Raw genomic sequence first — 72,089 nt, forward strand, 5'->3', positions numbered from 1 at the left:
CGGCCTAGTGCGGCCTAGTGCAGCCTGTGGATCCCCGGCCTTTCCTACGGCGGACACCCGCGAAGGAGCATCGAGCCCAGACTACTATCCGGCGAAAATCGGGAGAGAGTTCCTCCGACTGCAGGGTCCCCTCCTGGACAGCAACTACCTCCCAAACCCCCACACTGCATCTTCCATCAGGCCTGGCCCTGGTCCCGGCCTGTGCTGGCTGAGGTCAGCCATCTTGCTACACCCAACGGCCTACTGCTCCTCATTTCACACTCTGCTGGTGTGGAGGGGGAGAGGAGTCTCCTACAATCATCTAACCCTGTCTTCAGCGGGCGCATGCGCGGCAGCTCCGAAGATGGCCGCATAGACCTGGAGCTCCGTCCCACCCTGGCAGATCGTGACTGATAACGGCGCCCAGAGAACCAACGTTCATTCCACAACATGTCCGCAGAGTAGCGGATACATCAGGGATCTCCCCAATGTACTCCGGGGCTATCAGGAGAAACCTCGAGCCGACTTTCGAGACAACCCGTTCTTCTCAGACAGAGGCGAAAATGGCGGCCGGGCCTCACCGCTCGGACGCGGCCTACTCGACCGGGGCACAGCTGGCAGTCTCTCCCTCTCCTGCCCTGCAACGACAGTGAGGTACCGATCGTTCTGAAATGGCTTCCCCAGCCTCCACAGTGTCCCTTCTGGAGCAATCATTCCCAGACATGGATTTCCCGCCCTTGGGAGCTAACCTCCCTCAGCCCCAACTTCTAACACAGCCTGGGGATCTGGGCTTACTGCAGCCAATCAATGTGACTGAACTCTTTGCTAAATTTGCAGACCTCCTGGATAGGGGCTTACAAAATACGGCTACCAAAATCACAAATGACATCAAAGCAGACCTCCAGAACATTGGATCTCGCATTGAAACTATTGAATCCAACCTGGATGCGACGATTTCCAGAACAAATCAAAACTCTGCTTGCTTACAAGTTTTACAAGAGCAACTGGATACTGCCAATGCCAAAATAGATGACCTTGAAAATAGAAATAGGAGGTGCAACTTTAGAGTCAGGGGACTCCCTGAATCCTACAAGGACGTTCCTGAGACAATACAGGCCTTCATTAAAGATCTGCTCCCTGACACCCCACAACACCATCTAGAGCTTGATAGGGCTCACAGGGCCCTCAGGCCCCCCAGGGATGATGGCCTGCCTCGAGATATTGTAGTAAAGCCTCACCACTATACAGTGAAAGAAGCAGTCATGAAGAAATCCAGATCCCTGTCCAAGATCGTCTTTCAGGGACACCAATTACAAGTCTTTGCTGATATATCTCCCTCCACCATTCAAAAGAGACGCACCTTGAAACCGCTACTTTTTAATTTTAATTTAAATTTTAATGAATAAGGACATTAAATATTGGTGGCTCTTTCCATTTCAACTGAAGATGTTATTCAATGGCAAACCCTACACCTTTAGTTCACTTCCAGAAGGGGAACAGCTTTTCCTACGACTCGGCCTCATCTCTCATGACCCAATCGCTATGCAACAGGAGCCCTCTCCTCACTCGGCTAAAAGGCAACTTCCCTCCAGTCCATCCAGTCCACTGCACTCGATGTGGAAACCTGCAAGATACAAGAAATGGAAGGACAACGTCCCTCCCTGACTCACTATGAACTGTCTGCAGTACAAGTTTTGGGACTTTGGGGGGGTACTAGTCCCCTCTCGGGGGCCTTGAGCGGGGAAATCGCCTAGAATATATCTCACCATATACAATTTTATGTTGCCACACTCAAGTATTTTTCCTCTCCTGATTTGTTTTTCTTTATTCTCTCCTGGACTTTGGGGAGATTCAAACAATTTCTCACGTTAACGTTGGTCCTGGGGCCTTTTTGACAGTTACATTTTGTTTAAATTCTTAGATGGTCCTTTCTGCTAGGGCGGTGCTCATGCACCCCATCCTGCCTAGTGAACTCGGTATTGAACCTTCACTGGTCAGGATTACTCTCTGTCTTTATCCCATTTGGGATTAAGATTAGGGAGGATTTTGTATTTCTTTTGCAGGTGATATTTTATTCTGCCCGCATCGGGGGTCATGTTTGTCCCCCTTCTTCTCTTCTCTGTACCTCTCTATCCCCTTTTCTTTTTTTTTTTTAATTGTAATTTTTTATTAATTTTTAAAGCAAAAACAAAAACAATACACGAGAACATTAGAAAAATCAGTGAATATAGAGAGATATAGATCAAGATGTAAGGCATGAGTTACAACAGACAGAGAAAAATGTCCACAAACGCAGGCACAAGGGTGAACTGCGTATCCATATCTCGTACTATAAATAACAAACAGTCAATGTAAATCAAACAAACTATTCTGAGCATCAAGAGGCCGGAGGCCAAAAAAGAGGCAAAAAAAAAAAAAATGAATATTCACATGGTCAGCATAGTATGTCCCTGGGAGGGGAGGGGGACAGGACAGGGTAGGGAAGGGGGGGGACGGAAGCCATCAACAAAGGGCCCCGGTCGGTAGCTGCAGTCAGATGGACGTACCGGCAGGGGGGGCCCCATATGCTGATCGATCCCAGGGTTCCCACACTTTATCGAACTGGGGAACCAAATCATGCACCGAGGCTGTCAAATACTCCATTCTCCGAATTTCAGACACCAGTTGGAGTAACCTAGGCCAGGGGGGAGTTGCATTGGACAACCAACACAATGGGACAAGCCTCTTAGCAGCAAGTAAAATGTAGGAAACCAGTCGATTGGTGTTTTTAGGTATACCTGGTATAGGGAGACCCAGCAAGCAATAAAGGGGATCAATCGGGAGGGATACCCCCGTCACCTCCACCACCAAAGACCCCACCGCTATCCAGAAAGGCCGTATCAAAGGGCATGTCCAGAAGATATGGAACAATGACCCAATGTCAAGGCCACATCGCCAACAAGATGGCGAGACTGAGGAATCGTATTTGTGGATGACATCGGGGGTCTTATACCAAAACATAAGGATTTTTATTGCTGTTTCCCTTTGCGTAACACACTTAGAGGATTTGAAAGTAGAGGACCAAATCCTATCCCACGTCTGCAGGGAGATAGGCTTGTCCAACAACTGAGACCATCTACTCATATACAGATGCGTAAATTCAGTTAGAGGGGTCGACTCATGGAGGATGCGGTGAATAGAGGAAATTAAATTAGGTTGATGTGGGCCTTGAGCGCAGAGATGCTCAAAAGCTGTGGGAGTGTCAAGGATTAAGGTCGGAGATTTAGAGTTAAAGAAGTGTCTCACCTGTAGGTAGAAGTAAAACGAATGTTTGGGAATGTCATATTTTTCTCGCAAGGTCTCAAAGGCGTGAAGTTTACGGGAGACAGGGTGTACCAGGTTTCTAAGTTGGAAAAGAGGGGGATCTAGCCACGGGGAAATCCTACCCATGGACAGTCCATCAGGGATATTAGGATTAAATAAGACATTCGTGAGGGGGGGCAGGCCGAAGAGAGGGAGTACTTTTTGTTACACTTTTGCCACAAGTCCAAGGTAAATGACATTGGGGCCGTACATTGACGTCTGAGGGTGGAGGGTAGTGGGGATGGTGCGCCCCAGGTCAAGGAGCATGGGTGAACCGGATACAGGACCCCCTTTTCAATAGTAGCCCACCGACTCGTGGCATTAAGAGAGGACCAGGTAGCAATAATTCGTAAATGGGTAGCTTGATAATATTTCACAATATCCGGAGCACCCAACCCCCCCCCCCCCGACCCGCGGGCGCAAACACCACAGAGCTGGCAAAGCGATGAGACCTATCAGCCCAAATAAATTTAAGGAAACGTCGTCGGAGAAGTTTAAGCTGAGGGGACGGAACGGCCACTGGCAGCGTCTCAAAGTGATAGAGCAGTCTGGGCAAGACTGACATTTTAAGGACGTTGACCCTGCCTAGCAGGGATATAGGGTATTTAGACCAGGTCAGTAGTGAATTATTTATATCCTGAAACAGGGCAGGAAAGTTCGCACGGAACAGGTGGGAATAAGAAGGGGTCAGAAAAACCCCCAGGTACTTGAGTGAATCACTGCACCATCTGTAGGGGTAAGATTCTTTTAGTCTAGAAAGTTGTGTGGCAGGGATGTGTATGGGGAGGGCCTCAGTCTTAGAGGTGTTAACCTTGTACCCAGAAATACCCCCAAAGGATGTTAGTAGCTTGTGCAATGAGGGGAGGGATATCTGGGGGTTGGTAATAGTTAGCAGGACGTCGTCAGCAAAAAGTGATAATTTGTACTCTCCCTGTCGCATCACCACCCCACGAATATCTGGATGAGAGCGTACAGCCTCGGCCAAGGGTTCCAGACATAAAATAAATATTAGCGGAGATAGAGGACACCCCTGCCGAGTACCATTCAACAGGGGGAAGCGAGGCGACAGAAAGGACGACATCTGTACCTGGGCAGTGACCGTTGAGTATAAAGCTTCCAATGCCCTCAAAAAAGGGCCCCGAAACCCATAAACCCTGAGCGTGGCGAACATATAAGGCCAGCTGAGCCTATCAAAGGCCTTTTGGGCGTCTAAGCTAAGTAGGAGTGCTGGTGTGTTGGTCCTATCCAAAAGATCGACCAGGTTGATCGTGCGGCGGGTGTTGTCACCTGCGTGTCTGCCAGGCACAAACCCCACCTGATCTCTGTGAATAAGTTTGGGGGCAAGGACCGATAGCCGGGAAGCAAGAATTTTAGTAAATATTTCGTAGTCAGAATTCAGAAGGGCTATGGGCCTATAATTATCTGGGATGGAGGGATCCTTACCCGGTTTGGGGATCACTGAGATGAAGGAATGCGAGAAACGTGGATGGGGATGGGTCCCCTGTAGTAAAGTATCAAATAGAGTGAGCATGTGAGGTCCTAAAATGTCTAGATAGGTTTTATAGTAGAAATAGGGGAGTCCATCAGGACCAGGTGACTTATGCGATGGAAGATCCCGCACTACGTTAGAAAGTTCCTCTGCCGATACCGCCTTATTAAGGGTCCCTAGATCGCTCGACGAGAGTTTGGGGAGTTTAAGATTAGAGAAGAAGGCTCTAAATTTCTCTTGAGTAAAGTGAAAATGGTTTTCCGGGGAAAGACAGTTGTAGAGTTTATGGTAAAATTTACCGAAAATGTTTGAAATTTCACGAGGGCAATAGGTCCTAGATCCGTCAGGTCGGGAAAGAAACTCAGGGAAAGAATTGAATGCACGTGGGCGTAATTTGTTGACTAGCATTGAATGAGGTTTATTGGAAAATTCGTAGAATTTCTGCCTCATCCAAAGCAGCGATTTGGCTGCCCGGTTGAGTTGTGCTGTTTTAATCTGTTCCCTAAGGAGAGTGACCCTCCGGAGTCTTTCCACCGTGGGGGCGGCCAGGAGCTTCCGTTCAGCCGTGAGAAGAGCAGAGGTTAGTGATCGGATAAGTGCGGACCTATCCCTCTTCAATCTAGAGCTCTCTGCAATACAAGCACCTCTGAAGACGGCCTTATGGGCCTCCCACAGGGTGGAAAAATCCGGGACCGACCCAGTGTTCAGTTGAAAAAATTCCGTGAGACTCTTCGCAAGGACCGAGCGGGAGCTTTCAGAATGTAGGAGGTGGCTGTTAAGCCTCCAGTGACAGGATCTAGGATAAGCCTGAGTGAGCAAGAGGTTTAGGGTAATGGAGGCATGGTCGGACCAGGTAATCGGTAACACCTCAGAGTCGACCACGTGAGGGATGAGAGGGGCGGAAATAAGAAAGTGATCGAGCCGCGAGTACATTTTATGGGCTGGAGAATAAAAGGTGAATTGCTGAGCTGTGGGATGCTTGATCCTCCATGAGTCGAAGAGCCGATGGGACCTGATGAGCTGACGGAAAGAGGTGGCTTGGGAAGCCAACTTCCTGGAGGGTGTGGATGAGAACAGAGTTTTCCTATCCCTGGAGGGAGACATGACCAAGTTAAAATCCCCCCCAACTATCATGAAAGGCTGGGATGGGCAATGAGGGGAGTCAAGCAAGGTACTAAGGAAGTCAAGCTGCCCAACATTAGGGGCATACAGGTTGACAAGGGTTAGGGAGGTGCTCAAGTGCTGACATTCTAAAACTAGATACCTGCCATGGGGATCTGCATGGGATTTTGTAACCTTAATAGAGCACGTCTTCTTAATCAAAATTGCAACCCCTGCCTTGCCTGTGGGGTCAGAGGCCAGGAAGGAGGTAGGGAAATGTTTGGAGGCAAACTTAAGGGAGCCATCCGCTCTAAAATGAGTTTCTTGCAGCATAATCACGTCCGCACCGGAAGACCTGAATTCCTTCAGGGCCAGCCAGCGCTTACGTATGGAACCTAGGCCTTTAACATTATAGGATAGAATTTTTAAAGCCATAAGGATGCGTTATTAAGATAAGCAATGGTAAGTACCTGAGAGTAGTGGCACAGCCTATAGTAAACAACATTATAGTAAACAACATTATACTGGGGCATCATTGAAGAAAATGCGACTGTGGCGTCAGATGTACCCCGGCAAAGAGAAAAAAATAGGAGCGCCCAAAGCCAGGATAGCCTGAGGCCTAACCAACCTTTGTAGTGCATAGGAGAGTAATGAAACTGAGCTCTACAAGTGGACACAGTAGAACATAAAACATTAGTAAAATACAGTAACAAAAACAACAAAAAATAAACAACAAAAAGAAAAAGAAAAAGAGCAGAAAAAAAGAAAAAAACATTAGCATGACCTGAGGGCGTCATGTGCCTCAGGGGACCTAGGGAGTCAACCCAGGTCAAGAGGGTCATGGCCGGACGAGCACCAGGGGTGGTTGGACTGAAAAAATGGAAGGGCCATCAACTCTCCGTATGAATTCATAGATGAACAAATAGCATTAACAACCTATAGTTCTCGTAGAAAAAAAACAAAAACAAAAAACAAACGGAGCCCCATGGGGTGGGGAAAAAAGTCCCAGCTTGACGAGTCAAGGCAAAGGACAAACAGATTAATGCCACAGCAACAGGAACTTCTCCCATCCCATACACAGGAGGAAGGGAGAAATGGGAGGGTCAAAGTAGCAAATAAACTGAACCGCAAGAGAATTGTCGAGAGGGTTCATGGAGGTTGCTTGGAGAACCGTGGGCGCTGAGGTGTAGAGAGGTGCCTCCTGGTCTTGCTTCGCACGGGCGTCCAGATGCGGCTTGGAGTGTTGGGTAACGGACGAATCTGGACTTCAGCGGGATGCATGTCCTCCTCAGGGAGGGGAGGAAGACCAAGGTTCTTCAAGAAGGTTTCGCCTTCCAGAAGGTCCCGTAAGACGTGCTGAGTTCCATTTTTTGACACCATCAAGCGAAAGGGAAACCCCCAAAAGTATGGGACCTTGTGGTGTTGCAGGTGGGAGGTGATCGGCCGGAGGTTCCTGCGTTTAACCAGAGTGATGGGAGAAAGATCACTGAAGATTTGCAGTTTCACCCCTTGGTAGGTTATTTGAGGTTTATTGCGTGTGGAGTGGATCAGTGCCTCCTTGCTTTCAAAGAAGTGAAACCGGACAACAACGTCCCTAGGTCTGGCTCCAGCAGGAGGTTTGGGGGCCAGGGAGCGATGTGCTCTGTCAAGGCGCCAGTCTATGTCCACGACCGTGGGGGCCAGGGCGTTAAAAAGGCCCAGGAGGTAAGAACGTAGATCAGAGTCACCCACAGTCTCCGGGATACCCCTAAAGCGTAAGTTCTGGCGTCTCTCTCTATTCTCCAGGTCCTCCTGTTGCAGCTGTAGTTGGGAGACAGAGCGGCGGAGGTTGTGATTGTCTTCTTCAACGGCTTGGACATAGCTAACCATCTCGTCAAACTTATTTTTAAGTGTGTCTGTACGCTCACCCAGCTGGTTGATCTCCTTTCTCAATTCCACCGCAAGCTTATTTACCTCGGCCGAGACATTAGTCGTGATCTGTTGAAGTAATAGGTGGAGCTTGGCGTCCAATTTGGCATCCAAGATAGCAGGGGTAAGAACCCCCTGCGCTGAGGGGGGACCCGGTTCAGGGGCCTGGAGAGCATTAGCCGAAGAGGAGCCAGAGCCCTCAGTCCCAAGAGTTGAATCCAGAATGGCAAAGGGATCCGGCGGAGAATGAGAGGGCGCAAGTTGAGATCTGGTGACAAAACGATCCATAATAGGCCCTGTCTGTTGTTGTTCAGGGATATGCTTGTAATGTTCCTGCTGCTGACCGATTTTTCTCATGGGGTGCTTTGGTACTGTAGAGATAAGAAGAGCTTACCCCTGGATCTATTAGTAGTTAGCGTTGTTTAGCGGGGGTCGTGGAGAGTAGATGGGCCCCCTAACTCATTTAGGAGCCACGGAGGTTAAAGTTGATCGTGATCATATTAATTACTGGCGACAGGTACAGTCAATGTCAGGAGGCTTATTTTGTTTTAACCCCTTCACCTTGTAGATCTGTGGCAATGGGAGCTGTGAAAACCTGGGTGTAGCAGGGTGTAGCAAGATGGCCACCAGGAACCAGTATAGGCCGAAGCCAGGGTCTCGCCTGGAGGGTGTTGCCAGGGATGATTGTTGCCTGGTGCAATGATAAAAGGATAGCAATAAACGAACCAGTCCTCATAAGCCCCCAGGGGTGGCCTAGCAAGGGATCCTCCTGACGGTGTGGGGAGGGAGGGGAGAGAGAATTGGAGGAGAGCAGGCAGGTGGAAGTTCAAGTATCCCCACAGGGGACTCACCAGGCCGGAGGGGTGCAGGGCAGGTGATCCCAGGAGCCTCCTGTGTGCAGCGGTGCAGCGGTGCGGCGGCCGAGTATATCTCCTCCGGGATGCCCGGTTCCGCCGCCGGGCAGCCCCGCAGGAAAGTCCGGGGATTATGGAGGCCTAGTAGGCCGCAAGATGGCGCCCGGCGCGGCGGCCTCCAGCGGCCAGAACGGATTAAATCCTGCGGTCCCCGAGCTAGAAATGGCTAACAAAAGTACCCTGGCCTGTGGAGAAGCTTCCGAGGAGCAAAACAAGGCGGTTTTTTGGCACTTAGGGCGTTCTGGAGCGGAGGATGGCACCAGATTAACAGAGGCCTGGCGGAGCTCTGCTGAAAAGCGTCCGTCCTCGGTCCCGGCCGGCCACGCCCCCCCTCTATCCCCTTTTCTTGCTCATCCTCTATTCTTTCTTTCCCCTAGAAGTCGTCTGGAGAATGAGTGCACAGTCTTCATCCATGCAAGCTGAAGTTACATACCGGTCTGATATTGTCCTGGTCTATGAGTCTACTAAGGAAGTGCCTTTGTTTATCGGGGTATTCTCACTCCTCTGCTCGATGGCGGTAACTGACCCAGACAAAACTCCCCTTAAGCTAATCACTCATAATGCCCAAGGCCTAAACTCCCCAGCCAAACGTCGGTAAATATTTCAACATTTTCACTCCCAAAAAGTTGATGTAGCACTTCTACAAGAAACCCATTTCCCTAAACGCTTCCATCCTTCCTTTATCCACTCCAAATTCTCTTATTTCTCACTGGCTAATGCAGATGATAAAACAAAGGGGGTGGGTATTTTTATTTCCAACAGATGTACATTCTCTCTCAAGTCAGAACTTAAAGATCCAGAAGGTAGATTTCTCCTATTGATTGGAGAGCTAGATGGTCATCTCTACTCATTCATTTCATATTACGCCCCCAACAGAGGTCAATATGCCTTCTTTAAGAATCTACTGGACACCGTGTCACCTTTATTGGAGGGGACTGTAGTTTTTGGGGGTGACTCGAATACGGCCTTTGACGCGGGTATGGACAAGGCACGCCCTCCGGGTAAACGCCTTGTTCGACCCACTAAACAAAGTCTGCGCATAGCCAAACTAATCTCTCAACATGGGCTGATTGATATCTGGAGGGAAATGAATCCATCCCTAAGGGATTTTACCCATTTCTCCAGTCCCCACCAATCTTTCTCGAGAATAGATCACATATGGGTTACTTCCCATACCATTCCGTTAACAAACAAAGCTTTCATTAAATACGTAGTCTGGTCGGACCACTCTATGGTGGTGGTAGCCTTCCGGCGCCCTGGAGTGGTTCGACCCGGTAGGAGATGGCGCCTCAATGAATCTATTTTGAGCGACCCAGGCAGAAAGGCGGATATTGATATCAAAATTAAAACTTATTTTCAAGTCAACGACACCCCGGAGGTTGGACCCTCGTGCCTTTGGGCTGCTCATAAGGCGGTTCTCAGAGGACACCTTATCCAAATTGCTTCTCAAATTAACAAAGCACAAAAATCTGATATTGTCAGACTGGAGCAGGAATTCGCGGCCCTATCTAAAAGGCACAAGGCTCGCCCCTCTGAGGTTCCCATCTCGGACCTGGATGCAGCTCGTGCTTCATTAAACTTGGCACTCACTACTAGAGCTGAAAAATGGATCCGCTGGAATCAATCCCGTTTTTACTGCCAGGGAGATTGGATAGGCACATTTTTAGCTCGTAGACTTTCTCCAAAAATCAAACACACTGCTCTCCCTAAAATCAAAATAAATGGTAGTACCCTCTCCCAAAACCCGCAACACATAATGGAACAATTTCATTCCTTCTTCCAATCCCTCTATAGTAATAAAGACTGCCCGACACAAGCGCAGGTTGATCAGTTCCTCGACACGGTACAAAACCCAATTTTGAAATCTTCCCATCGCCAGATCTTAGATGCCCCTATCTCACAGGAAGAAGTCTGTGCAGTGATCAAAAAATTAAAGCCCCACTCTGCTCCTGGCCCGGACGGTTTCTCTATACCTTACTACAAATCCTTCTCCACCACTCTAGCCCCATACCTTGCTCGTTTTTTCAATGAGCTTCGGAGAGGGGGTCCCTTAGAAGCTTCTTCTAATATGGCATATGTAACGGTTATCCCTAAACCAGACAAGGACTCTAGTGCTGTTTCCAACTATAGACCAATTTCCCTCATCAACAATGATCTAAAGATTCTGACTAAAATCCTTGCAGACCGCCTGGCCTCTTTCATTAGTCTGTATATCCATAAGGACCAGGTAGGCTTTATACCAGGCCGAGAAGGCTCTGACCAGACGCGTAGAGCCATTGACCTGATTTCTATCCTAAACTCCAACTGGGACAAAGGAGCTCCTAGACAAGGCTGTTTGCTTTCCTTGGACCTGCAAAAGGCATTTGACTCTATTAACTGGTCGTTCATCTTTTCAACTTTACAGCGTTGGGGTTTTGGTGAGCATTTTCTCAATCTTCTGAGGGCTCTCTACTCAACTCCTTCGGCCCAGGTACGTCTGCAGGGATTTTACTCTGAATCTTTCCCTATCTTACGGGGGACGAGTGTCACGGTCAGGGGCGAGGCCGAGATGCTGAGAGGGCTCCCCTTGCGGCCGAGTGCAGCACAACCCTGAAGTTGACACAGGGATGCAGTGCCCACAGTAGCACAGGTTGCCAGGTAGCAGCAGCAGAGGTCAGGTGCCAGGTAAACAAGTCTCTAAGGGCAACCGTGCTAGGAAGTCCAAGAGTGGGCAGCAGAAGTCCAGAAAGTGGTCAAGACAAGCCGGGATCGGATGCAGGGAGCAGATCAGGAACGTCGGGTACAAGCCAGGAGTCAGAGCCAGGAGAATAACAGGAGTAGGTCGAGCAAGCCGGGTCGGTACACAGGAGATTGGATAGCAGGAAACACGGGTACAGGTTCACAGGAGAGCTGACGATAATCCAGCGATGCAGCACTGTCAGGCGAACGTTTAAATAGGCGAGGTACCCAGGTCACCTCGTGAGCGCGTCGGGGCGATCGTACGGCTACGTCGAGTACGTTGTGTGTTCGTAACATCACCGCGTATGCCCGCCTGGTTAGACGTAGCGTCGGCCGTTCGTCTTGAAACTACCTTGCGCTTCCGTAGGCGCCGACGCGCGCTAACACGAACGTACCTCGTGAGATTGCGCCTATTTCCCTGACAATGAGACAAGGATGTCCTCTATCCCCTCTTATCTTCGCTATAGCGATTGAATCCTTAGCAATTTCTATTAGGAACAACCCTAATATCAAAGGCATATCTTGTGGCTCCCAAACTCACAAATGCGCAATGTTTGCGGATGACATCCCACTTTTTGTATCCTCTCCCCTCACAATGCTCCCTAACTTATGCCACCTCCTAGATGACTTTGGCTTGGTATCTGGCCTCAAGGTCAACTACAACAAATCTCAAGCACTTAACATTAATCTTGCAGACTCACTCATCTCTAGGCTTCGAGATAGCTTTAGACTCTCCTGGACCAACTCATTTATTACATACCTGGGAATAAAACTGACACCAAGGATAGATCTCCTCTACCAAGCTAATTACCCGCCGCTGTACAAAAAATTAGAGAGAGCTCTCCTAAAGTGGTCGGGGCTTCCCATGACATGGCTAGGTAGGATCAATGCCATCAAAATGACATTACTCCTGCGTATACTTTACTATTTTAGAACCCTTCCGATACCAATAAACAAAAGCCACCTTGGGCTCTTCCAAGCCAAGGTCATCAAATTTATTTGGGGGAAGGGTGGACGCAGACTGGCAAAGTCGGTCCTATATAGATCGAGGACAGAGGGGGGACTGGGCCTGCCAAACTTGCTTTGGTATTTCCAAGCAGCACAACTTTCACAGCTCTCCAGAATCTACTCCCGATGGGAACATCCTGACTGGATACACATTGAAAGACTGGCAGTCCCACTTCATACCCTTGATTTCCTTCTATGGAGCCCCAAAAGATCCAGACCCCCGATCATGTCGCCGACGCTGTCCCACTCATTCACTTTATGGGACTCCCTCAGGGGTAACACACACCTAATTTCTTCTTTAGAACCCCTGAAACACTTATTTCACAACCCAGACTTCTACCCGGGCCTAGACATCAAAGCATTCCAGTGGTGGCTAGACAAGGGGCTCTACAGAATTGGTCACTTTCTCAGACCTTTAGGCCCCCTAACGAAGGCCTATTGTGTGAGTAAACTGGACATGCCCAGATCTGAATTCTTCAGATTTACACAGATATCCGCATTTCTTCACAAAAAATGCAGACCTTTCCCAGATGGACCACAAATTACCCCTTATGAACAATGGTGTGGGCAAGGCATCGAGCAGAGGGGTGGGATCTCACTGGTTTACAAGGCACTCTCGGGTAAACAGTCCAAAACCTCTTACATGTTGGCTTGGGAAGATGATTTAGCCCAATCTTGGAACCTGGAGACTTGGCAAAGGAATTTTTCCTACTCATACAAGGGCATCATGAATACCGGTCTCATAGAAGCGAGCATTAAAGTACTTACCAGGTGGTACTTAGTACCGACAAGACTTGCCCACATCTTCCCGTCAGCATCTCCTCTATGTTTCAGGGGCTGTAACCTTAGAGGTGACATGCTTCATGTTTGGTGGTCCTGTCCCAGGATTCGACATTTCTGGCGTAAAATTTTCTCCTGGATAAGCATAATTACCTCACAGCCTATCTTACCATCCCCCCTCATTGCACTTCTCAACTTCCCAGTCACGGGAGCGCCCAAGATTACACAACGCCTCATCCACTTTATTTTACTAGGTGCCAAACTTACCCTGGCAAAAGCCTGGAAGACGCCTACTGTATCACCCAGAGTAGCAAAGAAAAAAATTTCTTGGATCATGAATCAAGAAAAAATGGCCGGTGTAATCTTGGATCGTTCTGAGAAATTCTATCATACTTGGGAACCTTGGGCATCTTTTGTTGGGATCATCCTCCTACACTGAAATTGCTGTACTACTGGCTGTCGCTCACTTCTCCAGACGACCTTCTCCACCTCCCTTTATCTCCTTTTACACTCTTCTGCGCTAATTGCCTTTTTCCTCTACTTTCCCTGCTCTTATTTTCTTTGTCTATCCCCTTTTCCTCCTTTACCCCTCTTCCCCTCCCTGTAGGGGATGCTCCCTTTGGCTGCAAATATTCTTTGTGATTAGTTAACATTTCACTTATTGGATTTCTTAATCTATACGCTGAAAGGAAATCTTCATTTGTTCTACTGTGTTCTTTTGCTCTTCCTCCCAGATATTGAGTATATATCACTTGTGCCTCATTCAGTTGCATAACTCATAGTTCTCACTTGCTATATTTTGAATGCATAACCAGTGTAGTTGGTTGACCTGTCCCTTTTGCTGGGGGGTGGGGGGCCCTGGGGAGTTGCCCAGTCGCAGTGTGTTCCCATTTGGGGCGGCTGGGCGATCTTCCCTGGGCCCGTCTCGACCCCGAGTGGAGGGTGTTAAGGGGGGGTCTCCGGGTCCCCACGAATCGGGAGGGGGCCTCGTTGGCCCCTTGTTCTTGAATGTACTAATGCTATCACGCGCTCTCATTCTCGGACTGGTCAAGGTTTATTCTCTTACCTTCTATATTGCAACCATGGTCTGGGGAGGGATATGTTTTTTATTTGTTTTCTCATTATATGCTTTACCAGTATGATGCATTTGTCTTTTAGGGGGCATCTCGCCCTACTGCCACTTATTATTGACATGTTTTGTAAACTGTTGTTCTATTTAACAATAAAAATCTATTGCAAAAAATAAAAATAAAAAAAAATATCGCGCTTGGGGCATAACCTAAATGCTGCAACTAAAAACCATCAAATATCAATTATGGATCAAATCAGAAAAAATTATGTGTAAAGTTGCGCTGAATATACGTGAAATCTATAGTATAAAAAGTAATGAAATCCAATATACCATGTAAGAAATTCAATCAAAAGTCCTTATACGAAAAAAGAAATCCTGGTTATGACTTAAGTCTCCAAATTATAGAGAACAGGGAAATCAGTCCTTCTCAAAAGTTTGATGAGACCTTCCTGGTTTTGCCAGTATCACTTCCAGATCGGAACAAAGTTGGACTCGTACCGAATGGATGGACTCCAGACCAACGGAGTCGTTAGCGCTGGCAGACAAACCCTCTGCAGGGATCACAGATGCATACTCCGCTCTCACACCCTGCTAAGGGCGTGAGCACGTACAGATCTTCGAAGATTACTGACGCGTGCCGAAAGATTCCGGGAACCAGCCGATCGTCCTCCTTCCTCTCAGTCGACACGAAGCAGAAGGGCAGGGTGGCCGTCCAATCACTGTTAATTTCCGGAGTTTTACAGAGCTCCCCGATAGGCTATCGTATACAAAGGTTCTTCAGTGAACAAACCTGTAGTAAAACATTAGACGCTCGGCCGCCCGGCCACGAGCGGAGGGAAGGGGAAACAAAAGTGGACTCCGATCGTGAATGTACCGTTAAACAATCAAAAAATGTATTAGATTAAAAAATATATACAGCAGACCAGAGGTATGACCCAAAATGGCCAGATTATGACAAATAAAAAAATAAATAAAAAAAACGGTTAAATTAAGAACAAATATACACCCGTGCTGGGGGATATTCTAAATGTGGTGATATCAGCATAAACAGCCCAACATGTTTTGTAATACCTTACATCCTCCTGGGGCACAGGTGATATGCTGATCCATCACTTAAATAACATTAGGGCCGAACGAAGCCTCAGTTCCGTTCAGATAACATTAAGGCTGACATTAAGGCCGAACCAAGCCTCAGTTCCGTTCGGCTGCTATTTTCTCGGAGACCAAGAATTGAATCTAATCTCCTATGGGCTGGACATGGCCTTAACCATGTCCGTCACCATTTTCATGGAGACTAAACGTGATCTGGGTCTACAGCCAGGTCCCACTTCAACTCGAATGCCATGGCAACAGGTTTGTTCACTGAAGAACCTTTGTATACGATAGCCTATCGGAGAGCTCTGTAAAATCCGGAAATTAACAGTGATTGGACGGCCACCCTGCCCTTCTGCTTCGCGTCGACTGAGAGGAAAGCATGACGATCAGCTGGTTGCGGAATCTTTCGGCCCACGTCGGGAAACCTTCGGAAGATCTGTACATGCTCACACCCTTAGCGGCATGTGAGAGCAGAGTATGCATCTGTGATCCCTGCAGAGGGTTTGTCTGCCAGCGCTAACGACTCCGTTGGTCTGGAGTCCATCCATTTCGGTAAGAGTCCAACTTTTTTCCGATCTGTAAGTGATACTGGCAAAACCAGGAAGGTCTCATAAAACTTTTGAGAAGGACTGATTTCCCTGTTCTCTATAATTTGGGGACTTAAGTCATAACCAGGATTTCTTTTTTCGTATAAGGACTTTTGATTGAATTTCTTACATGGTGTATTTTATTTATTCATGGTTTATATATAATCTATATTGGATTTAATTACTTTTTATACTATAGATTTCACGTATATTCAGCACAACTTTACACATAATTTAATCCATGTTTATGCCTTTCACATGCACTGACCTCGGCCTGTGAATCGGCCATGTTTTTTGCCTGCCACTTGGACTGATTTTTGCCCTGCTACTGTAGTACACAGGGGTCTCACGTATGTGAAGAGGGATCAGAAGAGTGTTCTGAGTAGGGAAAAACAGCTTTTGGTTTTCTCTTGGTTTTGTAATTCTTAGAATAGGGTCTGACCGAGGCCCTAAGCTTGATGTTCCTGCCTGCTGCCTGGACCAATAATTTAGCTGTGCTGATCACATCTCTGCCTGCTGCCTGTAATGACCCAGGACTTTATGGACTATGTCCCCCCCTGCTGCCTGGAAGATTCCTTTTGCTGCTGCTGACAACGTCCCTGACTGCTACCTGGACCAATGCTTTGGCTGTGCTGACAGTATCTCTGCCTGCTGCCTGTACTGGCTATGGACAGTATTCCTGCCTGGAGGATTCCTGACCACGTCCCTGCCTGCTGTCTGGACCAATGCTCTCCTCTGTGGACCACTTCACTACTAAAACCACAGGTAATCGTTTGTTTACCCTTTTCTCAGCAGAATGTATTTTGAGATGTAATTGGTATGTACATGCTTTGTGTCAGAAATATGAAGGGTCTTCATAAATGCAACAGGTTGTCAGGAAACTATATGTGTAATTTATGTCTCTAGAACACTTGATGGTGCTCCTTGGATGTTGAGCCTTTTTATGTGGCTAGGCTGTGAAAAAGTCCCACATATGCGGGACGTGTAGCAAAATGTATTTTGGGGTGTAATTTTTGCTATGACCATGCTGTGTTTTAGCACTGCCTTATGAATTGACTACTTTGTGTAAAAAAGAATGCATTCTCATTTTCTTTCCACGTTTTCCAAAAACTTGTGGAAAAAAATGACATGTTCAAAAGAGTCATAATGCCTCATAGAATATAATTTGGGATGTTTGCTTTCCAAAATGGGGTCATTTTGTGATTGTTTCCATTGACCTGGTGCTACAGGGCCTTCAAAAAATGTGATAGGTAGTCAGCAAATTAGATGTAGTGTAATTTATGCACCTAGAATGCCTGAAGGTGCTAATTGGATGTTGGGCCAATTTTCAATGATACGCAGCATAGCTTGTAGACTCTATAACGTTCACACAGACTAAAAAATATACACTAATTTGGGTTATTTTTTTACCAAAGATATGTAGCGGTATAAATGTTGTATAAATGTTGGCCCAAATGTGTGAAGAAAAGTTACTTATTTGTAAAATTTTATGATAGAAACTAAAAAAAGTGCTTTTTTTTAATTCTTGCTCTTTTTTCACTTATATCACATAAAATAAAAAACCCAGGGCTGATTTAATACCACCAAAAGAAAGCTCTACTTGTATGAAAAAAATGATAAAAATTAAATTTAGGTAATTGGTATTGAAAGTGTGAAAGCACTGAAAGCTGAAAACTGGTCTTGGCAGGAAGGGGTAAAAGTGCCCTGTATTAGAGTGGTCAAAATACATCTAAACCCACAAGCAAACATTTTTTTTTTTTTTACATCAATAGCTTTTATTGAAAAAGAATATTACAATAATCGAAATTACAACAGCACAATTGAGTTCGGCAGTACAATCAGCACTTATGATATTCAATGAGATTTCACCTTCGTATCAGATCCATTAGTCAGATAGCATCGGAACTGCATCAGGCAGGTTACACTGTTAATTAAAGTAAAAGATGCTCATAAACATATCTCCAACATCTAAACATAGCCTTGGAAAGATCTGAACCAATTGTACCATGTAATCAAACAAACTGTATAGCCAGATGAGATCCGACATTTTCTGTAAGAAAGAAATAAAACAAGATTGAAAAGAAAATAGCATAGAAAGAAGATAGAAAGTCAGTATGTAAAGGGGGGTAGTCCACATGAGAAAAGAACATCTCAGTTAACCTGATGAATATCAGCATATCTCCTGGAATATCTGAACACTATCCAAGGTATCCAGGTGTCATGGAATAGATCCACTGTCTCATGAGCCTGTGCCACTGTTTCTTCCATTATATAGGTATCTGCCACTTTATTCAGCCATTCTATCACTGTGGGGACTCTGGGAGAACGCCAATGCAACGGCACCAGTGCTTTAGCTGCATTCAAGAGATGTTTGAGTAAAGAGTTTTTATAGCTCTTCCGTGGCGTGTCAGTAATGTGCAGGAGGCAACAAGCTGCATCTAGTGTGGTCGAGGTGTGCGTGATTTGTGTGATTAAAGATCTTTCTTCGTCCCAAAAGGGTGTCAGTTTTGGGCAGTTCCACCAGATATGTGTAAGTGTCCCTACCTCGCTTTGGCACCTCCAGCAGAGCTCCGACACCTGAGGAAACCACCTATGAAGTTTGTCCGGAGTGTGATACCACTTAGTCAACAATTTGTAACATAACTCCTGTGTGTTGGTGCTAATCGAGCACCGGTGTGCCAATGCGCAAGCGCTCTCCCATTGCGAGTCCGTAATATGTCTGCAAAGTTCAAGAGACCACTTACTCCTAAAGTTGTCCTCAGAGTGCTTAATTAAGTCCTGCAGCCAGGAATATGCCATCGAGGTGGTCTTGATCTGTCGCTCACCAGACGCACAAACCGCCTCAAAGCCTGTCAAAGGTCTTGTAAATGCTTCCCTATGTTGTGGGGAGTTGGCATAATTCCTGATTTGAAAGTATGTCCAAAGGGGAAGACTGGGTGTCTCCCAATCCCTCCTAAGAGCGGTCAGATCCTTCAGCCTACCCCGGGAGAAGCAATCTTTCATTATTCTTGAGGAGTCTGAAGTCTTATCATAGAAGATAACATTGCCCATCCCTGGGACAAAGTCGGGTTATCTCTTAGCGGAGTCAGGGGGCCATATGGGGTTGTCACTGCTAGATGTTTAGTAGTTGCATGAAGTAACGTCAGTGTAGTCTCAGTTAGGGGGTTTAGGCTGATCCCATCTTTGAGTTTGGTTAAAGGGATCCATGGAGAGAAGCGTAACTTATTCCCAATCAGCCTATCTTCTAATCTCACCCAATCCTTGTCATCCCCGTGGCAGTGCCAATCAACTATCCTGGTCAGGTGTGCTGCTATCTGATATTTCTTGAAATCCGGTAACCCCATCCCTCCCTTATCTTTGGGTTTCGTTAGTAATGCAAATCTAATCCTCGCCCTCTTTTTGTTCCACAAGAAATTCAGCGCCAACGAATTCAATTTATTAAAGAAGCTTCTCGGGATCCGGACTGGCAACACCCTAAATAAGTAAATCAGTCTAGGTAATATTGACATCTTCAGGATTGCCGCTCGCCCGAACCAGGAAAACCACCCCGCTCCCCACTTGCGTAGATCCTCCTCAATTATTTTCAACAACAGGGGGAAGTTGAGATCAAAAACTGTACAAATGTTCGGGGCCACCCATACTGTCAGATATTTGAGCGCCACCTTCTCCCAACGGAACGGGCAAATTCCCTTGATCCTGTTGAACTCCTCAGGGGGTAGACCTATGTTTAATGCCTCAGATTTAGAATAATTAATTTTTAAATTTGATATGTACCCGAATATCTTAAAAGCTTTAAGCAGGTTGGGAATCGTCGTGTGTGGGTCAACTAGATAGAACATCAGGTCATCGGCGTAAGCTGCTACCTTGAACTCCCTGTCTCGAACCCTGAATCCTTTAATCGAGTCCTCCCCTTTGATCACTCTTATAAACGGCTCAAGGGTTAGAATAAATAAGAGTGGGGACAGGGGGCAACCTTGCCTGGTTCCATTCGTAATGATCACTGGATCAGATAAGGAACCGTTGATCCTAACTCTAGCTGATGGGTTTTGGTATATTGCCGAGATCCAGGACATCATCCGCGCTCTCATCCCCACCCATCTGCACATAGCCATCATATAGTCCCATGCCACTCGATCGAAGGCCTTCTCCGCGTCCGTGGACAGGAGAAGGCCCCCGATCTTCTCCGCCCTAGCAGTCTGTGCCAGCAAGAGCGTTTTAATGATGTTATCTTTGGCTTCTCTCCCCTGCATGAAGCCCACCTGCTCCGGCCCGATCAACCCTAACAACAAGGGGCCCAGTCTGTTAGCTAGTATTTTTGTCAATATTTTTAAATCTAAATTTAGCAGCGATATCGGCCTATAATTTGAGCAGATAGATGGGTCCTTGTTGGGTTTTGGTAACACTGCTATATGAGCCGAGAGGAAGTCAGGAGTAACCCGTCTGGGTGTAGACAGAGAGTTCAAGGCTTTTGTAAGCGGGACTGAAAGGATGTCCCGAAAAGTTTTGTAATATATGGCCGTATAGCCATCCGGCCCAGGGCTCTTCCCAGGTTTCAGGCTGTAATAGCCCTCTTCACTTCCTCATCAGAGATCTGTTCATCAAGGACAACCCAGTCATGTTCCTCGAGATTTGGAAGTCCGCTCCTTTTTAGAAATTCCGTAATGATTTGGTGTCTATTTCCGTCCATGTCAGGAGGTTTATGTTGTGGGGGCAAGTTATATAGTTCCGTATAGTATTTATGAAAGTGGGCAGCAATAGAGTCATTATTGACCTCTAAGGAACCATCCGCATTCCGGATCCCATTAATGACCTGACCGGAATGGTGTTCCCGAAGAGCCCTCGCAAGCAATCAACCAGCTTTGTTGCCCCTTTCATAATATACCTTTTTCTTGAAAAATAATAAACGTTTGGATTTATTGTGCAACAAGTCATGTAGGTGTTTCCTGGTCTCCAGTAATTCAGTGGCCGTCTGTTCGCATAGTGTGCGTTTGTGTAGGGTTTCAAGTCTGTTTATCTTTCCCAGTAGGTCTCTCACTACCCTGTCCTGTTCTCGTTTACGTCTCGATCCTAGCTTAATTAATACTCCCCTGATAGTGCACTTCTGTGCTTCCCAGAGCACCAAGGGATCTGTGTCGGGTAGGTCGTTAGTTATGAAATATTCTTTCAGCGCTTCTTCAATTTGAGGTAGGGTATTTGGGTCTGTCAGGAGGGAAGAGTTTAATCTCCAGGTGTCGGACTTCTGCCTTAATAAGCTAAAGTCCATGGTCACCGCTATCGGGGCATGGTCTGAAATTACTTGTGAGCCAATCTTGGCCGCGCTAATCGCCGGTAAGTCTCGTTGTGACACAAACAAATAGTCAATGCGGGAATATTTTTTATGTGGCGTAGAGAAGTGCGTAAAATCTCTACCCTCAGGGTTCAGCAAGCGCCATGAATCTATCAGTTGCAGAGATTGTAGAAGCTTCTTAATCCGCTTCAGTGTCCGGAACGCGACGCAAGATTTCCCCGTGGAAGTATCCGTCAGCGGATCTAAGGGAATGTTAAAATCCCTGCCCAATATAATACATTCCGCTGCAAAGCCCTGCAGCTCCCTTACAAGGTGTTTACAAAATTGCAAGTGATTCCTATTGGGAAAGTATGCATCAGCCAAGTTGAGGGGCCTACCTCTATACGAGCCTTTTAGGAATACATAACGGCCTCCTGGGTCTGAGAATGTCTCGGAGATTTCGAACGGAGTGTCCTTGCCTAGGAGTATAGAAACCCCCTTCGTCTTAGATAAGTCATTCGTAGCATTGAAAACTTTCGTAAAGTATCTATTGGTCAGTCTGTGTGTCTGGCGAGAGAGGAAGTGCGTCTCCTGAAGGAAGACACATTGTGGCCTACCTTTCTGCAGTTCTCTGAGGACTGTGGTTCTCTTTTCCGGAATGTTCAATCCCTGCACATTATGTGAGATCACCATGGGCATGGGGCCCAGCTCTGAATAGACCATTGTAAGAGATCTTTGAAGAGAGAAAAAAGACAATGAACATCAGGTTATTAAAAAAAAGAAAAGAAGGAAAAAAAAAGAAAAAAAAGAGAGAGAGAGAGGAAAATTTAGAAAAGAGTGAAAGGAAATCAGGAAGCAGCGGACAGAAGGGAGCTGCACCCGAGAGGTAAGTGATCAGATATTAAACCTCAGCGGACTGAACTCAGCCCACCGGGTTGCAAAGTAGCCTCTCCCTAGATCAGGTGAATTACCCGGTCTGGGAAAGCTTGGTAGGGTTGTGGGTCGGTCCAGAAAGCGTTTCGCTTTATCTGTGGACCTGACCTAGGCGAGCAATAAACAAGAACACTGTATAACACCTCCAAAAGGAGAAAAATTATGAACACAGTGTCTAAAAGTAAACAATTAAGTAACATACTGAAATGGGATAGAGAGTCAGCAATTATAAACCATTTAAGTATAGAAGTCTGTCGTCTTCTTTCCTTATTTCTAATTGAAAGGACAGGGCTCAAACCCGTCCGGGCAAGTGTCCTTGGGATGTCCTCCAATTGGATCAGTAGGAACTGGGGCATAAAACAACCATGTAAAGTGGGTAGATCTGTGGCCAAGTCACGGTGTTCTTCTTTTGCCTTGGAACTCCACAGTGGCAGAGTTTACTAAGCAGGATGATGACCAGGCTTGCGAATATGCCGTGTTTAAGCCACATTAGGGAAGTGCATTAAGGAACCGATGACTCATGAGCAACCTTTAATCAAGACTTGTATTAGCCCCGGGGTAACTGGAAATCACGTGGCAGTCTTGTATGGCAGCGTCTTGGAACGCAAAGTATAACAGTCCATCCTCAGCCCCCTATTCCTCACAGCATCATCCTTGTAGTCCTCTCTACAAAATTACACTCCAGGTGCATGATAGCAGAATAAACTCTTGTAAAATGGTATGACCCCACAGCTATTCAACAAGTCAGCACTGCCCGACTAAATGTGACCTGGCCACAAAACCATGAAATGGTCAGTGTACATCCTGAGTAACGGGGTAGCCCCTATCAAAGGTGGTTGAATATACATCCCCCGCCGCTGCTCACTCCAGTCGGACCAAAGCCCACCCCCAAACATGCCATAAGTCATGCAGGGATGATCCAATAATGCCCACTAACAGTACACGGTAAGGTAGAACAAAACGGTCTAATCCTGGTCCCCCCCTCTGACTCTGGAGGGAGTAGGTCTGGGATTAGGAGTGCCCGTGGTGGTGTGATTCCCTTTGTTGCTTCTCATACGTTTCGGCAGACATTTTTCAGGTGTTGAGCCTGCGGAGCCAGGGAGTTCCTGAGGGCCCTCCGGTAATGTGAACTCCTGGTACCATTCCGGTAGAGACATTGGTTCTAAATGCAGGGCCTCGCAGAATTCTGGAAGATACTTTGGGGTGCGCAAAGAAAACTGTTTACCTCCATGCGTTACCACGAGAGCAAAGGGGAAGCGCCAGGTATACCTGATCTCACGTTCTCTGAGGACATCTAGCAAAGGGCGCAGGGCTCTCCTGTTGCGTAATGTGATTTGAGACAGATCTTGAAAAAGCATGATGGCTGCTCCGTTAAAGATAATGCGATCATTCCTCCTGGCCCTTCTCATTATGTCTTCTTTAAGAGGAAAGCTTTGAAGGCAGCAGATAATATCCCTGGGAGGGGCAGAGTCCGGGCCCTTCGCTCTGAGTGCTCTGTGCGCCTCGTACAAAGTCTATGGCAGTATCTTCCTGTCTATCCAAGAGACTGTTAAAAAGTCTTTGCAAGGCAGGAACGATCTGATCAGGTTCCACAGACTCAGGGATCCCCCGCACCCTGATGTTATTCCTCCTCCCCCTATTGTCCAAGTCCTCCAGATGGCGGTTAATTTCTATGAAATGTGAGGAGTGCACCATAGCCACTGACTCCAGTGTACGGATGTCTTTATCCCTCCTCTTCCCTGCCGCCTCCGCTGCTGTAATTTTTTCTGTCAGGACCAGCATATTGGTCTTTAAATCTGTTATGGCTGCTGAGAATGTGGACTTTATGTCCGCAGCAAAGCCCAACATGTGATCGTAAGTGAGGGGCTTAGAGGAGTGTGAAAGACTCCTACCTGTATCCTCCGGAGCAGATTGGGAGTCTTCACTGAAATCCTCATCTTCGCCATGCGGCCACGCCATCTTGTCAGGGCCGCTCGACCTCTGTAAGGATTGAGATTTAAAAATCTCGGTAATGTTCCTGGCTGCTCCTCCGCTCGGATTCCTCCGGGCACTCACGTGAGGCGGTAGCTGAGTTTTTTATCGAACCGCCTATGTAGGACAAACTGTGCTGTTTGCTGACTCTCTCCCCGGAGCTCAGTTAGTGCGCCGCCATCTTCGCCACTGGCCAAGCCACGCCCCCCCGCAAACATTTTTATATTTAGATATTTACATTGGAAGCACTTAGATTTGATGGCAATTTTTTTTGGGCATTTTTATTTTCAGAAATTAATCTTGGCAATAACGGCATCTCCAAATCTTTAATTAAAAGAGTAACTCCCCTTTTATGGAAAAAAAATTGTAGATAAAAAATAATGTAGTATATACAATTTCTAGCCAAATTGCAATTTTGTAAGGTACCTGTTGTAAGGTTTAGTCCAAAACTTTGACCGAGGGTTGGACATAAGAGTAGTCAGGCAGGCTGGGTCAGTAACAAGTCTTGACAGCAAGATACAAAATCAGAATCTAAAAGTGTGGTCAAAGACATGCAGGGTCATACACAGAATGAAAAATTTTCAGGCAAAAGAGTGGTCCGGGATTTAGACCAAGTTCAAAAATTCTGAAGTTCAGCACTTCAATAAGTGAGCATTCACCCAGGGAACAAATCCAACAAGTGGGCACAGAGCAGAGGAAGTCACGCAATTTAAAAACTGAGCTGTCTGTGGATTGATTGCAGCTGTAAAGGCGGCATAGGCAAAGGTGGCATAGGAGATAGAAAGTCCCAGGAGCAGAGACACTAAGAAGGACATGTGCTGAAGAGACTCAGATTCTCCAATGGCAAAGTGAGCAAAGTGAGCAGAGCTGAAGCACAGAAGCAGACAAGTTCAAACCCACACAGGCATGTAACAAATTTTATGTTACTGAGAATTAATTTGCCTTTTCAATCTGCAGCATCTGTAGTTTTCAAACTGTTAGTGTACAGAACTTCCTCAGAAATAGTTTTTTTATTCCATAATATTTTATTGGCAAATGAAATAAGGTTTACAATATATTTAAACAAGGTATCTGAGGCACTACAAGAGATTTAACAGTAGCGGTGATCAGAACTAGCAAGCAATAATGGTTGTAGAACACTTTCTGGTTTAAGTCGATAGAATAAACACTTGTAAAAAAACATGAGGTATGATTGTAGATAGTCTGCTAAATAATCATGTCTATCACATTCATAGTACTTCTGTCTGATACTAAACTGTGTTTGTTTTGTGGATAGGGTTGGACATTTGATAGATCATGAAGTAATAACCAACTTTAAGTAATCAGTTTCTTCTAAGACCTAAGTAGCCAAAGTTGGTTAAATAGCAGTGTTTGGAAGAATGGAGCTTTGTTAGAAGGAAGGGGTGATTTACGGTGTAAACCCAAGGAGAGAGGAGAGAAAAGGGGTGAAGAGGAGGGGGGGAAGAAGAAAAAGAAGGAGTGGGGGAATGTGTGGGGTTTGGGGTACCTCACAGTCTCCGCCACCATTCCCGAAGGATTGGAGTAATGTGGGTAGAGTCGTCTGATCTGGAGATATTTGGGTGTTTGTTTAAATAAATTGATAAGGGTCCTCCCTCAATCTTCCCTTGTTTAGGTGAGGAAGAACAATTGTCTTATGTTTTGATGAGGTTACATATAGTTACATAGTAACTATATGTAACCTCATCAAAACATAAGACAATTGGTAAAACAGTCATTAACCACTTCAATACCGGGCCATAGTCAAATGACGCCCACAGATCTGATCTCCCATCCTGGATGGGTGTCATATGACGTCCTAGGTATTTCGGCACTCCTGCGGGCCCCCTTGTGGAAAAAAAAGAACTGTTCAAAAGACTCATTATGCCTCATAGAATATGCGTTGGGGTGTTTGCTTTCCAAAATGGGGTCATTTTCTGGGTAATTCTACTGTCCTGGTGCTCCAGGGCCTTCACAAATGTAATAGGTCGTTAGGAAATTAGAGGTGTCATTTATGCTTCTAGAACCCCTGACGGTGCTCCCTGCATGTTGGACCTCTCTGTGTGGCCAGCTGTGTAAAAGTCCCACACATGTGGTATCGCCATACTTGGGAAGAGTTGCAGAATGTATTTTGGGGTGTAATTGTCAGTATGCATATGCTGTGTATGAGAAATAAATTGTTATTATGACAATTTTGTAAAAAAAAAAAAAAAAAAAAAACATTCTTCTTTTTCCCAAGAATTGTAGGAATAAAATTACAACTTAAAAAAACTCACCATGCCTCTTACTAAATACCTTGGACTGTATATTTTAAAAAAACGGGTAATATGGTGGGTATTTGTACTTTCCTGACATTTCAGAGCCTCAAGAATTGAGATAGGCCGTCAGTGCATCAGGTGTGATCAGATGTGATCAGTTTTCAATGATTTGCACCATAGCTTGTAGACTCTATAACTTTCAAAGAGACTAAATAATATCCACTAATTTGGGTTATTTTTACCAAAGAGATGTAGCAGTATAAATTTTGGCCCAAATTTATGAACAAAAATGACTTATTTGCAAAATTTTATCATAGAAACTAAAAAAAGTGTTTTTTTTTTTTTCAAAATTTTCACTCTTTTTTCACTGATTTCACAAAAAATAAAAAACCCAGTGGTGATTAAATACTACCAAAAGAAAGCTCTATTTGTATGAAAAAAATTATAAAAAAAAATTTGGGTACAGTGTTGCATGACTGAGTAATTGGCATTCAAAATGTGAGAGTGCTGGAAGCTAAAAATTGGTCTGGGAAGGAAGGGTATATAAATGCCCTGTATTGAAATGGTTAAGAGTTAACATCATCCTGGGGTGTGTAGTTCGTAGAAGCTTGGCTTGTCAATAGTTTGTATTGGTCTGTGATGCGGAAGTGGGTCCAACAGGCCCATGTGTATGAAAATTTGGTTGGACAGTCTTCGGCTATGGAAATTAGTTCCTCCATTTCCACAATTTTTTCACTCATTTGAGCCGTTCAGGGATGGTCGAGAACATGGGTTGCTCCCTAGTGAAGAAGGATACACAATTTGACCGCGTCAAATGTTTCAGTATGTCTGAGTGGTGAAGGAGGAACTGTGCTGGGATGTGCTCTAGAGTGTATGTAGAGATTTGTGATGTCAGTTCCCGTACTTGGGTCCAGAACGGCTGGATTAGAGGACAGGACCACCAAATGTACTCTAAAGTACCTGTATCCCGGGCACATCTCCAGCATTTATCATAAAGGGCAGGATTATATTTGTTAAGAATTACTGGGGTTCTTTACCAGCGCATTAGAACGTTATAGTTATTTTCTTGGATCGAGACATTGAGAGAGCCTTTATGTGTTATCTTAGAAATGTGTTCCCATTGTGCTTCTGTCATTTCTATTTGTAGGTCTCTTTCCCAGCTTAAACAGGCTTTGTTCGTTTTCAAAAAACTATTAGAGGAGAGTATGTTGTAGATGTTGGAGATCATATGTTGCTGGGGTGCAGATTGAGAACATAGCTGTTCAAAGGGTGTGAGCAGACAAGAGACAGGATACGCGGTCAGCATTTTTAAGGATATGTCTGATTTGGAAATATGTCCAGAGTGGAAAGGCATTATTGTCTGTGTTGACTGGCAGGGAAGAATGATCTAGAAATATATCCGATCGGAAGAAGTGGTGGGCTAGAACCTCTGTGTGTTGCCAGGTGTCCACCAAAAAGTTGATGGAGATTTCAGGCGAGAATGCTGGATTAAGTTTTACAGCTGTAAGGGGCCCAGGATTACAGGAAATGTGTAGCTTTTGGCAGGTTTCCTTGAAACAGCAGAGCGTTGGGGCAATGAGGGGGTGATCAATAAGATTCCTTGGGATGTGTTCGGGTGAGGTCTAAGGCAAAGATCGCAGAGGTAGGGGGGAGAATGCGTGTTCAAGGGTTACCCAGTCTTTGCTGACCAATCTATAATTCTAGAGAGGTGGCAAGCCCAGTAGTATTTCTTGAGGTCTGGTAGACCAATGCCCCCCTTTGTCTTATGTTTCGTCAATAGTTCGTATGCTATCCTAGGTCTTTTCTGTCTCCATAGGAACCTAGTACTCAGTCACTTGTATATTTGAAAGAAGGTTGGGGGGAGTTTGATGGGTATGGTTTGTAAGATATATAGAATACGAGGGAGTAGGAGCATGCGCGGAAGCTCCCAAGATGGCCGCCGGCATCTAGAGCTCCGCTCCACCGCAGCCCTGTTCTGACCACCGGAGCGTACAGAGTGCCCCTACGATCAGTATAACGGGATATTCGGGCAGGAGAATGCACCAGGATCCCGCGGATGTCCTCCCTGAATGCTAGGAGGGACCTGTCAGGCCGTACGATGGCCAAAAATGGATCCATCAGTTACGCCAAGATGGTGGCGGCAACACGAGGCCCGCCGGCCACAGCGCCACCGGTCACATCCATAGCGGACCAGGACCAGGTCCAGCTGCCTTTTCAAGGTACAGATTGTGCTCCTTTACAAACTGTTAACTCTCCCTCTTCCACGGAGTCACTACTGGACGGATTGAGCACGGGATATCCCACTATCCGTATGAGGGATCCCCACACAGGCCTGCTGCTCACAGTGAGTGAAGCACATGAGGATATTCCTACCCCACAGACTTTCCTTCCATGATGACTGCATTCTCACACATGCTGTCCAAAAGCCTAGTCTTACAAGCAGCACAGATCACTACTTCTCTGCAGGCAGATCTGCAGCAGATAGGGCTGAGGATGGACACTATAGAACGGAAAACTGATCAGGCAGTAGCCCGGATAAATCAGAACTCTGCTAGATTGGAGGAGGTTCAGGATCAACTAGAGACTGCATTTGCAAAAATTGATGACCTCAAAAATAGATCGAGAAGATAAAATTTCAGGGTACGGGGATCCCAGAATCTGAAAAGAAGGTTCATAAGGTGGTGAAGTCCCTTATAAAGAACCTAGTTCCGGACATTTCTGACCACCATTTGGAATTCCCTTGCCTCCTCTTCCTTATAGAGGTAGGCAACGGGGAGCAACCTCCCATCCCGGGATGGTCGCTTGTGCCTTTTTCTGCTGAAGACTGATCGCCTTACACCAGTTACGTTTGGTTCATCGTTCTCCCTGAAGAGGATTATTTTTGTAATTTTTTTTTTTTTACCCAAATTTTTATTGAAAAGTAACAGAGCATTACAATCAAAATTGAATCGCACATTGACGTTTACATTTTAACATGTTATCATAAATGTAAGCAAGGATACATAAGATGTTGCTAAATTCACAGGGTGTGAATAGTTACAATATGTAATGTTTTAATCAAAATGAAAAGTTGTACTTATCAGTTAAGGCGAAAAGAGAGTCAAAGCGTATATGAAGATAAAATAAGAATGTTCTTGTGAAGGAAGGGGGAAGGAGGGGAGAAGAGAGAAAGAAAAAAAAAAAAAAACATTTTTTTATTTAGGCATAGTAGCAGGAGGGAAGATTAGGCAATGAGGTTGAATGGACAGCGGCCTGCGCTGTTTGAACATCTTAAGTAAGAGAACATAAATCACTGACAGAGAATCGACAACAAATAATACTTAAATGGATGATTTGTATTCCTGAGTATCTTTAAATGCTAGCCATTTTGACCAGGTTGAGGTGAATTGTAACATTCTTTCTTGCGAAATACTAATAAGCTCTTCAATAGTTTCAATAGAGTTGATCCTTCTGAACCATTCCTTTTTCGTTGGGATTGAGGTTGACCTCCAATGGGAGGGGATGCAGTGTCTAGCAGCGTTTGTCATTATCATAATTAGGGATTTCAAATATTTTTTTGAGGGGATTGTGTTGTGGTGCAGTAGAAAGTGGGCTGGATCAAATTCTAACGGTTCTGAGGTTATGAATGTAATGGTTTCGTGAACCATTTTCCAAAATGGTTGAATATGCGGGCAAGACCACCATAAGTGAAATAATGATCCCACTTCACCACTGCACCTCCAACACTTGTTGGAGATCTGGGGGTTGAATTTCTGTATGGTGCTGGGTGTTCTATACCATCTAGTTAGAATCTTAAACCCACACTCCTGAGTAGCGACGTTGAGTGAGCCTTTATGAGCGTACATGAAAATAGTTTCCCAATTTTTATTAGTGAATGATAGATTGAGGTCGTTTTCCCAAGCTAGACAGGATGGGGAGGAGAACTCTAAACCCTCGTCAAATAATGAGTTATAGATAATTGAAATATTGTGTCTTTGAGGATGCGTTCCTGAGCATAGGGTCTCAAGGGTCTTGGGAGATTTGGAGCTCAGAGTTGCCAATACTACTGTGGAGAGAAAATGCCTTATTTGGAAGTATGTCCAGTGTGAGATTAGTCTAGGGTCATTATCCTTATTGATTTCCTCGAGGGGTAAAGGTTTCCCATTGCGTAAGAAATGTTTAATCAGTACTGCTTTGTGGGGCCAGCTTGCTAAGAAAGATTTTTGTTTGTTTCCTGGGGGGAAGTCGGGATTGTCTCTGAGAGGCGTTAGGGAACTGATCCAAGGGGTGGGGTCACTTTTCTTATATGTGTCATGAAATATTGCTAACGTGGGACCAATAAGAGGATGAGATTTGATCTCTTTTGAGTGGTATTTGGGGTTTATCCATGGAAGATGGTTTATTGGGAAGGGAAATTGGGCTTGTTCTAGTGATACCCAATCTTTGATAGGTTGGTGTAAATTCCAGTCAACTATTCGTGTGAGTATAGTTGCTTGGTGGTACTTTTTCAGGTCCGGGAGGGCTATTCCACCTTTATTTTTTGGGAGAATTAATCTTGTGTATTTGATTCTAGGAGGTTTACTCCTCCATATAAAGGTGGTACATGCTTTGCGGAAGGCGGCAAAGAAGGAAGATGGTAATCTGATGGGGATCGTTTGCATAGCGTAAAGGAATCTGGGCAGAATAGTCATTTTTATCAATGAGGCCCTACCAAACCACGAAATATTGAGGGAGTTCCATCTTTTAAGGTCTTCCTGTGAGTCTTTTAGTAAGGGTAGAAAATTAATTTTGAAGAGGTCGGTTAGATTTGAGGGTATTTCTATCCCCAGATAGGTAATTTGTTTAGGAGACCACGTGAATGGGAAATTTTGCTTACATAGTTCAACATCTTTGGAGGGTAAAGATATGTTCAGAGCTACCGATTTGGAATGGTTAATTTTTAAATTGGATATTAATTGGAACGTTTCAAGTTCTTGAATTACATTAGGCAGTGAGACAAGGGGTTGCGATAGAAAGAGTAGCATGTCATCTGCGAAAGCAGCGATTTTATAGGAATGATCTTTTATTTCAATGCCTTTTATGTCCGGGTTGGATCTGATTTTATTAAGAAGCGGTTCCAGGGTAAGAACAAATAGTAGCGTGGACAAGGGACAGCCTTGTCGCGTCCCATTTTTAAGGGTGAAGGCATTCGACAGGTGGCCATTGGTGCGTACGCGAGCAGTTGGATTTGAGTATAGTGCGGCGATGTAGGCTCTCATCCGAGGCAATATGCCAATGTTTTTAAGGACTGCATCGATAAAGTCCCAGGCCACTCTGTCGAATGCCTTCTCTGCGTCGAGAGAAAGGAAGAATCCCTGTTTCTTTTTGGAAGTTAGCCAATTGTTTATGTTCAGGGCCTTAATGGTATTGTCCCGACCCTCCCTGCCTGGGATGAATCCCACTTGGTCAAGGGAAATTAGAGATGGAAGTAGGGGTAATAATCTATTGGCAAGGATTTTGGCGTAAATTTTAATGTCTACGTTTATTAAAGAAATTGGGCGGTAGTTCGTGACAAGGGTTGGGTCTTTTCCTTCTTTGGGGGGGTTTCGTTCGGAATGGAGTGATTGGAAAGTTTTCAAGAATTTGGGTTTAAGAATGTCAAGAAAAGATTTGTAATATTGTAGTGGGAGACCATCTGGACCTGGGGCTTTGCCTATTTTCATATCCTTTAAGGCCCTGTCAAATTCTTCTCCATTAATGGGAGATTCGAGTTCCTGAGCGATATTGTGTGCTATTTTTGGGGGGCTGTGTTTGTCCAGGTATTCTTGAATGATTTTAGTTCTAGCCTCTGAGTTGGGGGGAAACTTGGGATTGGGAGGGATATTATATAGTGATTGGTAGTACTGCTCAAATTGGGTGGCTATCTCCTCGTTCGAGGAATATGACGCTCCTTTGTTATCTTTTATTTGGTGTATGGTGGAAGCGGCTTTCTTACTCTGAACTGCTCTTGCAAGAAGTTTTCCACTTTTATTACCTTGTTCGTAGTATATTTTATGTCGTAATATATATTGTCTTTTGGCCTTTAGATTCAATTCATCGGTAAGTGAATCTCTAGCTTTAGTCAACTCCTCAAACGTGGAGACAGCCACATTTTTTTTTATGTTGAAGTTCGAGTTTGTGTATGTGATCTACTAGGGATTTGATTCTAGCTTGTTTTTCCTTTTTGAGTTGAGTCAGCTTCCTTATAAATTCGCCTCTGATGACACTTTTGTGGGCTTCCCATTGAATGATGTTGGAGGTATCATCAGTGTCATTACGAGTAAAATAATCGATGAGTATGTCTCTAAAGAGGAGAATATCTATAGGGTCCTTCAGTACAGTGGTGTTCATTCTCCAAGTTTTAGTTTTAGTAATTTTTTCCGGGGAAGTCAAAGTTAGTGTAATTGGGTGGTGGTCAGATAAAGTCATTGGCTCTATAGTTGTGTTCGTCAGGAGTGGTAGGTCTGATTGCGTGATGTAAAAGTAGTCGATTCTGGAATATTTTTGATGGATTGTTGAAAAGTAAGTATAGTCTCTGGATTGAGGGTTGAGAGTTCTCCACGTGTCGTGTAGCGTTAGCAACTGCAGCTGTAATTTATTGAATTTTTTGAAAAAGAAAGACATAGACATCACCAAATGGGCATATCCCGGTGTGATTATAGACGGAGATGATAACAAAGCAAGGTATTCAAAACGCTTTAAAAAAAACAAAAGAAAAGAAAGAAAAAAAAGAAAGGGGGGGAAGGGGGGGAAAAAGGCAGAGGGGCATAGTTATGCATGTAACTAGAATTAGTCAGTGAATGCTAATCGTAAAAGAGCAGATAAGTCCTTTATGAGAGATGGTCGATGGGGATGATCATAGTAGAGGTGGGCTCCTAGGGTTTGTAATCCAGAGATCCCAATATCTGTGAAAGCGACTTGTGGAATGGTTAGCTTTAGCAAAATAATATTCCATCTGAAAGTTCTGGTTAAGAATTTGAATGACTTCTTCCAGCGTGGGGGGGAGGGCTGTTTTCCATCTTCTTGCAATTGCAAGTCTAGCTGCAATAAGTATATGGGTAACCGGAGTACGGAGATGGTTAGGCCAACTAGGGATGTGAAGTCCCAGTAGTAGATCCAGTGGGGATAGAGGAAGGGTTACTCCAGAAATTGAGAGGATGAGGCTCTTAACTTTGTCCCAGTAGCTTCTCAACAGGGGGCATTCCCACCAAATATGTAGCAGGGAACCGATTTTGTCGCAATTCCTCCAACACTTGGGCGAGGTGTTTAAGTATATTTTGGCCAGTCTTTCTGGGGTGAAATACCATTTATGAAATAGCTTCTGCGTGGATTCCCAGTGAGTGATGCAGTGGGATAATCGTAGTGGTAGTAGGAGGGCTTTTTGCCATTGTAGCTGCGTCGATGGCTGATCTGTTAGAGGAGACCAGTATTGTATACTGGAGGAGAGAAGATCCGAGTGAGGTCCGGTAAGGAGCTTGTATATCACGGAGATCCCTTTGCTTTTGGGGGTTTCAAGATTATAGTGTGTAGGGGGGGCGTGGCTGACGAGCGGAGCGGATGGACGCTTGAAGGTGTAGCTCCGCCGTGATCCGAGCAAGTAAGGCGATTTACAGCGACGGCAGCCCTCGTTTTCAGCATCAAATCATCCCGGCACCTGCTGGAACCACTCAGGATGCCTTCTAAGAAAAGAAAAGGCCATATGAAACCGGGCAAAATGCTGGATTTCTTTGTCCAGCAGCGCCAGCTCCCTGTCCAAGATGGCGGCCGCGCAGGAGGCCTACAGCAGCATCGAACATGGACGGACCGGCACTCAGACCAGGGCGATACGCAAACAGCGGTGTCCGCGTCGCACTCTATATCCACCTCTGCATCCACAAGCCCAGCAAAAAGCAAACCGAGGAGGGAGGCACAGGGGACAGATACAGAGGAGGTGAGTGCCTTCAATTCATCTTTGGATGATACAAGAGAGCTGCAGGACTCTATAACTGAGTTTCCCACGTTAAATCAGCCAGTGTTGGATACCACCTTAAAGGACATGTTAGTGTCATTGCGCTCCACACTGCATGCAGAGATTATGGCCATTACTCAGCATTTAAATCAGAAGTGCAGGCAGTCACTAACAGAGTCTCACATGTTGAAACAAAAATGGGGGAATTTGCCCAAACCTTTAATGAGCTTGTGGACGCACACAACGACAGAGATGAGGATATGGTGGCCATTAAAGCGAAATTAGCGGACCTCGAAGACCGCTCGAGGCGCAACAATGTAAGAATTTGTGGGATTCCAGAGTCCATCTTACCGCAGGAACTGAGAGAATTTTTTCTCAACTTGATGAAAGCTGCACTCCCAGAATCACCAGTAGAGGAGCTGGTGATCGATCGTATTCACAGACTGCCTAGACCGAAGAGTGTTCCGACGCACCTGCCTAGGGATACGATAGTTCGGATACACTTCTACCACATCAAAGAGAGGTTCGTGCGTGCAACAAGGAAAAGGGAGGAATTACCCACTGAATTTAAAGAACTGTCTTTCTTCGCCGATCTCTCGGCTTACACTATGCAGCAGCGTAGACAGCTTGCCACTATAACTAAACCACTGAATAACCACCGAATCCCATATAGGTGGCTGTACCCAGCGAAACTTCTCATTACGTACGAAGGGAAGTCGCATATAGTGGCTAGAGTCGCAGAAGGTATCCAGTTACTAGAAGAATGGCAACTTCTACTCCCACCGAACACGGGCCCCAGCAAGAGGGGATCACCTATCTCTACCCATACGAGCTCTGATGCTGAAACGAGCTAAGTATTCAACATGACAGTCATACAAAAATCGCCTTCCAGTTCGAGACACGGTCTGCTGGTTCTCTCTTGATTGTCTTTGGTTTTTGATATTAGTAGCGGGTTTTGTTTTTCCGTTGCTAATTGTAGATTTCAAGGGAATCCGCCTTTACCCCCAAGTTCTAGCGATATATCGCCAGTACAGATTCTGTGGAGAATCGCCATCTTTTTATTTCTTTTTTCTTTCATTTTCTTTTCTTTTTTTGTTATTCTAACCTACTCCGCTACTACGCTAACACAGTACCTAACTGTGTCGTTACCTATACGTTGACCGAGAGCACAGGTTTGGACCTTCCCACTTATAGCTTCAGATTCACTGGTGGTTTTCCTGTCTGTATCCTCTCATAGGAGGGCCCCACCAGTCCTGACAACAGTTGGAGTTTGAACTGCTCAGTTATCATTATGGCTTTTACAATTTCGTCCCTTAATGTCAAGGGGCTTAATAGCCCATTTAAACGCCAAATGGCATGGAAGGAAGCGGATAGACTGAAATGTGACATAATGTGCTTTCAAGAGTCCCACTTTATGGCAGGGAACCACCCTTCCTTCACTAATCGCAAGTTTCCGCAAGTATTCATGGCCAACGGTCCAAAGAAGAAAGCCGGTGTGGCCATCGCGATTAAGAATTCCATTCACTTCAGTCTTATAGACTCCTATTTGGATCAATCGGGCAGGTACATTATTCTTGTTTGTGAGATTGCCAGAGTAACATACACCCTGATAAATGTATATCTCCCAAACTCCAACCAACGTAGCTTTCTGCAGAAAATTATACAAAAGGTAGCTTCCATGCAAAAGGGACATGTTGTTATATGTGGGGACTTCAATGCTGTCATGCACAGTGAGTTGGATATTTCTAACCCACTAAACCGAAAGTCTCGTAGGCCGAACTTATCCAAAATCTTCTCTGCGGTGGACCTTTTTGATGTCTGGCGGTGTCAGCACGCGTCAGAAAGAGACTATACTTTTTTCTCAAATGTACACCACTCCTATTCGCGTATTGACAGAATCCATGTTGACAAATTTTTGCTGCAGAAAATTGTAAAATCTGAGATTCATACTATAACGTGGTCAGATCATGCGCCTATCTCAGTTCGGGTGGGGGGGCGAGACGCTGTCACGAGAGCAAACAGGTGGCGAAATGACGTATCCATCATTTCCCAACCTGAAAATACAAAATATTTAAAGACAGTATTGTCTGAATTTTTTCATAGTAACGCTCCGTCGGTGTCGGACCCCTTCACCCTCTGGAATACGCATAAAGCGTTTATGAGGGGAATATTAATTCAACTAAGCGCTAAGGTTAAGAGGCAAAGGACGGAACGGCTCAATGGTTTACTGGAGAAAATAAAGAACTTAGAGTCCATAAACAAACAAAATACTACTCAAAAAACTAGAGAAGATTTGTTCACTGCTAGACAAGAGCTGCGTGCAGTGTTGGTCTCCCAGCAGGAGAACAGCCTTCGTTTCATCAAAGCGCACAGCTACAGATATAGCAACAAGGCGGGGAAACTGCTGGCGGACCAGCTTCGTGAAAAGAGCAAAAAAAGATAGGTTGCATGGTTAACCCTATCACGAAACGTATAGTGCATAATCCTAAAGAAATTGCGGATGCATTCAGCGACTATTACGAGTCTCTGTATAACCTTAAAAATGACCCGGACACATCCCAACCTTCCGATAGATCGATCTCTGCGTTTTTGCGGACGCTTAATCTCCCAAAAATTTCCCACAGCGATTTGGAGAAACTAAACTCTCCCTGCTCGATCCCTGAAATCAAAAAATTTTTATGCAGTATGCCCCATAATAAGGCGCCGGGTCCGGACGGCTACTCATCAGAATATTACCAGCTATTCCAAACCGAACTACTGCCTTACATGAATCAAATCTTTGGAGCCGCGATGTCCAATGTCGCTTTCCCGAGTGAGATGCTTACTGCTTCCATTATTACGCTACCTAAGGCGGCTAAGGACCCCATGCATCCACAAAGTTATAGACCAATATCTTTATTAAATGTCGACATTAAGGTTTATGCGAAAATGGTTGCAAACAGGTTGGCCGGCCTTCTACCGAAGCTTATAAAGCATGATCAAGTGGGTTTTGTGTTGGGAAGGCAGGCCAATGATGCAACCAGGAGACTAATAAATCTAATTTACTCGGCTGAAAAGTCTGGAAGGCCTTCTCTGCTCCTGTCCTTGGACGCAGAGAAGGCCTTCGATAGGATTCATTGGGGATATTTGACCAAGGTTCTCCAGCAGTTTGGCTTGGCGGGTCAGATCCACCAGGCCATACTAGCACTGTACTCTTCTCCGTCTGCCTACGTGTATACTGAGGGTATGTTTTCTAAACAATTTCATATTTCCAATGGCACTAGACAAGGTTGCCCACTCTCTCCCATTATATTCGCCCTAGTAATGGAGCCCTTTGCCGAAACAATTAGACAACATATGGATTTGCAGGGCATCATGTCCCAGGCAACGCAACACAAACTATCACTGTTTGCGGATGATGTCATTCTGACGCTCTCCGATCCCCTCACATCTGTCACGACAGCGCACAATATCATTGTGAAATTTGGGGAAGCTTCCTATTACAAAATAAATGAGCAGAAGTCATGCATTCTAGGAATCGGTATAAATGATAGTCTTAAAGCACGAATCCGAGATGCTCTTCCTTACCCTTGGGCCTCAGACTCCATAAAATATCTAGGCACTAATTTAACTCCTACAACGGATCGGTTATTTCAGGCTAACTTCCCCCCATTATTAGAGTCCCTCCAATCTGACATCAATAGACTTAAAAAATATTACATTTCGGGGCATGGGCGTTTGGCGGCATACAAAATGCTGTTACTCCCCAAGCTAACTTATATGTTCAGGGCACTCCCAATTCCAATCCCAGATCACTTCTTTAAGGCCCTACAGAAGCAAATGGTAACTTTCATTTGGGCGGGGAAGAGGGCTAGATTTCCTGCCACCCTACAAAGCAAAAAGAAAAAAGCGGGGGGCCTAGGCGTACCTGTGTTACGGGACTACGCCACAGCAGCAGTCTTGGACCAGCTCCAGGACTGGTTTTCCACCCAGGAACTGAAACCTTGGTGTCAACTAGAATTAGCAGGGATACCGCATGGGTCGCTTCGTTCCCTTTTGATAGCCTTTAACTGCGATCAATTCCACATCCATACTGACCATCCTACAATGAAGGCTTCTTTGCGAGCCTGGAAGGACCTTCTTACTTCATGCCATTATGCGTGCACCTTCACCATGGTTCCTATCCCCTTAGAGTCTATCCCTTGGTTGATTCCGAACATTTCCCTAAATGTGTGGCGTAAAAGTGGGATTTCTAATGTGCAGGACCTTTTAGTGGGTAACCGCCTTATGCCATTCCAGGTCATTCATAACAAGTACCACATACCCCAGACTGAGTTTTTGACATATTGCCAACTCCGGTCTTGGTTCCGGGAAAAAGTAATGTCCGGCACACAATTTATTGCAGAAGTGTGGGATTTCCTAAACTCACCCAAACCTAGACGGAAGGGCATTTCTATTATGTACAACCTACTTAATGATAAGTCCTCTTTTTCCCGTTTCGGACATTTGGAGAAATGGGAAAAAGACATGGGTCAGAAATTCACTGAGCAACAATGGTTACAGGCCTTTAGTAACAATGCCAGGTTCTCCAGATGTTCAAACTATGAGGAACTGGCTGCAAAAATTACAGCAAGATGGCATTTTACTCCTTATATTATTGCTAAATTTTTGGATGAGAAATCCAGCGAATGTTGGAGGGGTTGTGGCCAGGTGGGGACGCTGCTACATATGTGGTGGCAGTGTCCGCGCCTGCGGAATTTCTGGGCTGAAGTATTTCATTTAATTGCTAAAATCATAGGCGTTCAGACCAGGCCCTCCCCTGAAAAAGCATTACTAAGTATTGGTATCTCCCAGTACCCGGTATCTATGAGATCTATAGCAATGCATATTATTTTCGCAGCCAGAACACTGATTGTATGTAATTGGAAATCAAAAGACATCCCGAATATCTCGGAAGTGATTATGAAGGTGAATGTTATCTCAGAATTTGAGAAAATCATAGCATTTAGGGACAGTTCTAGAAAGAAATATCTGATAAACTGGTCTGCTTGGCTCACTGCGGCGAGAAAAGTAAATGGGTGAAACATAGGTCCATGTGGGGACACCCATATCTCACCCCTGTTCTCTCGAGTTCAACTACTCAAACCTTGCTCCCTGAAACACCCTATCCCCCTTTCTTTTTCCTACTCTTTCTCTTGCTCTTTCCTGTCTCTTATTTTATTAAGCTTTTAAACTACCCTCTAATGCTTAAGGTCGATACGATTTATGTAAGGTCAGCCTAAGTTGCGATATAATTTTTGCGACACATGTCTTTGCTTGCTGATATGTTTACAAAGCTGTAGACTTTTACTTTGTTATATAGTTTGTACTGTACTAGCTCGATACATTATTCACAATACCTGATTTGTATGTTGTAACCCATCGCAACTTGGCCTGGACTGGGCCAGAGTATGTTAATCTTTATCTTTCTGTTTTGTACTCTTCAATAAAAATGATTTGGAAAAAAAAAAAAAAAGATTATAGTGTGTAAGTAAGGGGAGTGACAGACAGTCCGAGGTTGAGTATCGCATTTTGGAGAGCATGGATCTGATCCTTAGGTAGAGGAAGAAGGTTTGTTTGGGCAGTTCATATTGCTCCACAAGACATGTAAAAGGTTTCAGGGTAGAGCCCTCAAAAGTGAGCCAAGGTAAGTAAGGCCTTGTTTAGTCCATTCTGAGAGGGGTTGCAGCTGTAATTTTATTTGTTTCAGAGCCCTGAAAGGAATGCTCGAAGAGCCATTCGAGGTGTCGGCCATAGGGTTAAGGGGGACATTGAAGTCGCCTCCCAGTATTAGAATGCCGGAAGCAAAATTTGTTAAAAGGTCCTTGATCTTACGAAAAAAAGCTACCTGTTTCGTGTTGGGGGCGTAAATGTTGGCAATCGTGACCGGGTGGGATGACACCACTCCCTTAAGGAAGATGAATCTTCCCCCCGGGTCAACCATTGTGTCTTGTATCTGCAGTGGAGTGTGTTTCGAGATGAGGATGGAGACCCCCTTCGTCTTCCCCTCAGGGTTGGTGGAGTGGAAAACGGTGGGGAATCGTCCATCCGAGAATTTAGGAACATTGTTAGATTTGAAGTGAGTCTCTTGGATACATACTATGTTGGCTTTGTATTTATGAAATTCAGAAAGGAATTTGGTTCTTTTAGTTGAGATATTGAGCCCTTTAGCATTAATAGATAGTAGTTTGAGAGAAAGGGTTGAGGAGTGCGGTCTCTGAGACGGCATCACTGTAAGTGTCTGCTAGTAATGTTGGAAAAGAAAAAAGAAGAATAAATAAATAAATAAATAAATAAATAAAATGAGGGGGGGGAAGGGGGGGTGAAGGGAGTACCTAAGACAGGTAGGTAGAACACACACCGGAGGAAGGATTAGACCAGCTAAGCCAACCTATATGTATATGCCGGTAGGGTCAAGGAGCGATATGGGGAATCACTCCTTGTGTGGGTTCAATAAGCCAAAGGGGGGACGAACAAGTGTCAGATGTTGTATCACAAAGTGAGGTGTTAGATATAAGGTATGTGGGTCCAGCGCCCAGGGAGCTCAATCGGGCATGGTAATTTAAAACAAGACAGGGTTGTAATGCAAGGAGGTAGAAGGGGGATAGCGTAACAGTATCGCATCATGCGGTCAAAACCAGCCAAGCCTATGTTGTAGTAAGATGAAGAGTGATTCAGTGATCACCCTTGAGCCGTGGGTATGCATTTCTCTCAGTTATGACCACCGAGACAAAATCAGTGAGAACATTTTGTAGATGTTATGAATTAATGCGTCAGGGAGATGAAACCCTTTCACCCTTGGGAGGGGTTGACTAATTATGTTACTTGGTAGTAGTGTGCGATAAAACAATCCTCTGGAAAACAATCTTAATAACAATACCTTTAACCTTATATAAAGAAGAGAGAGGGTGCACCGAGAATCCCGCCAGGCATCAATAAGTTTGGAGCTAAAAATTAACAACAAATAGTTGTAGCAGTCAATTTGGAGACTAGTGCTTGTCCCTGGTAACAGAAGGGTTGTGTCTATATATCGAGTAGGATATTTAGGATGAGTCTTTCTTGGACCCAAGGGGGGTGTGCACTAGCGGGGTTCTCCGTACGCCCAGTTAACATGGGTTTTAGTGAAAAAGAGGGGGGGTTAGACCCCTTGCAGAAACCTCTGACTGGTAACAAACAAAAGCTGTATTCGAGCATAGACTTAAACTTTGTGTATAATGGTAGAGAAGGAGGAAGAACAAAAAATAAAATTCTCCTCAATAACTTTAATGGAAGGGGAGTTAAGCCAGGCTATGAGAAACCTTTTAACAGAGCTGGTATGGGGATAATCCAGTCCCTAGGGTTCATAAGAGAGACAAACCTAAAGTGATTAGAACCGTGAGGCTCTTGTATGCTGTCATAGGGAAAAAAAGAAAAGAAAACTAGGTAACTTCCACGTATTAGACAGCGACCAACCTGGCTTAAAGAAACAAACTCAGAATTAAACTGTTCCCCTCGTGTATGCGAATAATAGCACATACAAAGGTGAGTATGGGGTTAGTGTTCGCCATCTGATTATGAGTCCACCTGTAAAAAGAACTTTATTACAAGATACTCAGTTCAGTCTTTTCCCCAGAAAAAAAAAAAAACATGTTTAGAGTGGGCAACTGTAGGTCAACGTGAGTGCAGGCCCAAACGCTGAATAGGTTCCATTAAAGCGAGATAGTATGCGTTTTACTCAGAAACTGGGAAACCCTGAATAAGAGCTCAAAAGAACCCCCTGAGGGGGCTTACCTTTTGGGGCAAACCTGTTTTACACAGATGTGGATGGGGGTAATGAAGGTTTTCTGGGTAGAGTTACAAGCTGTCAACAAGGTGTGGTCTGGCGGAGTTAGATCATTAGATGAGATGATGTTGGGACAGTTGGAACAACGGAGAGTTGGCGAGGAAGAGGATCAAGAAGGGTCTTGGGGCTTCTTCAAGATAAATGTTTCAGGTAGTTTCAGCATGAAGGAGGCGATGGACTGCGGTCTAGGTGTCCATTAGATCTGGTCTGTCGACTCGGTCTCTTCTTCTAGGTGGGGAGATGCCTGGGCTTCCGTGTTCTGCTCCCCTTCCATGGTGCGGTGCTGACGGAGACCTTCGTCTGCGGTCTCTGTTTCTCTGCGCTCTGGGAGTCGAGTTGTTTGTTACTTCGATCCATGTGTCATGGATTTGGAAGGAGTTGTACCAGTTCGGTACCTCCGTTACAGGGAGGTTGAGCGATTCACAGAATGAATGCAAGTCATCAGGAGTGCGTAGAAGCGCTGTGTGACCTCTCCATGTTGCGGACAAGCAGAATGGAAACTTCCATCTATAGGGAATGCCTCTGGTCCGGAGTTGGTCCAGTAGCGGGCGAAGGGCCCTGCGTTGCTGTAAGGTAATGTTGGAGAGGTCTTGGTACAATTTGATTTCGTGGCCATTGAAAAGCACTCTGTTTTTTTCTCTAGCTTTTTTAAGGATGGCTTCCTTTAGTGGAAAATTTACCAAGCAACAGACAATGTCTCTTGGTGGGTCAGTGTCTCTTCCCCTCGGTCTGAGAGCACGGTGAATTCTTTCAAAGTCAATTGGGGAGTCAGGGGGTCTCTCCAGCAGATCATTGAAAATGGAAGTTGCCGTTTGCATTACAGGGGTTTGGTCTGTTGTCTCGGGGACCCCACGGATTCTGATGTTGTGGCGCCTTCCTCTATTGTCGAGGTCCTCGATGTGGCGTTGCATCTCTATAAGGTGACAAAGGTGGTTATCAGAGGATCTTTGTATTTGCTTCAGGGCATCAGAGTGACATGATGCAGTTTGTTCAGCTGCTCCAATTCTTGCTGCCATGTGCTGAATGTCAGACTTCAGATCTGTAATGGCTGCTGACAGTGTAGCCTTGATATCAAGTGCTACTGCCTGGAGATCTGCAAGGCTTAGGGCCTGTGTGGCTGGGGAGGCTTGGGGGGATACAGCCTGGGTCAGTGGGGGGAAGCTGTCTTTATTTAGGCCTAGCGGACCGTTCGCGCCGCCCGCTGCACCTCCGGAGGTGCCGAGCGGGGCGGATGGCTTAGGCGAGGCCGCGGCTTTGAGGCCTTCCCCGTGCGCCGGGCGGAACATCGCCGGAATACTGGTGAGAGGGGACTGACCTGCCTCAGCGGTGTCCCTGGAGCCCGGAGTGCTCCGATCCCCCTTTACCATGTTCGGATGGCGGCGGATTAGCCCTGTGTGTTGCTGAGAAGCTCCCTGTATGCCGGAGGAAAGGGCTCAGGCGTCCATCTCTGTCCCCGGTTAGGCCACGCCCCCAAACTCGTAATTTTTTATGCTCCTCTTTTTTTTTTTTTTGTTTTCTTTCTCTCTTTTTGTTCTCTACCTTGGTCCTGGTTCATATCTCTCAGGTTTTGACTATACGTAATATTTTACTTGCACTCATTTGTTCTGGCAGCTCCACGGAACAATTCCGCAACGGGGCGGACAGTCATGTGATAGTATTTCTATATAATAGAGCTGAGGCTGTTGCCAGTTGAAGCTAGAGATACTCCAGGGGACCCGCTTCAGTTATAACTATGGTTTTAAGGAATGGTACATAGTCAGAAACTGTCCACCCGCTGTCTCCCCTTTTTTTGGGGGGGGGGATGGTGGAGGTGGAGCGGGCTACTGGGGAATGCCCGTTTAAAATTAGCTTATTCAAAGTTATCCTGATGTTCTAGCTAGTTATGGGCGCTCCGTTTTCAGATGGATATGGGTCCTTTTAGGTGCCTCAGTTAAAATAGTTAAATGGTGGTGGGGCTGCGGTGGATTCAATGCGCCTTCCCTGGTTCAGAGGCCTTTGAAGCGCTTCTGGACCATATACGGGGTACCCTTCTCCAAGGTTACCCCAGCTCTCTAAGGATGAGGGCTGGTTGGGTGGGTCCTGACCGCTCTGGGGGGGGGGGGGAGGGGGGGGGAGGGGGACCCCTGCGTTCACTTGATAGGTTACATAGTGGTAATGCAACATTTTTTTTCTCATGTTGCTGTCTTTTCTCTCTCTGGCTTTCTACCCATCTCAGTATTCATCTCTTTCCTTCTTGTTTCTCCCCATGTCTATTGCAGAATTCCAGACTATCGCCTCGGCACCCAGTCAGCACTCCCAAGCTCCTGTACGGCATCACGGTGGCTCTTGCATCGCAGACAGCGCGGTCCTCTTCGTGGGAGCGGTAAGTTCCTGATCAACTGTGTAGATCACGCCCCTCTGGTTCATGCCTGACACACCCTCTAAAGTGTCCACCTTTAAAGTTATCTCACACAACACGCAAGGCCTTAACTCTCCACTCAAATGTAGGAAGCTTCTAGAACACTATCGCTCCGTGCAAGCGGATGTTCTCCTACTGCAGGGAACGCACTTCCCTTCTACTTTCAAACCCACTTTTTTACATCAGCACTATCCTCAGTTTTTTCTAGCGTCCGCAGAGAACAAAACTAAAGGGGTAGCGGTGTGTTTCTCCAAGCATATCAACTTGTCGCAACCCGAGATTGTTACAGATCCTCAGGGTCGCTGCCTCTTAGTATCAGGACACATAGATGGGGAATGCTACACTTTTGTCTCCTATTATGCGCCTAACAAGTGCCAAGGTTCTTTCTTTGCATTTATGCTGGGAAAGCTACAGAATCGCCTTCAGGGCACAGTATTCATAGGGGAAGACTCGAATGTAGCATTTGATTTTTCTCTTGACAAATCTGCAAGCGGTTTGTCCAAACCCAAGCGTCCATCGAAGCAGAGTGTTAAAATAGCCCACATGATCCACTCTGCAGGACTGATTGATATTTGCCGAGAAATGAACCCACGTACAAAAGACTACACACATTTTTCGGCACCACATCACACCTACGCCAGAATAGACCACATTTTTACGAGAGCTACGATGATCCCTTTGATTGTTAGCGCTAGGATTTTAGATTCACCCTTGTCGGATCACTCCATGGTGGCTCTTGTAACTAGGAGACCCATGGGGACCGGAAGTCGCCCATGTTGGCGCTTATGGGAATCCCTATTGAGCGACCCCGCACATTGCGCAAGTCTGGAGGCATTCATACAAGAATACTTCGAGCTGAATGATATGGGAGAGGTATAGCTGGTCACACTATGGGCAGCACATAAATCTGTAGTAAGAGGGAAATTAATACAGTTGTCATCTAACCTCAAAGCACAACATCAAGCTGACACTCTTAAACTCATGGAGGAGTTCCGCTCCCTGGCTAAAATGCATAAGCGGCACCCCATGGCGAACTCACTCGCCAAGCTAGACACCGCTAGAGCCCGATTGAACATGTCTTTGACTACAGCAGCAGCGCAACATCTTAGATGGACAGGGGCCAAATTCTATGCTCAGAGAGACAGGATAGGTTCACGGCTAGCGAGCGGTAAAACTGACCCCCAAGCCACACCCACAATCCTTCCCTAAAATTAAGGTGCACTCTGGAGATCTTTCTCAGATTCCTACTAAGGTTATGGAAACTTTTCTGCGGTTTTACTTGGACTTATATAAACAGGGGCCCATTCCCCCCAAAAACTTACGCGAAAAACTCCTAAACGCCCTCCCATTGCCTAAACTTGCTAAGGAACACAGCGATCTACTGGAGGACCCGTTCACCCAAGCAGAAGTCCTTGCCACCATTAAATCCCTTACTTTGGGCTCTGCATCGGGCCTGGACGGATTCTCCAATGGGTATTATAAAAAGTGTGGTCCTTGCCTAACCCCCTATCTGACGAGAATGTTTAATTCTCTCAGGGATGGATCCACCATGAATACGGATATGAACTCGGCATATATTTCAGTTATTCAGAAACCGGGAAAAGATGCCAGTGAGGTAGGCAACTACCGCCCCATCTCGCTCATCAACAATGACATTAAGATCATGACGAAAATACTGGCGAACAGACTATCGAGCTTTATCTCACGGTATATACACAAAGATCAGGTGGGTTTCATCCCTGGGAGACAGGGACCAGATCAGATTAGGCGAGCTGTCGACATTATATCACTTCTCAAGGCACAATGGGATGGGGGACCCCCGCAAAAGGGGTTTCTGCTATCGATTGACCCGTATAAGGCTTTAGATTCGATAGATTGGACTTACCTGACTGATATCCTGGGGAGATGGGGATGCGGGAAGAATTTCCTTAACCTTATCTTATCACTCTACTCTAACCCTACCGCTCAGGTGCGTCTGTTGGGCAGATATTTTAACTCCTTTCACATTGGTAGGGGGACCAGGCAGGGCTGCCACCTATCACCGCTCCTTTTTGCCATGGTCATAGAAACCTTAGCCATCGCCTTACGTTCTAATCCCGACATTAGGGGGGTCGTGTGTGGGTCTCAAGAACACAAATGCGCTCTTAATGCAGATGATCTCCTCCTCTTTGTTATCTCGCCCTTAACCTCCATGCCCATAATTAACCGAACCCTACTGGACTTCAGTAGGATCTCGGGACTGTGGGTTAATACGGATAAATCTTTGGCTCTGAATGTTACGATCCCCACGGACACGCTCTCACAAATTTCGAATAATTTTACCTTCTCGTGGGCACACTCTCAGCTTCTATATTTAGGAATCAAATTGACATCGGACATACACACACTATTTCAAGCCAACTATCCCAACATGGTGAATAAATGTAGAACAGATATGGATTGCTGGTCTGGATGCGGTATTTCCTGGTTGGGTAGGATTCATGCGGTGAAAATGACACTCTTGCCGAGGTTATTATATTTATTTTGTTCCCTGCCAATCCCGGTCCCCAAAATGTTCCTGAACAAAATGTAATCGGACATTTTAAGGTTCGTATGGGGGAAAAAAGGTTACAGATGCTCTTCGGACACACTTTATCGTTTGAGATCACAGGGCGGATTGGGCCTCCCCAACCTCTGGAGCTATTATCAGGTGGCACAATTGGCCCAAATTTCCTTGGCTTTCTCCGGTAATGCGAAACCGAATTGGCTATCGATGGAAAGACAGTCTGTTTCCCAACATACAATAGACTTCTTGATGGGATGCGACCCTAAACGCAGACCTGCGATTATGGCTCCCACCCTTTCCCATTCAATGGCACTAAGCTCTAACCTTTTTAATCGGAGCTCCCTGATCTCCCCACTTAGACCTCTAACACATATTTTTCATAATGAGGATTTCCCCCCAGGGGAAAATATAGAAGCCTTTAAATGGTGGACAGACAAGGGATTATACAGAATTGGACACTTCTTTTCCCTCGCAGGCCCTCTCTCTTTGACACACTGCAGAAAGAAACTAGATATGCTTGACTCAGAGCTTTATAGATTTACGCAAATCTCCCAATACTTAAATTCCATCTGGACCACTAAACCACTTCCCCCTTCTATAACGCAATATGAACAGTGGTGTGTGAATGTAGCGGTCGAGGGGGGGGGGGGCATCTCCCTGATCTATACAGCTCTCATGACGAAGGATAACAAGTACTCATATGCTCGAGCTTTGGAGGCAGACTTGGACTGCACTTGGGACTCTACACAATGGTTTCGAGCCTCGATGAGAACTCATAAAGGTATTCTTAATGTTTCTCTAATCGAGGCCGGCCTCAAGGTTCTCTTTAGGTGGTACTATGTTCCTTCCAGGCTGGCTATGATTTTCCCGGGATCCCCGCCAAATTGTTTCAGGGGTTGTGGACTAGAAGGTAACATGTTCTATATCTGGTGGTCCTGTCGGCGCTTTTTGGCGGAAAGTATTTCGCACGGCCAGTTCCCTGACGGGGGTCACCATTTTGCCACACCCCAGTGATGCTCTACTCAACCATATAATTCCAGAACTATCCAAAGTTTCTCAGAAGTTGACGTTTTTTATTTTTCTTGGGGCCAAAATCACAATAGCCAAGGCCTGGAAGAAACATGTGGTTTCCTTTAAGATGTTTAGAACAAAGGTCTCATGGATTATGGTGCAAGAACAATTTGATGGCAAAACTGAATGACAAAACTGAGAGATTTTGGGTGGTCTGGGAGCCATGGGCAATGATGTGTAATATTTCCCTTATACCTGGGGTGCAACCTGGTAGTCTGGCCTTCCGGGGCCATTAGCATTGGAATAGCATATTCTGCTCTCTCTCTCTCCCCCTCACACGTTTTCCTTCTTTCCTCTTTTGACACCTCCCTTGGTGTAGTGTGATGATACCCTATTGGGTTGATTTGCGAGACAGCAGACAAGGTACTGGCAATTTAGTTACTCTAGTTTTTTACCGGCATCTCGGGCTGTGTAACTCTAGTGGGACGGGGTAGGAGTTACCTGGAGGGAGTAGGCGGATCCAACCCCTGGCTAGCAGCAAGATCCCATTTGGGGCGCCAGGGGATCTGGGGCCCGTCTGCTTAAGCCGGGCATATTCCCATTGGAGGAGTAGATTAAATGACACAGGTACACGACTTTAAGTTCGATTTACCGAACTAACTAATGGTAAATGTGAATATTAAGTTCCGGGATGTCAATGGCTCTGTCTTTGTTTGCCTATACTGTCTATATGAAAATGTGGATGATTCATCTTTAGAATTGCTGCCCTTCCAAACCAGGAAAAATGGGGATTGTTCCATTTGTTTAGGTCGTTTGTGATGGTTTTGAGGATGGGTTGATTATTTTTGGAGAAGATGTCTGAAAGGTTTGCCGTTAGGTGTACCCCAAGATATTTATTCTGATCATGTTTCCATTGAAAGGGGAAATTGTTTTTGCATTGTGTTACCACTTCCTGTGAGAGGGAGATATTCAGGGCCTGGGATTTTGCAAAATTAATCTTGAAAGTGGAAATACTATGAAAATAATTTAATTCTTTTAGTAGATTTGGGATCGATTTGTGTGGTTCCTGCAGGAATAGTAATATGGCATTGGCGAATGCAGCCATCTTATAAGTGCGATTGGCGATGAGAAAGCCTTCGACACTGTTGTTGGATCTGAGACATTGAAGGAAGGGTTCAAGGGTTAGGGTGAATAGAATTGGGGAGAGTCGGCATCCCTGTCTTGTCCCATTACTGATGGAGAAGGCTTCTACGGGTGACCATTTACACGTACTCTAGCGGTTGGAGTTGTATAAAGGGATATGATGGCATTGAACATTCAGTTTTGCAGCCCAATATTTCTCAGGACTGCTCCCAGGTAATCCCATGCCAGCCTGTCCAATGCCTTCTCTGCGTCTAGTGATAGAAAGAATCCCTCTTGTTTATGTGTTGCAATACAATGGTGAATATTCAGAGCTTTGATTGTGTTATCCCTGGCTTCTCGTCCAGGTATAAAGCCCACTTGGTCTCTCCCTATCAGAGAAGGCAGGAAAGTTAACAAACAGGAAGCTAAAATCTTGGCATATATATTTATATCGACATTCAATAGGGATATTGGTCTATAATTACTCACTGATGTAGGGTCTTTCTCCTCTTTTGGGACCACTGTGATGTGGGCTTTTAGTAACCTATGAAAGGGGAGAATGGATGATGTTAAAGAGTTAAAAGTCTTAATCATATGTGAGGCTAATGTGTCTGTAAAGGCTTTGAAGTAGGCAGCTGTAAGCCCATCGGGACCTGGAATTTTACAGTTTTTAAGCTGATTTGATTGCCGATTTGAGTTCTTCTTCCGAAATAGGGTTTTCTAACTGAGTGGCGTCCTCTTCATCTATGGGTTTGTGGCAGAATTTGTTGAGGAAAGACTTTATTTCAGATCCACTATGGTTTGTTGAATGGTTAGGGAGATTATATAGGTTACAGTACTAAGTCTCAAATTGGGCTGCTATGTCTGTCGGGGTTAGGGATGAGCAGAACACCTGGTTCGCACCAGAACTTTCGAACGGCCCGAAAATTTGTACAAACTTTAGAACCCCATTAAAATCTATGGGACTCGAATGTTCGAAATCAAAAGTGCTAAGTGCTAGTTTTTTTGGGAGCACTGATTTTAATGATGATTAAAGTGAAAAAAAGTGACATATTCCTTTAAATATCGTGCCTGGGGGGTGTCTATAGTATGCCTGTGAAGTGGCATGTGTTTAGAACAGCCCCTGCACAAAATGACATTTAACTGAAAAAAAGTCATTTAAAACTGCTTGCAGTTTTAATGTAATGTCTGGTTTCGGCAATATGGATGAAAATCATTGAGAAAAATGGCATGGGTAGCGCCCCCCCCCCTGCCCATTACCAGCCCCTTTGGGTCTTGTATGGATATTAAGGGTAACTCCGTACCCAAATTAAATAAAGTGAAGGCTTGGGGCCCCCAGGCCCTATATACTCAGAACAGCAGTATACAAGAAGTGCAAACAAGACAGGGACTGTGTAGGCATCTTGTGTTAAGTAGAATATGTTTGTAATTTTGAACTGCTACCTTTTTTAAAGTGTAGCTCCAGTCAAAAAATCTATTTTTAAGCTTTTTGGAAAACATAGGGAAGGGTTATCACCCCTGTATTTTTTTTCTTTGCAGTCCGTTTTTTTTTCATCTCCCTTCCTGTTGTCTCCTTCCATTTGCAAGTAGGAGACTTTTGTAAGTTGGATGTTTGAAAATAGGGGCCTGCCCTATATGCACTGCAAAAATGTGGGCCTAAGGTGTTGGTGTTGCCACAACACTGTAAGCCCTCAAAGTGATTCTTGGTGGGCGCTGGAGCCCCCTGCTGTGAAGGATTATATCAAGAATTGGAATTACATGCCATTGTTGAACAGTGGTAGAAAGATTGGGCCTTTGGTGGTTGTGGTGCTGGTGCCACAACACTATAAGTCCTCACAGTTACTCTCGGTGGGCACAGGAAGGGCCCTGCTATGAAATATTATATCATGAATTGTAATAATATGGCCCTGTTAAACAGGGGCTGAAAAATTGAGCCTTAGGCACTGGTGCTGGTGCCACGACACTGCAACCTCTCCCAGATACTCTAGTTGGAGTGCAGGAATGAGTCTTGCTGCAATGCATTGCATCAAAAATTGTAATTACATGCCCCTGTTAAACAGGGGCTGAAAAAGTGGGCCTTAGCCACTGGTGGCATCACCCAGAACCAAAAATGCAGGATCATTGAGGAGGAAGATAGTCAGTCAACATAACAGGACAGTCACTCAGCATCAGCATAGGCAATCTTCAAAATAAATTATTCGGTTACATCAGCTTCAGGTGCTTGGTAGCTGGTGGTGATCCAAGACTGATTCATCTTTATGAAGGTCAGTCAGTGGACAGGTGCACCCTGTGATCGGTTACAAAGCTTCCAGCAGCACTGAAGGTGCGTTCCGAAAGAACACTAGATGCAGGACAGGCCAGTAGCTCAATTGCATACTGTGCAAGCTCTGACCAGTGATCCATCCTCAAGACCCAGTAAGCCAGAGGATTTTCGGTGGGAAAGGTGTCCAAGTCTGACCTTGCCCCTAGGTATTCCTGCCCCATGTAAATCAGATTCTGGCGATGGTTGCTGGAACCGATCATACCTTGGGGCTGCGGACTAAAAAATTGTCTGAACACATCGGTCAGACGGCCACCTTCTCCACCACTCCTTCTGTGACTGACCGAAGCCTCACCAACACGTTGTCCAGGACCAGTAGTTTGTAACCTCCCAGACTCTGGGAAAGCGTTGCACAGACCTTTCTGCAAGGCCTCCCGGAGATGTCCGGAGTCCTCTGGGTCACTAAGGACAACGTGATCCACAGCCACCTCCTCCCAGCCACAAATAAGTCCACGGGTTTCTTGGGACTGTAAATCATCCCTAAAAGACTACTGCTGATGCTGAGTGCCAGGCTCCACCTCCATGCTGACACAATTCTCCTCCTCGTCCTCTTCCTGTGTGATGGGTGGGACAGCAGGAACACTGTCTGGATAAAGGGGGCCTTGAGAGGCAAGAAAGTCCTCCTCTTCCTGCCTTCCATGCAGCGTATGCTCCAACAGGTGGACAAGAGGTACAGTGTCACTGATGCATGCACTGTCACTGCTCACCATCCTCCTGGCCTCCTCAAATTGTGACAGGACAATGCATGCATCCCTGATCATGCCTCACTGGCGTGGGGTCCTGGTGCCGTTGTCGCACAGGTATTCATTGATGGCCCTCTGCTGCATGTTCACTCGCTGCAGCATGGCCAACATTGAGTTCCACCTGGGAGGCATGTCACATATAAGGCGGTTCTTGGGCAGATTCAACTCCTTTTGGAGCTCATCCAGCCGAGCACTGGCATTATATGATTGTCGGAAATGCACACAGACTTTCCTGGCCTGCCTCAGGACATCCTGTAAGCCTGGGTTACTTGCCCAAGAACCGCTGCACCACCAGGTTAAGGACGTGAGCCACACAGGGCACATGGGTCAGTTGTCCCTGTCGGAGGGCGGAGAGGAGGTTGGTGCCATTGTCGCAAACCACCATTCCTGGCTTAAGCTGGCATGGCGTCAACCACCTCTCGGCCTGCTCCTGCAGAGCCGACAAAATATCTGCCCCAGTGTGGCGCCTGTCCCCCAAACAAACCAGCGTAAGCACGGCATGGCATCTTTTTGCCTGCGTACCTGTGTAGCCGCTTGAGCGCCTACGAAACACCACTGGTTCCGAGGACAAAGCACTGGAAGAGGCTATGGAGGAAGAAGAAGAGGAGGGGGTGGAGGAGAGAGGTGTGTCACAGCCAGTAGTAGCATTTTGGAGGCATGGTGGTGGAACAACCTCCAACACTACTGCACCTTGTCCTGCATCCTTCCCAGCTGCCAGAAGATTGACCCAATAGGCCGTGAAAGATAGGTAATGTCCCTGTCCATGCCTGATGGACCATGAGTTAGCGGTAATATGCACCTTACCGCTGACTGCCCTGTCCAGCGAGAAAAAGGGGCGTTTGGGAACCTGCCACTGAGGAACCGCACATTGCAAAAACTCATGGAAGGGGGCCAAGTCTACCAACTGAAAAGGCAGCAGTTGTAGTGCTAGCAATTTAGCCGAGCTAGCATTCAACCGCTGGGCATGTGGATGGCTGGGAGTGAACTTCATTTGACGGTCCAGCAGCTGGGGCAGAGAAATTTGCCTGCTACAATCGGACGTCGGTGTACTGCTAGCAGAGTGCCCACAAGTACTTGGCTGTGATACACCTAATTCTACACCTTCATTCCTGGGGTGGGGTTGGAGATCCCAACTGATGAGGAGCAAGCAGAGGTCCACTTTGTTCTTTGGTGTGGGTCTTTAAGGTACGCTTACCAACGAGCTGCATGGCAGGTCAACATATGTCTGGTCAAGCATGTGGTGCCCAAGCGGCTGATGTTTTAGCCTTGTAAGAAACGCTTGAGACATATGTTGCAAATAGCAGCGGTGCGATCTGATGCGCTGGTCTCAAGAAAGGCCCACACCAAAAAACTTTTGGAATAACATGCAGAGGCAGCGCCCTGCACAGGCGGAGCTCTGCGGTGTGATTCACTCACTGTGCTGCCCTTAAGCTGACCCCCAGAGGGCATCCTGCCTCATTGGAGATGCGCCTCCTCCTCCTCTCTCCTATCAGGCACCCATGTGGAGTCAGTGACCTCATCATCCCCTCCCTTTTCATCACTGGAGCAAAGGGTAGCGTCAGGTGTATACTGTGCAGGAGGCACACAACACCCACTCTAACTTCTGCAGATGCCTGTATTACAGAAATAGAACACCAGTAATAAAGGGTAGCTTCAGGTGTATACTGTGCAGGAGGCACACAACACCCACTGAACAAGCGCTTGTTTCCCAAGCAGTAAAGACACTGTCCCTGCCTATCGTGCTCTTTCCCTGACAGCCGCAACACACTACACTACGTGCTGGCGGTTTTATATAGTGTGGGGCATGTACTAAACCCCCCTGAGCTATAATTGGCCGCAGGCATCCTGGCTGTAGCCAATTATGGCTCTCCTCACTGCCGGCGCTGTGATTGGCCAATCATGTGGGGTCACAGTGCATGCTTGGCCAGTCATGAGCCAGCAATGCACACATGAATATGGCGCAAACGGCCCACAGAGTTCTGGCTTCGCCGAACGGGCGAACAGCCGGTGTTCATCCCTAGTCGGGTGATATGGGCCTTCCATTGAGGATCTTTGAGGTTAGGAAAATATCTGGTAAGGTTTGACAGGAACAGTTACATTCCTGTCTTGTGGGGAGGTGAAGGGTGTCGGAACGGAATGGTCGAGACTCAATATCTTCCATCCACAGAGATTCGTGGTCTTGATTGCGAGAGGGAGCCAGTATTTATTGGTGCTAAGTATAGTAGCTGTAGGTCTAAACTCAGGGGAGTCAAACATGAGGCATTTTCTTAAGGTCATTTAGCAAATGTATTTGAATAAACATTAACAGTTCTAGATTGTAAGACATAATATATTATTATAAAAACCATAACAGAAACACAGAGTCCTCTTTACCCGAAAGTCTCTATTGTGGTACCTCCAATTGAATGGATATGGGAGAGATCTCCAACAGTAAAACAGTTCAACATTGTTTATAACTAGGGATGAGCTTCGAGTTCGAGTCAAACTCATGTTCTACTCGAACATTGCCTGTTCGCCTGTTCAGCGAACAGTGAACAATTTGGGCTGTTCGCAGCAAATTCGAAAAGCCGGAACACCCTATACAAGTCTATGGGAGAAATCTAAAGTGCTAATTTTAAAGGGTAATATGCAGGTTACTGTCCTAAAAAGTGTTTGGGGACCCGGGTCCTGCCCCAGGGGACATGGATCAATGCAAAACAAAGTTTTAAAAACGGCCGTTTTTTCAGGAGCAGTGATTTTAATAATGATTAAAGTGAAACAATAAAAGTGTAATATTCCTTTAAATTTCGTAGCTGGGGGGTATCTATAGTATGCCTGTGAAGGGGCGCATGTTTCTGGTGCTTAGAACTGTCCCTGCACAAAGTGTCATTTGTGCAGGAAAAAAAGTCTTTTAAAATCACTTGCGGCTATTGTCGGGTCCCGTAATACAGAGAACACTCAATGAGTGTTCTCTGCATTAGCCGACAATTCATTCATTCATTGATAAAAAAAAAAAAAAAAAAAGCGTGGGGGTTCCCCTAAATTTAATTACCAGGCCCTTCAGGTCTGACATGGATATTAAGGGGAACCCCGTGTCAAATTAAAAAAAAAATTGACGTGGGGGTCCCCCTAAATATCCATAACCAGACCCTTCAGGTCTGATATGGATATTAAGGAGAACCCCGCATCAAATTTTAAAAAAAATTGACGTAGGGGTCCCCCTAAAAATCCATATCAGACCCTTTATCCGAGCATGCAACCTGGCAGGCCACAGGAAAAGAGGGGGGGATGAGAGAGCGGCCCCCCCTCCCTCCTGAACCGTACCAGGCCACATACCCTCAACATTGGGAGGATGCTTTGGGGGTCTGTGACCCCTCAAAGCACCTTGTCCCCATGTTGATGAGGACAAGGGCCTCATCCTCACAACCCTGGCCGTTGGTTGTAAGGGTCTGTGGGCGGGGGGCTTATCAGAATCTGGAAGCCCCCTTTAACAAGGGGACCCCCAGATCCCCCCCCCCCCCTGTTACAAAAGGGAAAAGGCAACTGCTACAATATACCCAGGACATGATGAAATCCTTTCTACCAGACTTAGCTGAGACTGACTTGGTGATCGATAGAATACACCGCATCCCAAAACCTTCGCATTTACCAGACAACATCCCCAGGGATATTCTCATACGGGTACACTTTTATCATGTCAAGGAAAGTTTTATGTCTGCCTACCGCAAAAATAAACAACCGCCTGAATGCTATGCAAATATTCAACTTTTTGCGGACTTGTCCCAGTATACTATGCAGAAACGTAAGGCCTTGCTATCCATCACCAAGGCTCTGCGTAACCACGCCATCATTTATCGCTGGGGATATCCAGCTAAACTGCATATAACTAAAGATGAGCACGTAACCGTAGTGAACTCATTGGAAGAGGGTCTAGCACTACTCCGCACTTGGGACATCCTGCCGGATCAGTCTGCGACACATGCACCTCCAACACCTCCAATGGATGTCCATAACACCTGGCAGGTTGTCTCTAGGAAACATAAAGCTGCCTCCTCCAAGAAAAATACCTGAATTCTCCCCTGTACGAATCTACTGGAGACATGTATACCGACTCTCCAAGCACACAAGCCACTGAGTGTTTACACACCCCTTTGCATACAGCGCAGTAATTCTGCCACGGGATCCCTTGAGGAACCCTTCTCTTTTTTACTGAACAAGTTATGATTCTAAACTCTTTTCTTTTCTCCCTCTACGTTTATTTTGGTTTTGTTTCCCCCTTCCTCTTTTTTTTCTTATTTTTTGCCCTATTCCCTCCCCTTTTCTTTCCTAGGATGGACCTTGCTGAACTGCCCACAGTTCCTACGTTACTCTTGAGGATCACTTCTACCAATGGACACTGGATGAAACCCGCACGCACTACTGACTTTAGGTATGTCAACTCCTATCTCTCACTTGTAATTCACACAAATGCTAAAGGTAGTTACCTTTAATGCCCATGGGCTCAATCATCCGGCCAAAAGAGCCGCTCTCTGGAGAGAAGCCAGTAAATTAAAGGCCGATGTTTTATGTATACAGGAATCACATCTTACCTTGCAAGACCAACATAGACTCAAACATAAGAAATACCCCCATGTCTTTCAAGCCTCTGTTGCGCATAAACATAAAGGCGTTGCTCTCGCAATCAGTGACTCGGTGACCTTTTCACTCAAATCTTCTATGGTAGACCCAGATGGGCGTTATGTCATTGTAATAGGAGAAATCAACAACAAACTCTATACGATGGTCAGTCTTTATGCCCCCAACTCCCATCAGCTACGGTTTTTAAAAAGGCTGCTGAAGAAAATTGCTGAAATTAAACAAGGTGCCCTATTACTATGTGGAGATTTCAACATCACTACGGACTATTCTATTGACACCACTACCAAATCTAAGAGACCTTTACCCACACTCCAATCTACTCTCCACTCTGAAGAACTCTATGACGTCTGGAGATGCCAGCACCCAGGAGAAAGGGACATTTCATTCCATTCGGCTAGACATAACACGTATTCTCGCATAGACATGATCATAGTTGATAGAAGTTTGTTAAGAGCAACATCCTCCTCCGCCATCCACAATGTCTCCTGGTCAGACCATGCACCGGTTTCAGTTGTGGTGGCAGAGAAGGACACCCCTACTGGGGACTTCGTTTGGAGAGCCAACTCAAGTCTGCTCCGAGTACCCAATTATGTGACCTCCCTGACAAACACATTACAGGAATTTTTTAGCATTAATACTAATTCTGTCTCCAACCCTATGACCTTGTGGTGTGCCCACAAGGCGTACATGAGGGGTATACTGCTACAATTTAGTTCTAAATTAAAAAAGCAGAGGTCTGCTAAATTAGATTCTCTGCTTCAAGAGATTACAACCATTGAAGCTCAAAATAAGGTCACTCCTGGGGTCGCTCTGGCAGATAAGTTGACAAGTCTCCGATACGAACTCAGGGGACTGCTTCTAGATACAGTAATCATGACAAATATGTTAAAGCTTTAAGACTAAACCACTATGCCTTTGGCAATAGAGCTGGCAAGATACTGGCTAATAAATTGAAGGAATACAAAGCCCGTGCTAGAATCCCCTTCATCAAAAATACACCAGATGGTGCTAAAATATTAGATCCCAGGGGTATAGCCGATACCTTTGCCACATACTACTCCTCTCTTTATAATATTGAAAGTATAAATATAAAGTATAAATATTGAAACCCAGCTACATACCAACCATTAGATGAGGATATTCAGGCCTTTTTACAAAATGTATAACTCCCGACTCTTTCCCACTCACAATTGATAACCCTTAATGCTCCTATATCAGAAAAAGAAATTCAAATAGCTATTCACAAGTTACCCTTGGGCAAATCTCCTGGCCCTGACGGTCTTCCAAATGACTACTACAAGACATTTATGACAGCCCTATCCCCCGCACTACAAGACGTTTTTTCCAGAGCAATTCTGACCTCCTCCTTCCCTCCAGAGATGCTTAAAGCGTACGTTGTTACCATCCCAAAACCCAGTAAGACTCCAGATACCCCCCAAATTTCCGCCCTATATCCCTCTTAAATACGGATATCAAACTATATGCCAAAATACTAGCCCTCAGACTTTTAGACATTCTCCCCTCATTGATTAGTCCTGACCAATCAGGCTTTACAGCAGGCAGACAACCTTCAGACGCAACTCGCAGAGTTATCAACATAATCCAACATGCAAAATCCTGTCGGACGCCTTCTCTGCTCCTTTCTTTGGATGCGGAGAAGGCGTTCGACAGGATACACTGGGGGTACATGATACACGTTCTTAAAAAATTTGGTTTTAATGGACCCATATTGTCAGCTATTCTGGTCCTTTATTCATCGCCCTCTGCCCAGGTATACACCTCAAACACCCTATCTCGGACTTTCAAGATTACAAATGGCACAAGACAATGGTGTCCCCTCTCACCTTCCATCTTTAATCTACTTATAGAACCCCTTGCAGAAAAAATTAGATCACACCCAGATATTATTGGCTTCTCATTTCATAACACTTCCCATAAGATTAATTTATTTGCTGATGATGTCATTTTATTCCTGAACTCTCCCACACATTCTCTATCTCATGCCCACACCATTTTGCAAAGTTTCAGCCGAATTTCATATTACAAAATCAATTTTTCCAAATCATTAATCTTACCTATCAATGTCCCCCCTGACCTTCAAGCTAGCATACAAAGACTATTCCCCTACACCTGGAGTGAAGACAGTATAACCTACTTGGGCCTCCAATTGGTTACAGACCCAACTAGATTGGCTGAAGTAAACTACCACCTACTTTCCGACCAATTGCTTAAAGAAACGAATCGATTATCTAAAGTGGAGCTTACGTGGTCGGGGAGACTGGCATCATTTAAGATGCTCCTCTTACCACAGATTTTATATGTTTTTAGAACATTGCCATTGCCTCTTTCAACCACACACTTAAGAAAGTTGGACTCCATATTGACCAAATATGTCTGGCAATCCAAAAGACCTAGATGCTCAAAAACTCAACTAGCAAAACATAGGAATGCAGGGGGGATGGGATACCCAATCCTTCTAGACTATTACAGAGCATCAGTACTTGTCCAACTTATAAAGTGGCTTCGTGATACAGAGACCTCTCCGTGGGGTGCTATTGAACGGGAAATGGGCCCTACTAAAGTAATATCGTCTATGCTTTTGGTAGACATGTGGAAGCCATTTCCACTTAAGATGCTGCCTTTAACTATTCAGGCCTCTTTACAGGCATGGAGGGCTCTCTGTAATACCCTGTCACCAGGTGATAACAAAATTGACGTTCCTATACCCCTAGAAATAATAGCAGACATCATCCCAAATGTGCCCCTTGGAAGATGGCGGTCCAAGGGGATTAAGACTATTACTGACTTGTTTCACAACAACTCCTTACGATCCTTTGATGCTCTCCAAAAAAAATACGGGCTCCAAACTCACGACAGGTACACATATGGTCAAATTTCTCATTTTTTTGGGTCTCTTCAATCCCACAAATTGTTTGTCCACGAGACTGCATGGAAATATCTTACTTCACCACAGACCCAAAAGAAGGGAATATCCATATTCTACTTGCTCTTCCAACACAAGACTGTGTTTGCTAAAACATCACCTTATCTAAAATGGAAAAAAAAGGTGGGGACCGTATATACCACTCAACAGTGGCAGTCCACCTTTACGACTCTGTATAAAGCAACTAAATGTATTAACCATTGGGAGCTTCACCAAAAAGTCGCCTTGAGGTGGTACCTAACACCTTACCGTATGAATAAATTCTCTCATAACCACTCACAGCTATGTTGGAGGGGATGTGGAGAAATTGGTAACCTTATGCATATCCTATGGTCTTGTAAGAATCTGAATAGTTTTTGGAATTCAGTGTTTCGATTGATCTCTTCAATTACAGGGATGATTACCCGCCCAAATGTAAGCCTAGCTCTTTTGAATCTGGGTATTGAGATTTTCCCCCCAGATCTCCGCACTGTGGTTATTCATGTGCTTTTGGCCGCTAGATTGCTTATAACCAGACAATGGAGAAGCGATGTGGCACCAAACATATCTGAATTGTACCCTACCATACAGACTCACTCTGTGTACGAAATCCTTTTGGCCCGGAGGCAGGGATCGGGGGGGAAGGCCACACGCCAGTGGAAAATTTGGACAGAACAGTTCCCTGTATAGATTCCCCGAACAAGCCTAATGATGACTATTTACTGTAATTTAGTGATCTCCCCTTTGTCTATTACATACTGGTGATATGTCTCTCTGCTACACGCCAGAACAAGATAAAGGTCCATCTGAAACCCACTTATATAGTACCCTGTTAGTCTTCCCCATCTTTTCCCTGCCTTATTTTCATTTTTATGTTTTCTTTCCTCCTTTTACATATGTTGGAATATCTACGCTCTTAGGGGTAATTCGCTTTAACGTATTTTTGAAACGTGTAGATGTGTCTATATAATTCGATACTAAAGCCATAAATGAGAACATGATAGTATACAACCCCAAGGAGCGATTCTCATTTTGTAAACACTGATTTTACTGTCAAAATACCTACTCGAATGTTGTACGTTGTATTTTTTTGAAACGGCATTTTCTAATGTGTGTACCATTTCTGTTCTTTGTTTACTAAAAACCCTCAATAAAAACTATTGTGAAAAAAAAAAAACAACGAGCACTGGAACTTGGAATTCAATAGTGAAGATCTCTTCCAGGACATAAAAACACACCGGTATCCTCCGATCATAGAACAGGCCAAACTCAGAAAGATAGACATACAGGATGAAAAGATGGGGCCATATAGCGTAATTCCATAAAACAACTCAATTTATTAAAACAAATATCAAACTTACATTTAAGTAATTGATCAAGCGCTTTACATACAAAATGGCGGCAATGAAGCCCTCCCGATGCGTTTCGTCTGCATAGACATCCACCCCAGGCGATGTCTATGCAGACGAAATGCATCAGTAAGACTCCACTTACATACGTTTTTTGTAAATTTTAGCGCGACACTTCTTTATTATATATGTTATCTGAACTAAAATATACATTTTTAGTGTGTTAGCTGCTTTTTCTGTTTAGATAGCGCAGTGCTTTTTGTAATTTGAAATTTCTCGTAATGAAAAATAAAACAATTGAAGTCAAATAATAAATTCTCACATTTTAAAAGACATATTATAAAAAATGTGAACCGTTGAAATGGATATACAAGAAAAAAGAAAACTTTTTTTGGTGAATTTCAAAACGTTGGTGAAAATAAACTGAAAGTGGAAAACTAAGGCAGAGTCCCAAGTGGTGAAATAATATAAAAAAACAGTCCTTATGTAATATACGGTAAACAGATCCTAAAGTGAATTGCCAACGTAGATCCGTGAAAATTAAGTCCCTTCTCCAAGCAGCAAGACACCCAAAAGTGGACAAATTATCTCCTTACCGACTCAAAAGACAAACAAACTGGTCTCAACAAGCCCAGGGAATTCGGTCTCCCAAAAACCTATAGCGGTGTATGGTCAATCCTGGATCGGTAATACTCAAAAAAACATAAACCAGAAAGACTCCCATAGTGTAGTATTTGAGTCAAATTTAATATGCTCAAAAGAATTTCACTCACAGGATAAATCTTATTATGTACAATGTATCATTGGCGGCTTCTCATGACGCTCTCCCTGCTCGCTGTAAACCAATACCTCAGAAGAGGAAAACGTGATGACGTCAGTACACAAGCTCTTTCCTCTGCGGCATTTCATCACAAAAGGACATCGTCTGGGGATTGGCCTTGGTATATTCTTGATATTAGAATGTATTTAACGTCCTGTGAGACATATGTGATGTCATGTAAGTCCCTTAGAAAACTGTTCACTTTGATTTGATTTTTGTCTGGATACATTTTTTTTCTTTCCTTTATGTGTTGCTGAAAACTCAACACAAATATTGTTAAAAAAAATGCAGGGATAATTTTAAAGTCAGTTCAGCAGTACCAAATTTAGGTAAATTTGGACAATCGTTCTCGGGAGATCACAATCAATTCTTCAATCTCTTCTGTTCTGTCTATTCTCCAGAACCACTCCTCCAAAACTGTGCTCCTTAAACCACACCTCTACCAATTGCCAAGAAAAGGCCAGTTACTTGTCTTTGCACCACAGGCCAAAAGTTTCCATTTCTTCCCTGGTCCAGCATTTAGGAGTGACAGCAAAGCATTGTGTAACTTACAAGTCTCTAGAGTCATAGACAGCTCTGAATGGACCAGCACGGTGGCATGTTTGAGTCGCCTTCATTCTCAGAAGTAACAGGTTTTTCCTTTGTTTCTTGTTGCTTAACAGAGTAGTGAGGGAACTAAGAAAAAGTAAATATGTCTATCATGGATGGGTTGAATAAAACAAACCTGTTTAGCCTGAAAGAGCAAAATACTTTTCAAATTAACAATAAACAGGGATCTGATGAGTTTAAAATATGTTAGTAATACACATAAGGGTAAACTTTTATTTCATTTCTGCATTATCGTTTACTTTTTTGAACAGGAGAAAATGAAAATAGCCCAAAATTGAGTTGTTGCTGGAACTAAACAATCTGGTTGAACATTTTCTTTTAACGGAAAATAAAACAAATATTTACATTTGTTGCTAGGAGTAACCTACATAACAATGCTGGTGCTTGGTGTTTAGCTACTCATGCACACAGGACTGTCACATGAGAGCAAGGAAAGGGTGCTCAGTCCTTTGTAAGCTGAAAGCTGTGACTTACATTTTGCATAGGGCTTCTACTCATTGCTCCTAGTAGTGGAGTAGCTGGGGAATGAAAACAAAGCAGATGAGTGCAGCTGGTGAGGTTGGCATTAAAAATAACTTGTTTATTTACCCTGTATGGGCAAAGTACAGGAATACTTTAAAGTTCAACTCCGGTCATAATAAGGTTATTAGTGTTAGAGCAGTTGAAGACTATTGCCTCAGATCCACCTCCAAATCTGAACTGCCTTCTACATCCAGCAAATCTTCTTGTGTGCCTTTTAGGGTAAATGCAAATTTAGGCTGATTTACCCATTTCCTAGACATCCCTTTCCCATTACCCTTACCCATGCCTAAGATATACCTTTCCAACAGGACCCACTTAAAACCAGAGATGTTTCAGACCTACATATGCGGTCACTCCCAGTCTGTGTCCCATGCAGAACACCATTTCTGCTACACACATGCATGTACAGTGTGTCAAAGACATGTGGTATCCTGAACACCAACTCACTATACTCCTGGTCGCCCTTGACAATGACTCTTCTCTAGTTGGGGATATTTCTTGCATTGGGCCAAAGATCTCACACGTGGTTCCAGGATAGAGCTCCTACTCCTCTATCCACCACCATCCCTTAGACTGACCAGTTTTGCACAGATTTGACTCACTGTGAAATCTCCCAAAGTATGTACTTCATGAGATAGATCTAAAGGAGGGACCTTCTTTACAGGGCCAACAAATTAACCCCTGCCTACACAGCTCCCACTGTACTTGCTAGCCTTTAAAATGTAAGCACTGTAAGTCTTATTTGATAAGGATGTGTCTTTTTTTCTGGCCATTCACAAAAGGAAGGCTGGGGCTATTTGCTTTGTGAATGGCCAAAACTAGAGGGAGTTAAGACATGATAGCAGCAATGCGGCATCAGATGAGATGCTAGACATTCTTTTACCCAGGGCAAAGACTCAGTTCCCCCCCCCCCCCCAAGTCATGCCAGGGTAAATATGCCACCAACTGGGGAAGGGTAGGGTTGGTTGGGACAGTAGGGTGTGGGATGCAGTGCACTGCACTAAGACGTGTGCCATTCTATTTCAAAGTAAAATATGTGGTAACCGTGATGTAGAAAGTAATGGGCCCTGTATGCAGTATCATAGGTTGGGCCCTCTTGACCAAGAAGAAGAAAATGAGGTGTGGTTTTTAATGTGCTGAATATTGACTGTGGTTAAAATAGAAGCAGAGTGCAGGGGTTTAGTAGTAAGAGGCGCAAAGTTCAGAGGTCAGGGGTAAGTTGTGCAAAATTCAGAGGTCAGATGTCAGTGCCATCTTAATCGCATCATGGGCCCCTAGGAAAAGTAATACATTGAAGCCCCTACAAGGGAGATGGTGACCTTGGTAAAAAGTCGGTGTGGCTAAAATATGCATATACATATTAGGCCGCGTACACACGGGCGGACTGTCTGACGGACTTGGTCCGCTGAAACGTGTTTCAGCGGACAGTCCGCTCGTGTGTGGGCTTCAGCGGACTTTTTCAGCGGACAGTCTGGCGGACTAAGTCTTTCGGAATTTCCGTAATATTGTCCGTCCAAACTTGGTTTCAGCGGACAGTCCGCTCGTGAGTAGGCAAGTTGGACGGACTAAGTATGGCGCATGCTCAGAAAGGATTTACACGGCCGAAGGTTGCATTGCAGTGTATTGGACGTCGTATTTCTAGTCCCGTCGTACGTGCTGTACACGTCATCGCGCAAGCTTTCAGCGGACTGTTTGTTCATCGTGTGTGGTCAAGTCCGTTCATTCAAAAGTAGGACGGACTGTCTGTCGGATTGTCTGACGGACTTAGTTGGCCAGACAGTCCGCCCGTGTGTATGCGGCCTTAGATGTGGCTTTTTGTCTGATTAGCACTTTAATTTTTTTATTGTTGGGGACTCTTTGGTAAGATATCAGGGGTCTAAACAGGTCCCTTAAGTCTCAATTTTGAGACAGAGAAAGGGACTGAGGAAACACATTCCCCAGTTGGAATTAGTTGGTGCATGAATCTAAAGGGATCTAGGGGGGCTGTGAGGGAGGTAGAAGGTTTGAAAGAGCTCTAAGGATTTGCTGAGATGCGGTCATTGCTGGTATTTGAAAGGCAGTGGGGCAGTGGTATGGCATCTCCTCAATGCATGTTTTAACCCGGAAAATGCTGACCACGGTGTAGCAACCACGTGACATGCTATTTAACTTTTGCCATGCGTAAAGCCCTAAAATGGGCTAATGTCCATGTAAAAAATGTTTAAGCTAGGATTTGAAAAAAAAGGTTACTTTAGACTCTGATATGGTGGTTACTGATTAGGGGTGCTAGCAGAATTTTTGGGTGTGCCTTAGCAACCCAGGCTGGCAGCGCCCCTCTTAATGCGGCACCTTGGGCACATGCCTCTCTGCTCCCCTCCCCTAGTTTCAGCCCTGTGTGGTGTATGAGAGCTGCAGCACATACATCTTAGTGGCCTGGAAATGTAAGAGAAACTGTGTATTTCCATCACATACACAAGGAGAGTGGGTTTTGAGGTAACTAAGTCTTCAACTGCTTTCACCCTAGTAAGCTTACTGTGACCAGAGTTGGACTTTAAGGTGAGCACAGCCATCTTATAGGAAACTTTTTCACATACTCAAACAAATTATAGATTGTTCAAATCAAAGAACATTTCAGAAGTTTTGCCTGCAGGCTTATATTCTTTGAGCTTTCATTTAATTTATAGCACTCTGCTAATCTTAGACATGATGTCACCGCATTTAGTGTAAAACGACTACTGATTTCACTATGTATTTAACTTAACTAGTCATCTGGGTACAAAATTAATTACACACATGTAGCAGAATACGTTGCTAAAATGTAATTAAACTAGCACAGATTCATATTAATTTATTAAGCAAAGTTTGTTAACTGCACTATAAACTCAGTCCACAAAAATGTACCTAATTTCAAAACCATGAGCCTGGGTCATACATACAATGTTGATTTTACATGTAAAAGCACCTTAAAACAAGTTATGAGCTGGCATTAAATATAATAAAAAGCCACAGGCACCCAATCATCAATAAAATGAGCAAAGTTACTGAATAGAGCTTGCATGTTGAATGCGCTGCCGAATTTAAAATCACATTAAAGCCCAGTAAGGTCAAAGTGGTTAAAATCACTCAGCTATGTGTTGGAAAGCCAGTTTAAAAAACTGTTCCAGTAATTTAAGCTTCAATTTAACGAACAGGAAAAAGCTTGCAACTGGTAATAAATCAATGTACTTCATAGGTTCAGCTACAGGAAGTTTAGAAAATTACTTTCTTTTCTACTGTATTAAGCTGACTCTTAGTATGCATAGTATATTTTTAGATATGCCAAAAATTGGACTGACAACAGAAAAAATGTAGCATGTGGTTTATGCCCATACAGTTAATATTGTCAGTTTTTCTTAACGTTTTTATCTTCAGGAAAGGAAAGGTCATGCTTTTAAAACTTCCAGATTGTTTTGATACCAATCAATATCGTGAAGGTCAAGCTATCCACAAAACATATTTGAATGTTTTATTTATTGGGCTCTGAGCTTACAAATCATGCTCTTGGGAAACAAAAAATGTTCAGTGTCATTCGCCAAAACTGATATCTCCGTTTTTGGTAGCTGCTGTATAGTTAATTCAGTTTTTCCAGTGGTGGTAAGAGCTGCGTGTGTTTTCAGGTCTGCACAACTGTTGTAGTTCCCCTTCTTCTTGTTGAACTTTGTGGAAATGTATTTTATATTATGGAAAGTCAAAAAAAGTAGGAATACCTCAAGTGTACACACGTCCAGTCAGGTAGTTAGCAGTCGAAAGTGAAATATATTTTGTGAATTCTGCTTGGCAGTGAAGTATTCTTTCTTGTCTCATTCTGCCTTATACCCAGTGCTGTTTCTTGGCCTAGGCTGGCACTTTGTGGGGGAGGGGGGGGGGGGCTGGTGTGGCAAAAAGCACAAAAAAAGCTCCCCCAGACCCAGTCCTGGCTCAGCCACCTCCTCACATATACAGCAGCCAGTGTTCTGTCGAATAGCGCCCGCATGCTCTGTATGGAATAGCGCAACAGCTGATTTTACGATCAGCTATTGTGACGGCGAGACAGTGCCTGTGCAAAATAGCCTGCGAAAGACATTTTTCTATCAGATTGTGCCTCGCGCTGCCGATGGCAGTGAGGGGCTCATTTGTACATGTTGGGGGCTGATTGTAAAATTATGAGCAGTGCTGCAAAGATGGGAGTGGATTTTTAAATGATGCCTCATGTCGGTGTGGGGCGGATTTGTACATGTCAGATTTTTAAAAGATGGGCACGCCCCGTAAGCGTCCAGGAAAAATATCAGAATGAAATTTGTTTTTCAGCACTGCCCATCATTTAAAAATACACCCCAACATGTACAAATCTGCCCCTCAGAATTTATTCCATTGGCTATTGTGTGCAGGTACCGTCTCGCCGTCACAACAGCTGGGGCAGGTCTGTCAAGGAGGAGGAGGACCTCATCATCATCATAATCATCTCCCTAATTATCCCAGGGAGGGTCAGGATGGCCCAGAATCAAGGAGGATCCCAGCAAAGCTAAAAAAAAAATCTTCCTATGAGATCCAGAGCCGGGTCGTCTCATTGCAGGCTGTACAAGGATCTCAGGATACCTGATCCGGTAAATGGACACCCCCCCCCCCATACATAGAATGCTCTCCTAGTAGTCAATGTTCCCCCATACATTACCCCCCCCACACATATATATATATATTTGAAGCTCTCATATACATTACCCCCCTCCATGCAGTCATACATTACCTCCCCCCACTCCATGCAGTCATACATTACCTCCTCCATGCAGTCATACATTAGCTCCCCCCTTCCATGCAGTCATACATTAGCTCCCCTCATCCATGCAGTCATACATTACTTCCCCTCCATGCAGTCATACATTACCTCCCCCCTCTATCCAGTCATACAATGCCTCCCCCATATATTTGAGGCTCTCCCATACACTACCCCCCCTATGTAGTCATACATTGCCCCTCCCCCATACACTTGGTGCTCCCGCCTCCTCTCACAGGCTCCTTGTGGTGACAAATCCCCGTGGCTCCTGACTGCAAAACTTTTGTAATGTGTACCAAGCAGCCAATCACATATAAGCACTCAAGATGGAAAATATTATACAAATCTTGTTGGAAGTGATCTGTGCTACCAACTCATTAAGTCCTAATTCAGCGAAAGTTCATGTACTGCAAAGTGTGGCTTGATTTCAACATGTTTAAAACCCCATACACACGATCAGAAATTCTAGCAGCAAAAGTCGAATGTGAACTTTTGGTCAGAAATTTTGGCCATGTGTATGCTCCATCAGACTTTTGCTGGCAGCAAAAGATTGAGAGCAGATTCTCTATTTTTCATTCGGAAAAGTTCAGATCGGAAATTCCGATCATCTGTACAAATTCTGAAGTGCAAAATTCCTACGCATGCTCGGAAACAATTTGACACATCCTCAGAAGCATTGAACTTAATTTTCTCGGCTCGTTATAGTGTTTTACGTCACCGCGTTCTTGGCGGTCAAAAGTTCAGAGAACTGTTGTGCAAAACAAAATAACCAGATGACACCCATTTTGGAGTAAATTGGCCGCACTGGCCATTTTATTAACATCTTAACATAACATTTGTTTAAAACAATACTCTCCCAGATACATCGTAACTATGTTGAGACTTTTCTTAGTATCAGTGTGTCCACACAAGATCCCCAGTCACAGCCCGCCGACTCAAGGAAAATACCGCTCTGCATCTTCCAACGCTGATACCCATCTCCCAATGCCAGTTAAACCTTGGTTTACGGGCATCAACCAAGGATCCCATACCATGATAGTTCCCCACTTATGCCATCTTGTTCTTACTTTTTAATGCCTCCAAAGATCCCCAACCACTACCACATACCCCCAAATACAGCAAATTTACACATTACAACAAAAATAATAAGATGGGAGGGTGGGAGCTCCTTCTTCATCCAGTGACCAGAGACTGACCACCGGACCCTGGCCCCTCCTACCCCCAGGAATAAACTTCTAAAACCCTACCCCAGCTACACTCTCTTATCTATTAACCCTTCTCACTGCTGGTTTGCCCTGCTGCCTAGTCAAGCCAGCCCTACGCCTAGCGTACATCTTACTCAGGGCTTTTCTTTAAAAAGGAGGTCCAGGCCTCCCCATGAAAAATTCAATACATATACTGTAGCTGCTGACTTTTAATATTAGTACACTTGCATATCCAGGGATCCAGCAATGTCAGCACCGCAGCTGATTTTTGGATCAGCTCTTGGGTGCTGCTGCTACGATTCATGTTAAGGGAAACCGGCAGTGAAGCTTCATAGTCAGTTCCCTACTGCACATGTGCAAAGCAAGCTGCGCTTTCTGAAGGGCCTGGCATTGGAGGAAAAAGGAGGAGGGCCGAACTTCCAAAGGATGACGCCTTTTACCGGAAGTGGGGAAGGGTACATGGGAAAAACAGATACCCGCTCCCCTTTGAAAGGTCCTAAATGTGGCACGGGGGGGGGGGGGGCAGATAAGCAGAGCTTCAATGTTTGGATGGAACTCTGCTTTAACCACTTTCAGACCGGACCATTTTGCTGGTAAATGACCAGAGGTATTTTTACACTTTGGCACTGCGCTGCTTTAACTGGTAATTGCGCGGTCATGCAATGTTGTACCCAAACGAAATTTGCGTCCTTTTCTTCCCACAAATAGAGCTTTCTTTTAAAGGTATTTGACTGACTCTGCGATTTTTATTTTTTGCGATATAAACGTAAAAAGACCGCAAATTTTGAAAAAAAATGATATTTTCTACTTTTTGTTATTAGAAAAATCCAATAAACTCAATTTTAGTCATACATTTAGGCCAAAATGTATTCAGCCACATGTCTTTGGTAAAAAAAAAGTCAATAACTGTATATTTATTGGTTTGCGCAAAAGTTGTCACATCTACAAACTAAGGTACGTTTTCTGGAATTTACGCAGCTTTTAGTTTACGACTGCCTATCTCATTTCTTGAGGTGCTAAAATGGCAGGGCAGTACAAACCCCCCCCCAAATGACCCCATTTTGGAAAGTAGACTCCCTAAGGAAATTGATAAGTGGCATGTTGAGCCCATTGAATATTAAATTTTTTTGCCTCAAGCGATTGAATAATGACAAAAAAAAAATATTTTTTTTTTTTTACACAAAGTTGTCACTAAATGATATATTGCTCACACATGCTATGGGCATATGTGAAATGACACCCCAAAATAAATTCTGCTGCTTCTCCTGAGTACGGGGATACCACATAAGTGGGACTTTTTGGGAGCCTAGCCGCGTATGGGGCCCCGAAAACCAAGCACCGCCTTCAGGCTTTCTAAGGGCGTAAATTTTTGATTTCACTTCTCACTACCTATTACAGTTTTGAAGGCCATAAAATGCCAAGATGGCACAAAATCCCCACAAATGACCCCATTTTAGAAAGTAGACACCCCAAGCTATTTGCTGAGAGGCATGTTGAGTCCATGGAATATTTTATATTTTGCCACAAGTTGCGGGAAAATTACAAACTTAAATTTTTTTTAATTTTTTTTTCACAAAGTTGTCACTAAATGATATATTGCTCACGCATGCCATGGGCATATGTGAAATGACACCCCAAAATAAATTCTGCTGCTTCTCCTGAGTACGGGGATACCACATGTGTGGGATTTTTTGGGAGCCTAGCCGCGTACGGGGCCCCGAAAGCCAAGAACCGCCTTCAGGTTTTCTAAGGGCATAAATATTTGACTTCACTCCTCACTACCTATTACAGTTTTGAAGGCCATAAAATGCCAAGATGGCACAAAACCCCCACAAATGACCCCATTTTAGAAAGTAGACACCCCAAGCTATTTGCTGAGAGGCATGTTGAGTCCATGGAATATTTTATATTTTGCCACAAGTTGCGGGAAAATTACAAACTTTTTTTTTTTTTTTTTTCACAAAGATGTCACTAAATGATATATTGCTCACGCATGCCATGGGCATATGTGAAATCACACCCCAAAATAAATTCTGCTGCTTCTCCTGAGTACGGGGATACCACATATGTGGGACTTTTTGGGAGCCTAGCCGCGTACGGGGCCCCGAAAACCAAGCACCGCCTTCAGGCTTTCTAAGGGCGTTACAGTTTTGAAGGCCATAAAATGCCAAGATGGCACAAACCCCCCCCCAAATGACCCCATTTTAGAAAGTAGACACCCCTAAATTTAGGGGTACACTAGTGAGACTAGGTAATAAATGGCGGATGCCCTGAAACTATAAAAAAATAACTAACCAACCAGCGTCACCTGTAACAGTTATATGGTGATCACTGGTGAAAGGGTTAACTAGGGGGCAATCAGGGGGCTTTATGCGATAGTATATGGGGGTCCCTGGCGCTATAAAAAGCTGCGGCGAACCTAAATACCTACCTGCCTAACTAGCGTCACCTGTGACACTAATACAGCGATCAGAAAAACGATCGCTTATTAGGCTGGGCTCACACTGGAGCGATGCGGGAACGCCACGAATCCGCGGCGGGTTCCCGCATCGCATGCCTCCCGGCGGCAGTTCACACTGCCCTATGCGAACTGCTGGGAGTGTCAGTGAAATGTTAATGACACCCCCAGATCAGTTCGCATATCGCAGTGCGATCTGCAAACTCGGATCGCATGGTGTGAACACCCATGCGATCCGATTCTGCTGCGGACCAAAAAAAGGGTCCCGTGCGAATTTGCGGCGGGTGTGGCGGGTGCAGCGAATGGCTGAACTCGAATCGCAGAGATCGGATGTGATTTGCACTGCAGTGCGGTGCGAATCACATCCGTTCTCATAAACCGCTGCAATGTGAACCCAGCCTTAGTGACACTGGCGACGGGGGGTGATCACGGGGTTAAACCTTTATTGGGGGGGTTAGGGGGGTACATTAGAACTA

This window comes from Lithobates pipiens, unplaced genomic scaffold, assembly GCF_037356315.1.
Source record: "Lithobates pipiens isolate NorthernLeopardFrog02 unplaced genomic scaffold, aLitPip1_a1.2 Scaffold_19, whole genome shotgun sequence".
NCBI lineage: Eukaryota > Metazoa > Chordata > Amphibia > Anura > Ranidae > Lithobates > Lithobates pipiens.